Raw genomic sequence first — 72,089 nt, 5'->3', positions numbered from 1 at the left:
TGTAGCTTTTAATTGAGTTGCGCTGTGTATTATCTTCGAAGCTTGCAGCTGTTCTCCAGTACAGCTCTTGGTGTTCCTCGTTTGCGTAGTGGCTCTTTTTTAAGGGGCCACCGGCTATCCATGCCCATTGCCCTGACAATAAGTTCGAGCACCGACCTGCACATGTGGGGCGCCAAATGGTTCAACCATTTGTCATGGGCAATGCCAAGCAAGATCAATGAGATTCTGTCCTCATGCACTGATTCATACGGCGACTTTTGTAGATGGCATTCGTGGAGTAAATGTATTGCACAAGAGTTTCGCTGGGCAGGAGCTTCCGTTGGGCTTGATACTCGATGAAGTCTTGCAAGGTCATCTTCCTCTTGAAGCGTTCGAAGACTGCTTGCTTCCACGTTTCCCAGTCACGGATTGATTTACCATATACTGTCTGCCAGTCCATAGCAGGTCCTCTGAGTCGAGTCAACGCATTCAGTATGGTGAGGGATGACGTTCAATGTGCAAGAGAGGCGACGCGATCGACCTCTTTAAGCCAATGAGAAACGTTAGTCTCTATATCTCCGTTGTAAATGGGTATGGCGGATGACGTGTCAATCGTAGAGTGGACTTCGAGGGTACGTGAGTTTGTCAATCCGCACCCCACGGTCCGTTGTTGAGTCCCTGCGATGATGGCGAGAACCTCGTTGATGGTAGGGATCGCAGGCTCTCGGCTGGTAGCCTCGTGGACCCTCGTGACTGTTGCGTCTGTGACTGTTGCGTCTGTGACTGTTGCATGCTCAAGATGTGGGACTGTGTCCGGTGTTTGCGGCACTGAACCCGTGGTCGGGCGTTGTTCTTGATTTTGGCGTACCTGCTCTTTGATCGTCGTCATATCAGTTTCGAGCTTCTCGTAGGAGATTTGAAGCTGTTCACAGCGCTCCGCGAGATCGTTTGTAGAGTCGGCCATGTCTTGCGTCAATTTGGCCGGCGTTCAATAAAATGCATGCTTGGGTCGTGTGCCTCAGCTAGCACGTACCTGTGATTCTTGTCGGTGTCGACTGCGCCATGTTAGGATTATAAAAGAAACTGATTTAATCAGAAAGCGTTACGAATCATTCGGTATTGTCCGTGCTCGTGCATCCGAATCCCGCTCGTCCCTTTTCTTTTTTTTTTATTACTCGCACTGCTAATAGTCAATGTTTCAACATCCTAATTAATACGCACCAGCTCGCCTGCAGATATACATTTTTTTAAGCTTTCCACTGCCTAGACATCTAGCCACAAATTACGTGTATTCGCAAAAAGGGTTTCTACACATAAAGCAGCAGACGTTATCGCGTTTCAGCGTCACGTGTGCCATGTCGCGTATACTTGATAATCTCTAAGCCACCCCGCCGAAAGCTGGGAATTCTCCTACCGTTCCGTCAAGAAAATACTATTGCGTCAAACGACAAGTTCGATCTTGTGTCTTGAAAGCATGGTAGAAGTTTGAAGGTGTCACCTTCTCTCACCAACAACGCCAAGGTTGACAGTCTGATATTGGAGAATAATTTTGTTTCTACGAAGTGAATAGGAGCAACGCCGGACTGTCAAATTTGACGCTGTTGGTTTTAGGATGCAGCGACTTCAAGCATCCACCATGCTTTTCACGAACATCAAAAAACTAATCAAACTCATCGTTCGACGACATCTCTCTTTCTCGTCGGAGCGATGGGACAGTCCGTAGGAATGGAACACTTTGTCCTTGGCTCCTTGCAGAGTACGGGGAATAGCAAGTGACAGTGACGTGACCCACATAACCTCAAAACACGGTGACATATGCTCCTCTACCTGGAGAAAATCCTTGTCGTGTGAGTCCACCACAAGAGCAATATGGCTCCGTAAACTTTGACGCTTTTGGTGTAAGGACGCGGCGACTTCAAGCTTTCCACAATGCTTTTGCACACGCCAACAAACTTGTCGTTCGACGCTATCTTCCTTTATTGCCGGAACCATGGTGCAATCCTCGCCTCTTGGCGGAGTACCGGGATGAGCAAGCATCCGTGATGTGGCGCATGTGACCTCGAAGCGCAATGACGCTTGCTTCTCTCTGTGGAGGAAATCTCGGTCGAATAAGGACACCATTAGAAGCTTCACAATTAGAGATACACAGTGGCGTGGGAAATTCGGTTCTCGCATGCAGTGCTGCATAAAACGAACTTCCATCTTGCGAAGATTTAGCGTGACATTCCCCCAAACCAACAGTATTTACACGCCGACATTGTTCAGAAACAAGTTGGCTTTCATTCGGGGACGTTAGGTAGATAACTCTACAGGCTGGGTGGTGATCGGGGAGTCAAGACTTCACCACACAATTCGACCGTAGGCCGTGGAATAGCACAAGAAGTGTAAAAATGAACAGCCAGGGAATAGCACAAAAAGTGTAAAAATTAACAGCTTCGTGTCGGCGTTAAATTAAGGAAGCACTGTGCTTCCGAGGGTGTATACAAGTTTTCATTGACACAAACATGAAAAAAAAAGTTAAGTCTTAAAACGAGATATTAGGTTTAGAGAACTTGCAGCAGGGGCAGTTGGAACAGTGCGAAATTCCGAGCTAGACTTCTCTGCGCATTGATGATAACTTGTTTGCCTCAGGTGCCCTAGTATCCCGTGTAAGGCTTTCAAAGTGTAATATTTATACACTGTAAAAAGTTTCCGTAATTTTACAAACACTTTGTCGTAATTCTGACGGACAGTGTGTCCGTTTCTTACTTAGCGGACATAAAACCCGTTTTTTGTTAGGTTGAATAAAATAGTACAGTTGTGTGCCAAAGAGTACCATAGTAGAGGATAAAAGCGTTAGAAGTGCTTTTATTATCTAATCCTGCTAAGAGCAATTCGTTATAGTAAAGAGGCCAAAGACTATACCAAGAAACCCGCAGTACCCTGCAAAAGGAACAAATAAAAGTGGGGGGAAACACAAAATAGAAATCATGTAAAAGTCTGCAATTCACGTTAAAGCACATAGGCACTGCTCTACCTCAGTGGGAGTGAAGGTAGCGAGTTTCCTGTCTACAGAAGTTTTCGAGCTTGTGATGATTGTTAGGGGGGTTCTGCATGAGTGCAAATAAAGGGATTGCCAGAACAGTGAAGACCACACCAAGAAGGAAGGCTGTTGCTCTACAGTACGAAACGGTTGAAAGGCACCAGCCCAATTCTTGCAAACAACTCCCTTCAGTGTTGTCTCATGAACTTGCAGTTCCACAACGCTGTTTAGGAGGCATAATAAGACAACCAACTGGAGGGCCACACTTGAGATCAGCTCTGGTCGTCCATTGAAGGGCCAGAATTCCAGCCAATGTCAAAGCAGTGAGTGATCCTGAGTGAGCTTGGCTGCCGAAGAATAGTGTATAGTTGCCCTTCGATGAACACTTTCAACTGGTCTTACAAGATCAACCTCACAGGAGTCTCATACGGAGCTGCAATACTTTAGGTGTGGCAGGACCATGGCTGTGAAAGGCATGGCCGTACCAACCGGGGGGTCAAGGGGGGCGCTTGTCCCCCAGTTCTTAGAGTGTGGGGGGGGGGGGGGGGGGCAAGTCGTGTTTTGCCCCGCCCCCCCCCCCCCCCCCCTAAAACAGCTACCACTGGGCAGGGCAAACACTGGCTGGCAGCGCCCAAGGGATACCAAGGGCACCGCTCCTCGGTCGCGGGGAGGGAGAAGGGGAGGGGAAGGGGGTTTGGTTTGCCCCCTCCCCCTCAAAATCAAGTTGGTACGCCACTGGTGAAAGGCACCTAAGTCTGTTATGGCCGGGTCTACTGGACACGCTAAGTACAAAACCCAGTGTTCCGCACGTTTTGAACAAAACTGTCGTCAGGCTGTGCGAAGAAGCATAGCTGGCTGTTTATAGTAGACCTTGTCGATGTTTTTCTGCAAACCCTGGTGGTTTCTGGGGCGACCTGATAAGCGGCACCAGTATCAGGTCGTCCGTAAGAGCAGTGGAGTTGATTGCAGGGATCACGATTAATAAACATGTTGACAACAAGTGGACTGAGCACACTGTACCGTCGAACTGTCGAGTATTTGGGGCCACTGGAAATGGTTCCATGGTATACACTGCACTCCGAGCGACTCAAATTGAAGACGTCTAGTATGCACACATTTAATTAAATCGTGTTAATGAGCACCAGTGGCACGCTCGGCAGGTCATGGGACTCAGCTTTCACGGAAGCCAGGTAGCATGCACAGTATAGCAGCTCCTTGCCATGCTTGTGAGAGGTTCCAGCTCCAGGTCGTGGCTTTGCCAAAAGCGTAGTAGAAAAGGTACCACGACCAGCACACCCCTACAGTTCTTAGCACGATCCTTTCTGTAAGCAGTGTGCTCCGCTGTAGCAATTGTCAAGGTGACTGCCATAAACCGAATCCTGCATCCACGCTTTACATGCCGCTAGAACTGTTCAGGGATGCGTCTCATGGAGTGAGTGAAGGTGCAACAGCTTATTCGGGACGAAGTGCCCTGTTTGGGAACCACACTGCGAGTTGAAGCAACGCAAACCAGGGAGTACAGGGATGGGGTTCGTCTGGGCGCGCCAGGGTGGTGAAACACGGGGGGCAGCGTCGCTCGTTGACCGGGCAGGCCAGAGTGCGGTGTCCGTACTCGACACAGCTGTTGCAATGATGGGCTCGAGGTTTGTGGGGACGGCAGCGAAATTCAAGGTGGCGGTAGTACACTGTGTAAGGGACATGGGTTCCGATGAAGGTGATGATGGCTGAACCTGTATACTCGTCTTGCTTGAAGGATGTCACCTTGATAAGACTCCAGATCATTGATGATCTCGTCCGGGGTAGGTAGGAGTGGACGGGAGGGGAAGGGTTTTGTAAGGTGATATTGGTGATGCGAAGTAGCCAGTTGACGATCGCTTCGTGATGGGTGCGGAGGACGGTTATTTTGCCGGAGGTGGAGCGACACGTCGGTACATGTATGAGCAGGGAGCTGTGCGGCTTGCAAGAACGCCGGCAAACTGTCAAGAGGCAGCGCAGCTGCGCCAGCAGGACGGACTGGGAGATGCACTATAACTACGTGAAGTTCGGGGTCAAAGTCGGCTGGAAGACGAGATTTGCGGGGCTTTCCAGGGGTGATCCATTTCCCACCTTGGTCGTCTCGCTCTAGAGAGATTGTCATGTCCTGGCTCAGGATGGACGCAAAGATATTGGTGTGCTGCGAAGCGGCGATGGCGGCTGTAGCCGTATTCGAAGCAGAAACAGGCGTGCCGCTCGCAGAACGAGACTCGAGCGAACCGATCTCTCGGCGGACGTGCTGCGGCGGGCCGACGGAGCGCGGCGATGTTTATACCAGGATCACGTACAGTCGCGTACAGTTCTCTGGGGTTTGCGGAGCCCGGAGAAGACGTCCGCTCTCATCGGAGGTTTGCAGCAGTCTCCGGACACTGAAGGTAAGGGCCTTTTCATCGCAGAGTTCACTATTGAAGGGGGGGGGGGGGGGGGCTACTGAGGTTTTAAGAGATACTGATCGTAGCAATCGCAATCCAAAGACACCGCGTTGTCGTAGATTGTTTTTCACCGCCTACGTCATGTAGGGCTGAGGCCAGGGCTGGGGGATCCATCGCCGGAAACGCGGAGGAACCAAGCAACGGCGTGAGGCTTGCCGAGTCGGTTCGTGGGTGCCGACGACATTCGAGCAACCCTTCCAAGAAGACTGGATATTCTTTCCGGCGAGGACACAATACTTAGACAGCATGCTTGGGGCTGATGAGGATCGCAAGAGGTGGATAACAGGACAACCAATGCACAGCAAATAGGTCGAGCCCGGTACACGGCACAATAGTGGTCGCCGCCATGTCAAATTGAAACGAAGCTGACGAAGCCAAGCTCCAGTTTAGTACACATTGCGCTTCCACATGCTTTATTCAAAATAATTTTATAAATCTTTAAAAAAATTTTATATCTTAAAGTTTTAATTTAAGTCGAATAAAACAAGCAAATTCACGTTGAGTCAAATAAACTTGGTCGGAACTCGGAACCAACGAGCATCGCCGCATCGCCATCGCCATCGTAACACAACGCAAAAACTTTCGAAAACGAAGCGAGTTTCAAAACTTTCGCAACTTTCGGGCGCTTTCAGACTTTAGGAACAAACATCGAAGAACGTTCTTGGAAAAAGGAAGTGTCCTAGGTGCCGGCGTGCCCATGAAACCAGCTGTGGATAAGGGCCTAATTGGTGAGTGCTCGCTCACTCGTTTTACTTTTTGAGTCCTGTCGTGATTGAGGGTTCCGGCGAAGGCTCCCAGCCCGGCGACACTACCTTGTGCCGGGTAGGAGACAGGATCGAGGAGCCGGGAGGCGACGAGCTCAGCAAAACAGAACACACTATAGTTACATTAATTACAACATCCTTTCAGTGTTCGTACCACAACAACTTCACGGGTGTCCTTTCTTTATATATCCGCCTCCCATCTCGCCGTCCACTGGCTTGTCCAATCGCAGGGGCCTACGTGGTCCTCGGCAGCCAATGTGGAAGAAGTTCGTGTGCCAGCGGCCAGCCAATGCGGAAGAAGTTCGTGTGCCAACGGCCAGCCAATGCCGAAGAAGTTCGTGGCGGGTCTGTCGGCGTGGTGGCTCGCTCGCTGAAGAGTCATCCACACGCACACACAGACACGGACACCCAGCTCGTACAAAGGTTGCCTCGAGAGCCGAGCCCTCCAAAGCTCCCGCACGAGCCGCCAGTCGGTGCGAGAGCGTGCCTTGGTCCACGTGAGCCAGGGGCACGCGCCGCTCTCGCAAACGTGGTGCGGGTGTGTCGTAGCCTTTCACAATAGTCCTTTCTGTTCGGAGCGTTTATAACGTGATCCTTTTGTGTGCAGTCGGCGTGAAAGCGAACGTGTGCGGTTCCTTGTCGCACAGGTGCTTTCCGCATTGGATGACCCTCGAGCTTTTGCCGAGGAAGCCACGGAACCGACCTGTCACTTCACGGGCACTCAGATTGCGGGAACGCAACCAAAGGCAAAGGTCCCACCGGAGGCAAGGGGGGCCAAGCGAGACACTTGGTGAGTGTATCAGGGAGCTTGATTTCTGCAAATCGGGTGGCGGCTTGGTACCAGACAGCTAGGCGGTGTGTTTTGCGGAACCCATGACTGCTAAAGGTACCCGTTAGTGTGATGGCGCTTGTATTCGCTTCCACTGTGCGACTTTAGATTCAAGTTCAATTTTCGTCCTCGGAAACTTCTCGAAACATTGCGTGACGTGCGCCTTTAGAAGTAAGGTCTGTATTGATGATGTTGCTTGCGAAAGTATAAACGAGTTCTCTCTCGACTGGGGCACTGACTTCTTATAAAAAAAATTCTGTATATGGTGCACTTATTTACTAACCCTCGGGCAGTACTTCACTGTAAAGTTTAGGAGAAAAAAAAAACGCGCATTGACTAGTGTCAAAAGAAACAGAAAAAAAAAGTGTTTTAAACTACTTCCTCCTCTGCTCATAAGCAAAGGGAGAAATCACGTGGTCATATTTCACTGGAACCCAAAGTTATCCCAGCAACCTGAGAGTCAGCAAGGGCAAAGCCCTGAATAAAATGCATGCTTCACATTTTGGCAAGTGCCAACAACTATAAAGTATAAAACGCATGTAAGCAATTTAGCGAGCAACAAAAAAGTGTTGGCGACCCTTTTTGCTGTCGCTCGATCAGCTGCACGACGAGGCAAGCCACATGAAAGCGACGGTAGCAAGCGACCGAGGCGATGAGCAAAGCTTTCTAGAAATCCCAAAACCGAGCAATGAGAGCTCTCCGTCGCTCATTGCCGTCGCTCGCTAAATCGCGTACATACGGTTCAGCCTGAATTGTATGAACGCGAGAGACACATGCAACTCACTTCCAAATGCCTTTCATTTCAGGGCTACACTGTCATTTGCGTCCAAGTGCTGCACGGGCCTCGTGCACTCGCACTTTGACACCACTTAAGAAACTAACACAAACATATCCAGGGGTTTTAGGTTGGTTTAGCCATCCTACAGAAAGGTGCTGCTCAGTTAATAGACGATTCGCTATTTTCCCGAGCGCCCCGGCCCGCCCGCGAGGAATTGTGGGAGAGATTGTCCTCGCCTGGCCGCTCTGCCTTGAGATCGCATTGCCATGTCGCTTGCCTTCTCTTAATCCTGTTTTTCGATTCCATTACATATTTTTATCTATTCCAGTGCATTTTTTATCGCTTCTAGGGGTTTCTATTCTCTTCTGTGCACAATATTTCTTGTATATATATAGTATTTGTGTCTTTATTTTGCCTTTTTCGATAGGAGTGCCGACGGACATCACGCCGCTTGGCGCGTCGTTTCCCGGTATGAGTACTACCATTGCTACAGATTCCTATCGCGCTGTTAGCTGTTTGTTTTGGTTCAATTAGACCCGCGTACAGTCGAGAGGAGCCGTTTATGAACACCCGCGCACATGTCATAAGGATAGGCACAGCTCTGAATCAACTATCGTTATGCGAGAGCCGAGCGCGCTGTGATTTGGTCACCCACGCTCGCTCCATTTACTCGCACTATAGCGTATGCCTTGGACTGCCGCTTACTTAAATAAGATACAGCACACCGCTGTATCTTAGGGGGGCAGGGCAGGGCCCGAGGATGGGGCCCTGCCCTGCCTCCCTCTCCCCCCGCGGATCTCACCAGGGGGGGCACGAGCCTCGATGCCCCCCGAAGTCTATGCCTATGCTTAGAAGCAATAAAATATACATCGGAATAGATAAGGACAGGTAATGGAATCGAAAAACAGAGGATTAAGAGGAGGCAAGCGACAAGGCAAGGCAGCGCGGGTAGGCAAGGGACAGTCTCTCGCACAAATCTTCGTGCTTGGGGGATTTTGCAAAAGGGCTATTTATATCAAGTTCAAAATGAACAGCACTCTTCATTGATGGCTGATTCACACGACGAACTGATCCACAGACGGATTGATCATGTCTGCGGTTCGTCCGTCTCCCAAGCGCATCCACACGAGGGAGCAGACACGCAAATGAGAGCCAGGACGAGCCGAACGTGTTTGCGACCACACTGTGTCACTGTTGTCCAAGATCGAAATCGACATTTGCTGCTTTGAACAAGAACTGTGCGCCACTGTTACGTGCGGAGTGAGACATAACACCATGATGGGCTTAGTGCGAAGTGCCACTAACCTTACTAAACCAAACCATGGCAGAGACACAAGCATGGTCCTGCTCGAGGAGACTTTGGCGTGGAGGAGGTGAAGTCCTGGGCCCGCTAAGTGGCATTTGGAGATGCCTCCACTCACTCTGCACTTGCGCCTTCAGTACACCACAGCCACAAGAAAGGTCTTGCTGGGTGAAAGATTGATTGTAGATTCAAAGTGATTGCGGCGTGGTAGACGCGTCTTCACAGAAGCTTTTCGGCGCAGATGAGTACCAGATTCTGCGTCGTGTCAGTTGGGCAAAGTTCCTCATGCCAACCTTTTTGGTATGAGAAATGAAATGAAAGAATATTTTGTTGCAATAGTTTGGGTCATTTTTCTTTAAAAGTCTTACTTGCAACTTTCAGGAAAGCACAAGCATTACAGACCAGCTGCCCTCACAATCATGACCCCCCCCCCCCCTTTCTCTTCCTGGTAGTTGCTGTCGGTGAGTAACCTCATAGCCTTGGACGTTTCCGCTTTTCTAATAGAAATTAGCGGTTCTTGTACATGTGCAAAAGTGAAAAGTATGCTACTGCCATGTTTGTCAGTTTTGTAACTCTTTATTCCCTCAGACCGCAAATTTGCTTTCAGCTTGGTTCACAGGCACAGCACATTCATGGCATCTTGTATCCAAAAATATCTATTGTGGGTTCGATGTGTGTTTTGGGGGGGGGGGGGGGGGGGGGGCATTACTTTGCTGGTTGAGTTGAAGGCAGGAGATTGCAAAAAACAAAAGGGTGGATAAAATACAACCGTCACTTTTACAATGAAAACCTTTTAATACAGGACTGGCGAAAAAATGAGAACATGAAAAGGTATGACGTCCCGTCCTCTTACTCTTTACTTTCTGTAACCTAGTCTGGTAATTTAGGATCATATACTACTACATGAGATTCAACGACATGAAAGGTGTTGGTGCACCTTAACCCATTTTCGACAAGCCTCGCTCGCCCACATAGGGTTGTTCCTAAACCGTTTAGAATGGGTGTAACTCATCCGCGCACTCTACCTCGCCCCTTGGCTCTTTTTGGACATCCCAGGCTTGTTCCGAGCGTAGTTTGCGGTGCTGCTCAGAGATGGCAGCATGTATTCTTTTTATTGTACACATTTTTTAGGATGGCGACTGATTGTGGAAACATGGGCGCTTGGGCTGTACGTGCAATAAATATAGAAAAAACAACTTAGGATAAAAAACTGAAGAAAAAAGAAACGGTTAAGGTAAACAGTGTGCGACATTATTATGCAGTTTCCTCATTCCTTCGACAATGTCTAGTTGGATACGAGACACACTTTTATGACGTGCAGGCAACGTCAACAAAAATGTTTGGCGTGAAATGACATGCCAAAAATACAATTGTATGTTCCTGTAACCCTGCTAGATTTGAGAATGGCGCGATAGTTTCGTGGATAAATCCACTTAAATGTGAATCCCTCGGAGGGGCGGATCCAAGCAGAACTGGAGGCTGGCTTTGTAGCCAGCCTCCAGCGCGATGTCTCCTTGCACGCACTGACAGATTTGGCTATTTTGGCGTCTCGAGTTTCAGTTTTCTCGTTTACCTTCCACGTTTCGAGCATGCGGTTTGTGATGATTACGTCTACGACATCGCTCGCCTTGTCAGAGTGTTCGACATTGATTGCAGCAGCGATGAGTATGATTGCTATCAAGAGATGTTGAAAGCTGTTCATTTTGACTGCGACCCACTGGCGACAAACTCCAGTGACGGCGAGTTACGGACGAACTCGTTGTGGTCACTGTCGCCCGGGAATATCTCGCAGGCGCATGCAGGGTGGAAGGTCAACGGGCCGGCGGCGAGAGCGAGAAAAGCATTTGGGTTACCGAGTTGCGCGAGCGGTTTTGATCGTACCGCGGCGAGGAGAGCTTGGGCGATCATGGGGGCCCCTAGAATGAGAGAGCGTTCATGGTCACATGCTTTATGGACTCCATGATGTGACTAACTTGGGCAGTGTTGCCTGGTCGCCAGATGAAAATGATACAAATTCGTAAATTGAATAGTGCAATTACCAGAGCTCTAAAATTGCGTAACTTGGTGTATATACTAAGTAGTCTATGAGCAATCCATTTCAAGAATAATAGATCTGTTTAATTTTCGTGTTATAACCCCTTTAAGTCACCGCAGACTCCGCTGTCCACTTATTGCCGATTCACATGAACTTATCCGCAGATAAATTGATCAAGTGACAAGACTCCCACGGAGCATCAGTCCTCCAAGCACATCCATACGGAGGAGACGAGCAGATGACAGCGAGGACAAACTGAACCTATTCCCGGCCCTGCATTTCCGCAAAATGCCAACATCGCACTGTGGCACAGTTTTCCAAGGTCAGAAGTGATGTTTGCGACTACGATCACTGTGCTATTATGAAAAAGTATCGTGTGCTGCTGTTACATACCGAACAAGACAAAGCATCATGACAGGCTTAGCGTGAAGCGCTACTAGTTTTACTAACCATATGACACAAGTATCGTCCTGCTCCAGGAGGCTTCAGCGTCTAAGTGATGAAGTCCTGGTGTTGCGGAGGGGCATTTGGAAATGCCTTCACGCACTGCTTGCTTATGCACCACTCTTCAGCACACTACAGCCGTAAGAAAGGTTTTGGCTGGGCTGAAAACTGGGTGGACATGCAGGGAAGCTTGCAGCTTGCTAGGCAAGTTTTCACTGAAGCTTCTTGACACCAAGCCGGAGGAGTACCAGAACCTGCGGCTTTTCGGCTGGGTAAAGTTCTTGCAGCTTCTTTCACGAGTGGAAAATAGGAATGGTTCGACAAAATGAAACAGCGAATGGACAAAGTACAGTGCACTATCTTTGTTTGGCTCATTCGAAAACCAAAAATATTGCCTTGCTGTTGGTGCTCTACCGTAAACGCTTTTACTGTTAAGGCCCGTTCACACTCTCGCGACTGACTTCGACGAGAGAGACCAGACCGGTTTTTAAGCCTTTAGCGACTTCTTAGGATCGGATGCGATGCAGCGGAGTTGGTCCTAAGAAGTCGCAAGAGGCTTAAAAACCGGTCTGGTCTCTCTCGGTCTAACTCGGTCGCAAGAGTGTGAACGGGCCTTTACTCACCCGCTAAAAATCTGGGCATGGAAAGGTACTTTGTCCTTAAGTCTGGGCGTCTGCGGATGAGGTGCAAATCGGAGGAATAGCCGACATGATGGTAACGTGACAAACGGTCCACGGATGAAAATTCCCATTCAATCCATCGCGTGAATCTGCCATTATTTGACAATTGTCCTAATATGATTAATTGATCCCTATTAAAAAAGAACAATTGTTCTCTGAAACAATGTAATGAAGCGAAGTTTTATAAACAATGCCTGCTTCTTTGACAACGGAATAGTACGAGCCCTGGTATAACAGGAACTTTCCTTAGATCAGACATACATTTATTCCATGCTCAAAGTAAAGACATGAGTTTGTTTTGGCAATGCCAACCTCCTGTGGATGATCTGTAAAAAGTCCTTAATGACCGTGGTCAAGGGAGAGGATTTTCTGCTTTCAAGAACAGGATGGGGTGAAAGAAAAAGTGTCTCGATGAACAATGAACGCTCCAGCTTATCCACTCAGCCAAGTTTCTGCAACATGAACTAGGCTCTAAGAGAAAGACGTAGGATAAGCACTTCGAAATCTTTAGGATTTGCCAAGGGATGAAATTAATTAGATGCACAAAAAAGTAGACTGAAGAGGATGGCAAGAAAATTTTGGGGCTTGTGTTCTTACACTTGAATTGTTTGTGCAGGAATCATTACTGAAGCAGCACTTCATTCCTGAGGCAACAATTTATTGCTAGTCAAAGCCTGTTTCCAGAAATGCACATCAGGTGAGCGGCTTTTTTTTTTCTCTTCAAGATGAGGTGCTTTTTAACATTGCCCTCCAATCCCAAACCACGGCTAGGAGATTCTTTTCGGCTTCTGGTTGGCCAAGAGATCTTGTCAAGCCCTCTATTTGCGTCTCGGTGTTAGGCATCGGCATTGCCCTAACTTTGTTTGCGCTTTCTTCTTTAATCTAAACTCCCAAACTTAATTCAAGCAACGGGCATCGATGGCGACAGTCCCTCGGTCATCGGGACACCATTGCTCGGCTTTAGAGTACACGAATAACGACAGAAAGCGTTGAATACTGTCTGAGGACCTATGTATCTTGCACGGAATCCAGCAAGGTGAGTGCGGCTGTTTCTACATGACCCCAATCTCCGGTGACAGTGGTTTGCTTCTGTAAACTGAAAAGACTTTTCTCCAAAGCTATCCTCTCGACCGTGCTCGTAACATTTTGTGAATGGAGCGCATACCGAACTTAACGCTGTACCGTCGATGAACATGGGGTACGCTCGCAAGGTGCGTGCAAGTTTTCTGGAGATAATTGCTGTTTCAGGTTGTAACATTTGCTAACTGAATTTATCTTAATATTGATATTTCAAAGGGTTGACAATGACTCAATTTTATCAACAACGCTGAGTTGAAGGCTCATTTCTGCCGCCGGGTGTGGCTGAAAATTGTCGAAAAGCTTGTTCTATTGGTCTTTCTGAATCACGATCACCTGAGCAATACCAGAGAGCCATGAACCTATGTTGACCGTCACAATTCAACTAGATACTCATTTTAAAAATGAGTGCATAATGTAGCCGGGAAGAAGCCTTCAATTTCTGTTGCTGAAAGTTGAAATATGCTCATGCATCAACTTCAAATCGTTGAATCATTGACCGACTCGCTCCGGCAAAAGGCCCATCTCGACTTTGCTGTTTTCAGTTCTCGACAAAAGACACACTCGTTGGCACGGGATCCTCAAATAAAACGTTTATAAACACCGATGCATGAGCATGTTTCTATGTTTATAAACGGTGATGCATGAGCATGTTTCAACGTTAAGCAACAGAAATTGAAGGTTTCTTTCCAGCTACATTATGTACTAATTTTGAAAATAAGAAGAATCTAGTCGCATTGTGACGGTGAGCATGGGCTCATGGCTCTCCGGTATTGCGCAGGAGATTGGGATTCAGGCATAGCAATAGAACTAACTTTTTGACAATCGCCAGCCACACCTGGCGACGAAAATCAGCCTTCAACTAAGTGCTGTAGATAATAAAATTGAGTCAATGTCACCACTTCGAAATATCTATATTAAAATAAATTCAGTTCCAAAACGTTACAAGGTGAAAGCAAATATCAAGAGAAAACTTGCACACATCTTGCGAGCGCACCCCGTGTTCATCGGCGGTACAGCGTTAAATGTGATGCCCACTCCATTCACAAAATGTTCCGAGCACAGTCGAGAGGATGGCGTTGGGGAAAAGTCTTTTTGATTTAGGGACGCAAGCCACTACTGCCGGAAATTGGGGTCATGTGGAAAGCGATGGAGCTTAAAGACACTGCAGTCGCACTCGCCTTGCCGGATTTCGTGCAAGCTACACAGGCTATCGGACAGTATTCGACGCTTTCTGTCGTTATTCGTGCACCGTAGAACTGAGCAATGGTGTCTTGATGACCGGGGGCTGTTGCCATCCAAGCCCGTGGCTCTAATTAAGTTTGGGAGTTTAAAGCAGAGAACAAAACACGAACGAATTTCGGGCAATGCTTACACCGAACACTGGCAAAGCCTCTCATCCGGGGCTTTCACTGTCTTTAACGCTCCAGCAAGGGGGAAAGCGCCGGTAGCCCTTTCCCCTTTTATCCCTCGCACTCTTTTAGTAAAACAGTTTATACACAGTTCTGCTCTGCTTTAACCCCGTTAAACAAACTTCTTACGAAGCACCGCACCGGTCCACTGCGGAAAAGCAACACCAGCGGAAGCAAGCTCCACGGGTGTTGCTCCTCCGCAGTGCACCGGTGCTCCGAAAGAAGTGCGCTCAATGGTGCTGCGAGAACAAAAAGTATGAATAACAGGAAAACATCGTTCGAGTTAAGCGGCTTATGAATACATTGAAAACGTAGCGGGTCAACCAAAGTTTTGAAATTTGTTTGACTTAACCAGAAGTACTAACTATCCGAGTTTGAATTATCGCGAGCCTACTGTATATACTAAGGGAGATCTGGCTCAATCCAATGTGCTTAATATCACTGAATAGTTGTGCAATTTCAATTGGATAGTTTTATTTCTCAAGCACTTGATATGTTCGGTATTCAAATCAATGCAAATTTTTACTTTGGTGCAATTTATGTGGGGTTTATTTTATATGTCATGTTTAGTAGGAGCTAAGCTAGTTGGTAAGCACGTTGCTCACTTACTTTAACCATGCATGTCATATACAATTTGTTGCAATTGTGTTTGAATGCAAATCCTCTTCTGCTCTTTATTTCAAGCTGCCTTTACATGCACCATGAATATACCGAGGAGGTCTTCAATTGAATGACAGCTTCAAGCACAAGCATGGAGGGGCATCTAAATGGCCAGCACAAGGACAACTATAATGTCAATTTTCTCCAAAGTTAAAGCAAGGCATGCCTTCTTCCAATAAAGGTATTGTGGCGAAACTTCTTAATTGGTTCGTTTGTTGAGCTGTCATCTATAGGAACAGCTGAGCTCACACAAACAAAATCCTGGCATTGAGAAGTACAGGTTGTGTGCTCTTTCTCTTTGGCAAAACGTAGACTTTATGGCTGAGGATGAAAGACTATGCAAAACGTAGACTTTTTGGCTGAGGACAGAGCTATGAACTCTCCATATCAATCTACCCCAAAAGCTTCATGTGACTTAAGCTTGCTTGAATATGGAAGCTTTTTGCACTAAATAATGAAACACTTGACCTTTACGTCTTTTTGAACTGGACTCTCCGTAAAAACAAGGCATATAATTTTGTAGAATGGCGAAATGTCTGTAGCCCACATTATGGACAGCTATCCGTAGGAAATGTGAAAGCTGTCCGCACTAAATAACGAAGGAGTATACCTTTCCGAATTATATAAGGCCAAAGCTACGAGTCATCCGCACCAGTCCTGCACCTCTGATACGTCAGGTGACACCCCTGGCAGATCTAGAGCTCTGCCAGGTGAGTCGCCTGTTGTATCGCAGCTGCAGGTGGTACGGATGCCTCGAGGCTTAGGCCTTATATGGCGGAAAGGTATAGTCCTTCGGTATTTAGTGCGGACAGCTTTCAGATTTCCCACGGATAGCTGTTTGTAATGTGGGCTACAGACGTTCCGTCGTTCTACGAAATTATATGCCTTGTTTTCACGGACGGTCCAGTTTCTAGATTACGGCAAACCCTACCCGCAATATTGAACCTGCAACTTTTACCCGTAAAATGGAAAACGGATAACTGTCTGTAAAGTGAACTACGGACGTTTCGTCATTTTACGGAATTATATGCCTTGGTTTTACAGACAGTCCCGTTTCTAGATTACGGCAAACCATACCGGCAATATTGAACCGGCAACTTTTGCCCGTAAAATGGGGTGAAAAGTTTTTACAGTGTAGTCTTATTGTCATAAGACAATTTTAGTAGAATTTTTTTTTTATCTCAATGCAGGCAGAAAATTAAGGTAAAAATTTTAATTTATACAAAAAAATTAAAGGCGTTTACAATTCTCTCTAATGCCGAATTACAGCGCAGATCTTGAGGAGGGGGATAAGAGGGTACGGAGGGTAGGGCATACCCCTCCACCCCCTCCGTACCCTTCCTCCCATTTAGCGTGAAATTTTAGATAAATTTCCCGATAAATTTAGCGAAAATTTCCCTGCTAGATTTAGCGAGGAAACTGAATTGAAGTTGAGGTCACATGACGTCAATTTTCCCGCTAAATTTTGCGAAAAACGTTTTCCGTTAAATTTCACGTGACATCATATTCATTTACTTGACGTCACATGTGGCGTCATTTGTGACGTCACGAGTGTAATATTTTACCGCTAAATTTGGCAGGAAACCTTACGGCTTAATTTAGCGGAAACATTTTTCCGGGTTCAGGCATCACGTGTGACGTCACGTCACAATGCTAAAATTTTTCCGGTAAATTTGGTGGAAAAGTTTTTCGCCAAATGTAACGGAAAACTTTTCTGATGAATTCAGCGGAAAAAATTCTGTGTTAAATTTAGCGGGAAAATTTCCGCGTTAGGTTTAGCAGAAAAATCTTCCGGTGAAATTTAGCTAAAAAACTTCACCCTCGTGACGTCACACGTGACGTCATTATAGGGAACGTCCCATAATACAAAGCGTGGTTACGCCGACGTTGACGGCGATTGCGACGCAGCTCAACCCGGAAACAAACGGCCAAAAACTGCGCCGCAAAAAAAAAAAAAAAAGACATTTTTGAGAGCAATTTTAGCAACGAAAGACTGCGCATACAGGAAGCTTGGAGAATTCGTTTTGCTTTAAAGTTATTGTTTATTGCAGCTGCCAAGGCGGAAACTGACATTTTTTCTACCTGTCGGAGATCGCATGTTTACCGCTCGCTGTGCATTCTCTTCTCCCACTGCTGCACGAGAATTCTTCTGTGACGCTTGAAAAATAGATTTTATGACGCTTAATAATAATAGTAATACTATTAATAATAATAATAATAATAATAATAATAATATAACCTAACCTATTCACAAATGCATCGATCTCGAAGATGATCATCGAGTCAGTTCAAAGTCGGCAGGGGCTTGTGAGACGTGTCTCAGCAAATTAAAAAAATTTAAAAAGCTAGTATTTTAGAATCATTTTTAAAGTCGAACTTTCTCAATTTTATAAATTTTGGTAAAGTTTTATAAGTTCTTACATGTGGACCCACATAAGTGGGTCACACAGTTCGAGTATTCTTGGTTCCCACCAGTGCCAGCCAGCTTGTGTAAAGTAAGAAATATTCCTACCCAATGTCGTTGCACAGCCCCTTTCATCAAAATAATTTTTTTAGAACTTAAATTTTGGAATTTACCGTGTACCCCGGAATCACCTACTGTCGTTATACTGGCCACAACGAGGGGGGCACTCATGACGTCTCATTTTCTATCCAAGAGCAGATGACGCTTCCTACTCCACGGCATCGCGCGTTGTGGTAAGTGCCTGTGGTTTTGCGAATTCGTATAGTTTAAGCTGTGTGCAATACCAGAAAACACACAAAAAATCAGCAGAGTGACATCTTATTTGCTTTCGAAAAAAACTGTCTCGCACCCACAAAAAATAAGCCAAAATAAGAACAAACGAAAGTTTCGAGGAGCCCAATCTAAGTCTCTGCATCTCAATAGATCCAGCCGCAGCTTGCTTCCTTGTTAGATGGAGTACCTGCGCTCGCTTGAGCACGCGTGCACCTATTTTCACACATGGACTTTCTGAAGCGGCAATTTTCGAAAGGTGTCTATTCCGGTAAACCATTCCGTTTACAAGCTTCACTCAAAGAATGAAAAATGTATTTGAGATAATGAGCACATGATGGTCAAAATTGTAATTAAGAAAAAGTAGTAAATACTTTTAAGCATATTTGCAAGATACCGAATTCCTAACAAAATTAATTGAAATACAGTGTCTTGAGTAGAGTATTAGAGATAGGCAGAAGTCTAAGCGAAACCTTCGCAATTTCGACGCTTAGAGCTCCGAAATATTCTATCTCCTGTAGAAAATTAGCTACGACGTTCGCATATGGCTGAATGCTCCTATGGCTGAAACATATATTTTTTACATAAATATAAAGACTGTGACCCGGACCATCATTGCACGTTCTGGCGTGGAAACACCCTCTAGCCGACGTAGTCCTTGAATGCTGTTTTGACCTTCCCTGCCGGCAACTTTAATGCCGCTCCTAAAGTAAACGAATATGCGGTTAATTCCAGTTTAAAGTTTTTCGCTGTTTTTCGGCGACAACAATCGCACTTCATAAATCAAAACAAGAAGAAATTCCCGGAAGGCGTTCCGCGGAAACCGCTTTTGTACTTCCGCGCCTCCCAGGGGCTGGTCACGTGACATATATATGCCTCGTTAACCGCGGCGCTAACATGTGGCTTTTTTTGCTACGTCATGGTACATACCAGTGCTCATGCCTTGCCGCAGGAAGTACGTGCGCAACAAGGAAAGGCCACAGCAACTCCCGCTCATGTGTCGTCAGTTCAAGCCATGTTTATTATCCACCGCGATAAGCAAACCGCTGGTGTATTTTTTTACACGTTTCAATAGGCCCTTTTCAAAAGGTAGTCTCCCCACCATGTGACGAGCTAAACTCGACCATCTAATGGCGGCAATACGCAGCTTCTCGTCACTAGAAAAAGCGAACGTCTTCGAAGGAATACCCTAGGAAAGGAAGGAATCGTTGCAAACAGTGTGGTCCCTCTAAGTCGCCTTTGAGGCACCAAGTCGGGGTTGGTTCAAGTTAGACGACCTTGTTCTCCTATCACCGTCATTTAGCGAAGAAATCGCAGCTATTCGCACTGCTACTAGATGTCTCTCACGTGTCAAAGGTGCCACCTGCGACAGGAATGCCATTTCCCAAGTACGCCACTATTTTTCTTCGTTTTTATATTCTAAATGTTGTATATTGTGGTTGTAAAGGGCGCTGATGCTTTTTCTTTTTGAAACGGTTTCTGACAGACATTCTTTGAGTTTCTTCTCTCCATTTCTCAGCTGTATGTGTGTTGTTACTCGGTAAAATGTATTCGGCTGCACTGATTATTTTTAGCCTTGCTACAGCTCTTGCCGGCAATGTATGATCATATTTATCTAGAAGCATCTGTATGCCTTCACAAAGTTACGTGAAATCGAACTTTTGAATTTTGTAGGAGAATTCTCCAAGGTTCTGGACAAGGTCAACGGCTATCATGCAGTTACCGTGCGTGATATTGCGGGCGAAAAGAATTTCAATTACGCCTTGCAACACAGCCTAAGAAGACGTAGGGTTTAAATGGGGTTGAGCAATTTTACTGCAGTGATTTTATTCAGAGGTGCTTTCACAATCGCTGAGCAATAAGAAGCGCAGGGTGTGGCTTCATATTATAACTTTGATTTTTGATTTCTAATTGGTTGTTTAGCGCTCTCATTGGTAAATCTCGCAATCTTATTAGTTGAAAAGCGATAACGAGGTGCTCTTGAGTCACCACGCCCTTAATTTCTTAAGTTGTAAGTGATTGAAGGAGCGGCCTCATAGAATTATATGGTGCAATATCCTCTTTACGAAAACATGCTCCTTCGGTCCGCTTATTATGCTTGTAGTGCGCTATACTGCAAAATATTTCTTTAGAGACAAAGCAAAATAAAATTGCTGCTACGCTAACACAAGCCTAGTGTCAATTTGTTTATATTTGTGACATCAAGGTTGCGACGGAAGTTTCGGTATAGTTGTGTAGATGTGCTAATTTTAACCTTCTCGAGATTCGTTAGTCACTTAAATTGAAGATCGCCGATCAGGTCACGATTTCCAATTTTCCTCAGCTTCCTCCTCTCCTCCTTTCTATCCTGTCCATCGTTGCCCGTTTCCTCCTTCCCCAGGGAGAGGAGAATGTTCTGCCCAGCAGAATATCGTGTCTGGTTGTTGGCCTTTAATCAGCAACCACATGCTTAGTGCGGACTCCAAACTATGGTGCCGTGAACGCATCTCCGTCTGGTGCCGCGATCGCGTCCTAAAATGTAATTCCTCGATTTGCGTCTGATGACAACGTAGAATTGTCATGCTGTCGCCAGCCGGGGCCCTTGCGATGTCACACCAGTGTTGTACGAGCAAAAGTACGAGCGTTCGCTTGTGCGTTTTGCTGGCACTTCTACCGGCTACCACCAGGATCACATCAGACAGCATGACACTTCAGCTTCTGTGACGTGATTTGTGGCCAATTTTGGACCACTTTTGATCTATACTCTAAACTTGTATCAGCCAAGGGGCCTCAAAAACAAATAGAAAGCAAAACCAAGCTCAGCAGAACGGAAACAGATGTTTTCTTACTCGACAGCTGGTGTACGTCGGCTCTACGTAAAGGTCATGCGCATTGTTCCTCCCGCTACACGAAGGAATTAACAGAGGGAGAAAATATAGCATACTGATGCAGAACGCAAGTTGCATTGTGCGCGCACGAAATGCGCACTTATGTAATGATTGTGTTTCGCCGAGTTACAAACTGCCAGCATTCCGTTATGGGTGTTGGACAATGCAGGAAATTCCTTTTTGCGTTGTTTCTAGCCTCTCGTTTGTTCCGTTCAGAAGGTATTCAATCTACGTTACTACATGTGGGTGACCGCCTCAAAACGTTGTGTCATCCATCATGGTAAAGTCAAATTACATGACCGAAAAGCGAGAAAAAGTTACGAGTATTTAGAAGATTTTTATATGAACAGGTGCGAAAAACGTTAAGATAATAATGATTATTTATATAAGGGCTGGTAACAAGATTGCCTAGATACTTTAGTTTTTCCGAGTTTATTGTGTGCTATGGGGGCACCCTAAGAACAAATTGAAGTCAAGCAAACTAGCTTCTTTCTTTCATGATGCGCGAATTGAGTATGCATTCATACGCTTGGCGCACATGAAAGTATGAATAGCTTAAAGAAAACCCGATAAGAATTTCTGGAAAATCCCAGGACACATCGCGGAGGGGGCATTGTATGCCTGTTCAGGTGTGCGTCCGTGTCTACTTGAACGCTTTATATATCTTCTAAGTGTCACTATTAATTTTTTCTTATTATTACGAACAAAAAAGGAGGTGATCACGTACCCTGTCTTGCTTTCCTTCGACTTCTCTGGGTTTTGATATCACAAAATATTGAACCGACGTCAATTTTGTCTTCGATTCCTAGATAATTTCACGTGCCGGACATCGGAAAGTCAGAATGCGTCCACCAGACGGGTGGGGATGCCACAGTTTTCCGGAAGGGTCTATTGGAAGATTTGGGGGGGGGGGGGGACACATGAATCATGGGTTTATTGGCTATGGTCTGCTTTTACTATTTTACATCACCTAAGGATTGACATTGTACGGGGGTTATTTTATTCTAAATTTGTAGGCTGTGTTAACTGATTTTTGCTTGTGAATTGAAACTTTACATGAGGGTCTAGGCGCGATTTATTTTCTAAGAATAACGCCATGACATGTGACCACAGATTTTTTTTTTTCATTTTCTTTTTGTCAGCAAGGCTATGTTTGTTGCGGGTACGGCACGGTCAGATGGCACTAGCGGTTACGTTCTAGGTGTCGTGTATCCTGCTCTGATCGAAATTAAAAGCGGAAATCTGAGAGGCGCTGTTCAATTGGCTGAATACTATGTCATAGAATTGAAGGAATCCAGTGTTTTAGGGGAGTCTCATTTTTACCGAGGCTGGGAATGAACGGGTGAATCACGAATTGGTGAGGAATGTTTATCTTTCTTAGAAAGGTATGAATTTTCCTCAGGTTTTCACACTAAGCTATATATTAGAAAATAAATATATGCCGCCTGTTCAGCTTGGTAGCATTAAAAAACTAAAGCCAAGAAATTAGGACACTCGAAGCTGGGGTGGTTAAATGATGTGGATGTCGGTCAAAAGTTATTTTATACGTCTGCTAGTACATTTAGAGGTTCTTGCATAATTTAACCCGCCATTCAAGCTGAATTGTTGCTGTAATTAATGACAAAATGTTACAAAACCTGTGACCGTAAAATAAGTGTATATAGGCTGTCCAATGAGATCTGCGGTTCGCACGATATAGACGCTGTTGATAAAAGGGTTAAAAGGCGCGAACAAACAGGACGAAAAAAGACGCACGCACGCCACGTACGACGTCATTTTTAGTCTTTTTTCGTCCTGTTTTTTCGCGCCTTTTAACCTTTTAATCGATATGAACCAACTGGCCCCAACCAAAGTTTTATTAGATACTATTTCCTTTGTACTGGTGTAAGTGGCCGGTACCGCGGAACAACGGCCTCTCAGTACGGTTATTATCTATTCGGACGAAGACGTGCTGCGTAGCTTGGTTGTAGCGTGTTTGTAGCTCGGGTGTCGTGAACGCCGAGTGCATGAGTGCCTCTCTTGGGTAATTTCTACTGTTGGCAGCGTGTTTTTATTTTTCAAATCACACCTCGCGAATGGGACTGGATATGTGGCCGTTTCTGTTTTACGGGAGATCGTTGTAAGTTTTCGAGTGTTTTTCGTTTTTCGAGAGTGGGTTAGAGATTAATATTGTTGTCAGAAGTGTGCTGTTCTAAAGCTCTGGTAGATTGTTTTCTGTTTTAAATGAGCAAACGTTGTATAGTCGGCGTATGTACGATTTCGGTATTCAGTGAGTGGTCATAATTCTTAGTTAAGGAATAGTTTTCCTCTTACCTACCACTGGGACGTGTAGCATGACAGTCTTCATGATTTGTTTTTATTTCGTAGCATGTCCAACAATCGAAGGACTTTGGTTTCGTTCCGCTGTCTGATATAGCGTGCCGGTATTCGTTTTCGCGCGATTCGCTGTCTGGATTATTAGGGTCGGAAGCGAACTTTCAGAGCCGGCGTGTGCCTGAGTGCCCGTCCGTGTTGCGAGCTGCGGTGCACCCGACCAGTTCGTAAACCGTGCTTCGCCGGTCGCGAGCTTCCCAGTGAATCAACGTTCACCGCTGACCTACCTGGGTTGGTGCCGCCACATTATCATCGAGGGTGCTCTTCATCATGGGCAACACTCAGCTGAACGAGTTCACTGCTGGAGGAGCCTCTCCCGGGAGACCATTCGCCCCCCGCCAGCTCAAGCCCCCCGGAGTCCGAGCCTTGAGGGAGGGGAGGTGTGGAGACCCTCTTCCGGGCCCCCCGTTCCTCCGTGACCTTCCCGTTTCCCACCGCCGTCCTATCGCGGAATGTCCAATCCCTCCGGAAGGGACGGGGCAAGCGCTCCCTCATTCAGCGCTGACGTCGAAGGGTCGGCTCGCGGCAAGGTCTCCGATTGGACGGTTGGAGGGACAAGGCCAGGAAAGTCTTAAAAGGGGAAGCGAGACAAAGGGTGGCCCTCTGTTGCTGCCGACCTGGGGGTAAACGAGTGACGGAGTGGAGGTTGGACGGCGGGGGACGCTGGCGCGGGGAGTGCGGGCACTACGCCGAGAACGAACTCGACCAACGGACCGGACAGGGACCCTGGACGAGGACACCCCCATGACGCGGTGTGGATGGCTACCGCTGGGACTAGGAGCAGCTGCCATGGCGACGGACCTCCCCAAGGCCTGGCTGTTGACCATTCCGCGACCCCGAAACACCCCAGGCAATAAATGAGTGAATAAACACTTTCGCCGAGAGCGAAGTATTGCTGTGTCATGTTCATCCGGAAAGAGTGTCTTTGGGAATCGAAGTTAGATGCCCGCAACACATATCCCAAAGCGTCAGTGCCCGCAATATTGCACGGCTCAAGGGTGCGTCCTCAGTCGATGTGAACGTGGCCGGCTACTCTGCTGATCCGATACCCAGGGAGGAGGCCAGACGTGGCCTCTCTGTGCCGACACAGACTTCGTACGCCTGCAACTCGTCTCGAGCGTGCTGTTTCTCAGACAGATACCACCTGTGCCGGCAATCTCAGGTCGCAATCCACAAAGGTCTCTGTTGGAATGCGGCTAGGCAAAACTCGACGACTGCCATCCATGCGTCATAGCGTTGGCGGGTCTTCACGAAGGACCGTCCTAACAACGATGCCACCCAATCGTTTTTTCCAACCGTAACAGAAGACATGTGTTCCAGGACGATTCAGGTGGTCCACTGCTCTCGAAAATTCCAAAGGCCTGCACGATTTTCAACGAAGTCACGTTCAAGGCCACACCTACAGATACACGAACACCAGATCATTCCACCGTGGCGTGATGTGATCACTGTTGACAGGGGCGCCCTTATTGAAGAGGAGCATGATGACGTTTTTATGGGATTTAGGGTGACGTGAAATTTATTCGAGGTCGAAGTCTTTTCGCATCGGTCATGAGACACACAGAATTCCAGGGAAGGGACCTCGGTCAATCCTTCACTGAATGTTTTTGAGCCCATTGAAGACTCCTTGCCGCTTGGAACCGTGCTGCGAGGCGACGTCGCTTGGCACTTTAAGGTGAAGTGCCAAGCCTGCGAGAAAGTAATTTCCCCAGGCAGCACACAATATTTGAGCGATATTCGCCTCGGATAGGGAAAGTCGTGCGAGTATTGCCGATCTTTCCGTTGTATCGGGAAAATTGTGCCGGTACCATTTTGATTCTGCCGTTGTCGACAGAATATCTGTTATATTGCGGCGACGCAACCATGGTATGTATGGTACACGAACTGTGTTTTTCCCTGAATACCGTTTTTGAATCGGCAATAACTGCGCAGTATTAGGCATTTTTGGCCGATTCGAAAATGATATTGAAAGAAAGCCGGTACCATTTTGACACGGCCGATGTCCACAGAATATCTGTTATATTGCTCCGACGCAAACCCGGTAACGACGATTGCACGAATATTGTTTGTTTGTTCTTTCCCTTCCAAAAGATAACAGAAGGGGAGAGACGGGACGACACGAGTGAGAGAGGAGACATAATAAGAGGGAGAGTGATCCCAATCTTTTTAGGGCAACCTCACGTGACCAGACTCGCTGGCGCCTTGGAACGCAAGCTTGAAAAGGGAGAGGGAGATAGACAGTTGTGACGTACCTGTCGTTGGTTAATCCTTCGAAACAAGGCCCTTAGGCCCAACGCAAGATCCGGTTAGGTGCGCACGCGCAGGTGTATGGGTGTGTGTGCGTGTTTCAAGAAGCCAGAGGCAACGGGCGGTGACTCATGGCAATCGCGACATGCTTCGGAGAAGGCCCCCCCTCCCCCCCCTTTCCCCAGCCCCCCCCCCCCCCCCCCCCCCCGCCATTTCGGACGTGACAATCTGCTGGCCTTCTCACCCTCACCACGAGCAAGAAAAGCACCACGTTGCCGAAGCAAACGGAAACAAACAGGCGAGGGACATTCTATCAGAGCCTCGGACTGGAGAGATCTCAAGTTCTCCCCACCTTTTCTGCGGCGGAAATGTACGACCCCGGATGGGAACAAAAAGGAAGGAAGAGCGGGGCCAGGGGCTGGGCGTACGGGACGGTGCGGAGACCAGGAGGCAGATTTTTCCTCGGACGGGACGGCCTGGAGGCAGCGAGACATCGACGGACAGAAGGGATATTGAGGAAAAGATGATTTCCAACGCCATGGGAACTCGACGCGGCTTCTCCGAGACGCCCAGATCTGCAAGTGCTTGCCGGGTAGTTTTTTTTTTGGTTCGCTTGATACTACGACATTCACGTGGATTCGCGGAACAAGTCCTGCTACGGTTTGAGTGACATGTGTGGCAACTAGTCAACGATGACGCTGGTCATTATCGATAGACCCCTCTCTCGACAAAGCGACTTCTTGGAGTTTGTGTTTCAAATGTTTCCGTGGCGGATAGAGCGGGACGTATGGATACGATAGAGAGGTGAGAAACAACTTATTTACGGGTTTTTATGGTCATGCAGGACGTAAGCGAAGTGCTGCAGTCGATCTTTTTCATTTAAATCTTTTGATGGAATGGAATTTTGTTATCCGCGTGCTGTAGCGTGGGCATTTGTAAATACGCGTGGTAATATTCTAGCTTTCATTGGAGGGTGAATAACAAGTTTGTGATTATTGAAAGTGCGTTGTTAGTGCTTATGTGTATATTTATACTAATGTTACTTTATTGCATTTACCGCGTTTATACTAGAATCTTAACTGTATTCAGGTAACAGTATTACTGTATACAAAATAAGTTATATTTTGTTCTAAGACAATTCAAGCTCATAGGGGAAGTAAATTAGTTGACTAAATAGTAAGTTTAGTACCCCTGCCACACGGAAAAGTTAATATATTTTCATTAAATCATATGAAATTTAATCAGTTCCCGGTCTTTAGTGATTATACGAGCGTCGCCAGCTGATTTGTCGACCCCATAATGTAACTCGATCTAAAATATATTAATTTGCCGTGTGGCTTTGGTATAATGCAAGAATTCAGTGACTGCACGCGATAACATCGCTTACATAGTCGTAATTGACACTTGTCTAGCCGTGCCCGCGTTGACTACGTCTACCTGATTTTTAACAGTGATCTGTTTTGCTGTGTCCAATCACTGCCTGTCTCGCCATTTTGCCGAAGTATTTATGTATAAAACATGCATTCCTACAGAAATAATTGCGACTCAATGTTTTCGACTTAAAACAATCACATTTTTCTATTGACGTCTTATACGCATACCTCGTGCCATTTCGTACCGATTATTTAGCGGTGTAATGTTTTTCCCGTGTAATGAAATGTTTTCTAGACCAGTTGCTATGTGAAGAACTCATTTGAGCTAATAAGACACACGTTACGACGGTCGATCCACGCGCGTCGCCTTCGCTTCGTCGCGCGCCCCCGGTGGCCTTCCGTTGCGGCTTCACGAGAAGAGCGTTACGGTCTTATTTCTAGGAGCTGGTGGCTAGTGTGCTGTTGGGCGAATGTTTGTATGTGCCGTGTATGTGTATGAGCTCAATGTGTATGTTCAGTATGGTTGTGGTATGCGTAATGCATCTACGCGTGTATAATAAAGATGCCAAAAAAGCCCGAAGCTTAATGGTGGCGTGAGCAAATAAAAATATTTTTCTAGCACATAAATGGGCGATATCTGTAGTCCGTTGCAACTCGAGAAGGTAGGGCGAGAGTAAGACGGGCCGTGGAGAAGGAAGCAGACGGAACGCTAAAGAGGGAAGGAGGTTTCCCCCTCTCTTCACTGTAGCGTTCCGTATGCTTCCTCCCTTCCTGCCCTCGCCCTACCATCCATGTACTCTGGAGATATAAGTTGGATATCTGGCGGGTGCTCGGACGACACTGCCAGTACAAAATTGAAATTCTCGACCCCCGGCGGATACCCAGCTCTAAGTACTTCATAGATATACTTGATTTACATACGCGATGCCCGGTGGGTACTCAGCCGACGCTTCAAGTACTCTATGGATATACGGGCGATATCCGGCGGGTACTCCGACAACTCGATTGACCTAGGACCTTGATTCCTACTTTAGTTTTGCTAATGACAATAGGTATAGCATTATTGCGGGGGGTGATTTTAATATTAACATGCTCGCGGATACCCCAACCAGCAGACAAATGAACTTGGTAATTAGCAGCAATGGTTGCACAAATCTCATCACGTCACCGACGAGAATAACATCAGAATCATCAACTTTGCTTGATTTACTTATAACAAACTATGACTCGGCACGTACAAAATCAGGAGTGATATGTACTGATATTAGTGACCATCTGGGTGTGTTCATCTGCGTGACAAAAGTAATCAAGAATAAGAAAATTCAAGAAAGTGTTTCTTTTCAGAATATTACCACAAGCAGCCTTTCCGAGTTTAGACACAAACTTGCAGCCTTTGACTGGAGTGAAGTCACTCAAAAAGAGGATGTAGATGGCGCTTATAATTTGTTTTTAGAACATTTTCAGCAGTTGTATAAACTCTGTTTACCTTATAATTCTGTTCGATTCTCTAAGAAAAATCGTAAGCCTTGGGTCACTTCAGAACTTATAAACAAGATTAATAAAAAAAATTACTTGTTCAAAAAATTTGTAAAAACAAAAGATTCAGAAAGCCTTAGAGCGTTCAAATCCTTTCGCAACAGGCTTACAAAGGAACTCAGAAATGCTAGATCAAGATACTTTCAAAATTTCTTTTTATCAACATCACACCGAGCAGATATCACTTGGAAAAAACTGAATAACGTTCTAAACTTGTCACCTGAATCAAAACCAATTGAAAGAATCTGCTTACGTAACGTAGAACTAACAAAAAGACGGCTGGCAGATGCTTTTAACGATTTTTTTGTGAGCTTGGCACGAGATAATCCCGACGAAAATGCTTGTGTGTATGTTGACCACGATAACAGTAGCTCTCTTTTTCTTCACCCTGTCGTAGATACGGAGGTGACGCAGACCTTTTTGTCGCTAAAAAATAGTAGCAGCTGTGATGCCGACGATTTTCAAATAAGTCCGATTAAATATGTAGTTGATATAATCTCTCCTTGTTTGACGCACATTTTCAATTTATGTTTTCTGTGTGGTAAGTTTCCTAAAAAAATGCAGATCGCAAAGGTCACTGTTCTTTATAAAAAAAGGTGACAGGAATGACTTGGGAAATTATAGGCCCATTTCAATTTTATCTGTATTTTCAAAGGGTTTCGAAAAACTTTTGCTAAATCGAATGGTGCATTTTTCTGATAAATATAGTTTGATCACACCATCGCAGTTTGGATTCCGTAAACAGCTGTCTACAGAGCTCGCTTTGCTAGAACAAAAAGATTACATTTTTCAAACATTTGAGGATAAAAAAATTGCTCTTGGTGTTTTTGTGGACTTTACAAAAGCTTTTGATCATTTAAATCATGATTTGTTAATAAAAAAACTAATGAAATACGGATTCTGCGGAAAAGTCGCAGCGCTCATTGAGTCTTATCATGCGCATCGTCAACAATACGTATATATTAACGGGTACTCCTCTGACATTAAACCAATCGCATCTGGCGTTCCACAGGGCAGCATTCTAGGTCCCTTTCTGTTCAACTTGTACGTCAATGATATTGTTAACATAGATAAAAACATTAAATATGTCATTTACGCTGATGATACCAGCCTTTTTTTTACAGGATATTGCTTTCACGACCTTGTAATCAGTGCTAATAAAACTTTAAAAGATCTAGTCAGCTGGAGCCAAGATAATGCTCTAAAAATTAATGTTAGCAAAACCAAGGCCATTCTATTTCACTCCAGAAATAAGAGCATTAATATTACATGTGATATTATTTTAAATTCAACTAAGGTCGATATTTTAAGTAGCTTTAAAACACTGGGTGTTATCTTCTCAGAAAGTATGTCATGGGATGAACATGTTCATTACATTTTATCAAAACTGGCACGGGTTGTTGGCTTACTCTACCGTCATCGCTCTATTTTTCCGGCGAACGTTAAATTAATGCTTTACCATTCGTTATTTCTTGCTCACATAAATTACTGTCACTTAGTACGGGGAAATACTACGCAAACAAACATACACAAAATTTTTATGCTCCAGAAAAAAATTATTCGAAACATCTGTAACGTTCCATATGATCACCCTAGCAAACCTCTTTTTGAAAATTTGAATCTGATGCAAGTAAGTAGTTTTTATAAGTACCGTCTATGTAGAACTTATAAGTCTCTTGAGCAGACAAATGTTGCAAATCTTATTCAATTAGCTTCTCTAACACCTAAAGTGACGACGTACCTAACTCGCAGCGTAGAAAATTGGAGAGTTCCAACTTATAGGACAACGTATGGCCAACAAATGATATCTTATACCCTACCTAGCCTACTTAACTATCTTTCCGTAGCAAATGTGCAGCTATCGACGACTTCAAATAAAGGTCTTCGATTGTTTTTTTCGAATTCCGATGTGTAAATTATAAAGATTTGTAATTAATTGTTTTGATTATGTTGTGTTGATAGTTAGTTTACAAGTTGTTCCTGTGGATCACGTGAATCTATTTTTGCTTTTCGTAGTCACTTTGAGCACAGTCGTGCCATATGTATTGTTTTTAGATTTTTCAACTATTCAAATGTTACTTTTGTGTGTGTTTATGTGTGTATGTTTTTTGTAACTAATTAATTTACCACATCGCCGCTGTGTGCCAAATTGTGTGGGGGCCGAGGGCTAGTCAAGCTGCTGATGCAGCTTTTTTCCTCGGTCTCCATCCGTCATTGTATGTGATGGAAAATAAACAATTTATTATTATTATTATTATTATTATTAACACGCGGCGTCCGGCGTGCACTCAGCCGACGCTGCTAGTACTCAATAGATATACTCGGCGTCCGGTGGGTACTGAGCCTGACGGTGGCGGTACTCCAGTGATATTGTGCTAGTACTGCCTCGCTTTTCAGACGATATTGTCTAAACATCATGTGGATCGGAAGAGCCATATATTCTGTGTATTTGCCAACAATATTCTGTAAATACTCGCCTAATATTCTTGTGCCGCTTGGGCCGTCATCAAAAACTTTCACTTCAAGCTTAATCTCAGTTGGCGTCTCAAACATATTTTTAAAATATATTGCAGTATCAGTATTTAAATATTTGTATTTCTGCCCCCAGTGAAATGTATGCCTGTATTAGTATTTCCAAAGACTTTATGCATATTTTTAATATGCATCTCCGATACGTATCGCGATAGATTTTTCCAGATACATTGAAGTATCAGTATTTTTGCTCCTTTTTTCATGTCGCCCAGTATTTTTATTCCCAAATACATTTTTGAGTATTTCTGCCCAACCCTGGTATGGACCTTAATTTTTGTCGACATGATTTATTGTCACTCGCGTTGCGAGCGGCTCTATAATGTTACTGAGAAGTATCATAGTTGCGTGTCGCTGTTGCGTATACCATGTGAGATAAAACGCCGTCACAGGCTCAACGGGAACTTCAATCAGCTTTACTAACCCAAGGCATGACGAAAGTATGGTCCTGCTCGAGGAGGCTCGGCGTGAAAGTGTCGGACTCTTGGGCTCCCGCAGGGACATGTACCGATCTTTCAGTACACTACAGGCGCAAAAAGGTCTGTTTGGATGAAAAGCTGGATGGATGTGCCGGAAAGATGGCGGCGTCCTAAACGAGGAATGACAGAAGCTTTTTAAAATGGACCCTGACGAGTATTGGAAACTGCAGTGCGTCAGCCGGGAACGGTTTCTGCGGCTCCATTCGCGTATGGAACTAAGAGCCGCGCCACAAACTGAACAAAACACAATTACTCGCCAATTTCGTTTTCCTAAAAAAAAAGAAAAAAACAATTTTTTTTAGGTGTATTTCAATAAATGCTTTTCAAGTTAGAGGGAGACTGAAGTGGTTTTATATTTAAGGGGACACAGCCCCTAGGGGCAACTTTTGAACCCTTGGCGTAAAATTAATGAAATTTACAGGGCAGGCTGATAGTCATACTAGAGGATGCATAACGAAATTTCAGGTCTGTCGGTTAAATGGGAAAGAAATTAGAGCAGCTTTTATCAGTAACACGCCTACGTTGTTTAGTTAATCTATCGTTGGAAAACTATCACGATATTGAAATTTTTTTGCCTGCTAGATATGAGTGGAATGCTTAGGGAGTGCGGCTATGGAAAGTTTTTTGTAAAAAGTAATTTATCTCTTTAAATGTTTTCTTCTGAAAAATTGGTGAACTTTTTGGTCTTCTCTGGCTTTGACAAAATGGTAACATTTGTTTATAAAAGACATCCGTAAAGTGACAACACATTTCCATAGCCGCATTCCGTATTAAATTTGAGTCAGGAAAAGTGAAAAACGAGCCATCCCTTTATCGCCATTATCAAACGATAGATTGACTAAAATAGAATTCCTAGCAAAAAGCGGAACAAAGAAAAGTGTGTTCAAATTGCTGAAATCCCTACCTTTTCTTTAGCTTCACTGGACAGAAAATAATGTATAAAAAGTTAACTATGCCGTGTAAACTAATTAAACTTTCTGCGGTAAACCTCTAGATGTTAGTGGATGCAAATATATAATTTTTCAAAATCAACATTTCTTGCGGAGTTTTTTTTTTTTTTTTTTTTTTTCCGGATAGTGGCTTGGCTTAAGGAAAAACATCAAAATCGTCTTCATTTGGCCTCCAAGATCACGAGTATAGAAAAATATTTTTCAATTTGGCGCACGGGGGCTGCAGAAATTATTTTTTAAAGTTAATATCAAAGTGCATGGGGCGTGGCGCGATACTAGGAGTTTTCGGAATCCCTGCTTAGCGCATCGTCAGCACCTGTCAAAGCTATCCGCGTGTACTCTTGCTGTGTTCGAAAAGGTCAGAGATAGACGTCATGACTGACGTCAGTGTGGAAAAATACACCTTGCAAGCTTCCGATTGCACGCGCTGCCCAAACGAGCAAAACGCGCTTGGCGGAACAAAGATTATAGTAGGACGTTACTACTGGCCGGAGGGTTTTCGGGTTTTCTCATATTTAGTATAAATCATCGTGGAAAATGAACGTGGTATTCAAAGTCACGTGATAAAAATACTCTAGAATTCTCCTCTGACTCGGGTTTATTTTTTTCAAGAATTGTTTCAGCTTCCCTTCAAAGGCTCTCAGCTATTCAGTTTTTTCACTCCGCGCACCCGCGGACAGAAATAATAATTTTTTTTTTTTAAATTCTAGTAATTTGTTCAGGCAGGAACATAAAAGTTTCGCTGTTACTAAATGAGAAAAAATACGAAATCTTTTTTGACGACTTACGATCAAAAACGAGTACACGAGGACTCCGTTCATTTCGACCAATCGCCCGACGTGCCTCAATTGATGTCACGGTTCACGTCATTCATAAGCTGGATTTTTCCGCAGTCTCGGGCGCGACGCCCGAGAAAAAAACCTTTAAGGGACCATGAAGACCACTTTGAAGTTAACTTTAACGATTGATACGAACGCCAAGCGCTTGCGCGTGGCACAAAGAAATAATTGAATAGAACCAGCAACAATCACACCGGGACCGATGAGAGCGACTCTCATCTGCTCCGGTGTGATTCTTCCTGGGTCTATTCAATTAATTTGTGCGACGCACAAGCGCTTGACGTTCATTTCAATCGTTAAAGAGAACTTCAAAGTGGTCTTCATGGTTCTTAAAGTTTTTTTTTTAAGAGATTCGCGTCTGATTAATGACGAATTCCACTCGTCGTTATGGCGCGTTCCGGGATGCACTTTTTTGGAGGGGGCGTTCGCCACTGGTCGTTTGAGATCAACCCGGATGTCTTTCGCACGTCCTTTTGGAGCAGCGGCGACTCTGATTTAGGGTTCGGAACGCCCACATCTTGATCGGCTGATCTTCCCGGAGCCGAGTGGAAGCCGATCTTTGGGAGACTAACTTCCTGCCTCACCGAGCATGACGGAAACGGCGGTCGACCGACTTGTGATGGCGGTTTCCGGAAATGACGATAGCCCAGCGCGATGCGGAGTGCCGGGACGAAAGTTGGTCACTCTCGCAACCCTGTCGTCTTCCGCTGGTGAAGTCGGAGGCGCGGTGGCTCCGCACGAATCGGATGCTCCGTAGTGGATTTAGGCTAGTGATCTAAAACGACCAGGGGAATGGTCGTTTTGACACGCCTGCGACCGCTTAAGAAGAGTGAACACTGTGGCGTCATCTAACGGGCAGCCCTGGATACTTCACGGTCTCCCTACAGTTTTGGGTGTCATCCTTAGGCATTACTGTATAATCTCGGATAAAAAAGTAGGTTGCTTTAAAAACTGAAAATAAATGTACAATAAGGTGTACTCGCACCCCTAACTAAAGCCAAAAGAACAGCGTGCATCCCGTGATGGTGACAAGGTACCAATGTCCCAATGTTGCCGGATTCAGCTTCTTTTGTACATACTCTGTATTCTAGAACATTTTGACCATGAACGAGGGCTATGTTACAAAATGATAACGTTCTAGAAGAGGGGAGGAATATAAAATGAGAAATTTGGCTGGTGGGGCCCTAGCCCCGTGCCTTCCCGTGGGTGACGAGCGCGACGCCAACTCTGTCGTGAATAGGTCAATAGAAATCACTTTGGTAAACGTACCCTCGAGAGGTGTTCTGAACTTTCCTAGCAGCAAGTCAGATGCCACTCAGAAAGTACACGATTCTTAAATCTCAGTTTTACGTTTTATGGCATATTCAGTGCATGGAATCGCACTTTTCTATATCGAAGCGACGAGAGATTTGAGGAAGCCATTTGTCGAAAGCCGCTGGTGTATTCTTCCGCGTCTACGACGGGCTGGTTTCGTGACAATAACATGTCTCGTTAGCCGCGGCGTTTATGTGTGACCGGCATGTGACGTCATATTACATAATTATTTTCATGCATTGAAGCAGAAGCCACGTGCTCAGCAAGCAATGGCCACCAGAATGGCCGCTGCTGTGACGTCAGTGTAAGCCATATTTGGTCTCCACCGCGATAACCAAACCGCTGGTGTCTCCTTTTTGACACGCGTCTATAGACCCTTTTCAATACTTAGTCTACCTACCACCTGCAGAGCCAAACTCGACGCTCTAATTGCGGCGCTACGCAGCTTCCGCACCCTTGGAGAAGCGAACGCCTTTAAAAGCATGCCACAGAGAAGCGGAGAATCCATTCTAACAAGTTGGCCCTTGAAAGTCACCTTTGATTCACAAAATCGAGAGTGTTTCAAGGTAGGCAATCTTGATCTTCTATCACCGTCATTAGTGCGGAGAAATTGGTGCTATTGAGACTGCCACGAGATGGCCCTGACGTTTGAAAAGGGTCCATTGCCGGTGTTAATGCTCGTCTCGTGCAAAAGCTGTTTTAACAACATAATAAATGCAACTTCCTGTGTGCGTCATTTGACGTATTGTTTTCATTATCACGCATTTTGTGTAATGTTTTAAAGGGCACTGAACCTTTTCACCCTTTAAAAAGGTTCCTGACAAAGGCATTCTTTTATTTCCAAGTATAAATTTCTCCCTTACGGACGTCTTTATGACGGAAAATGTATTCGACTACACTCATCATTTGCAGCGTAGCTTTTGCTCACGCCGGTGATGTATTGATTCTATTTATGCAGAAGCTTCCGCATGGCGTTTTTCTTAGTGACGTAAAATCAAATTTTACATTTCTCCTAGGCTTCAACCTCCGAGCTTTTGGGCACGATAAACAGTTATCATGGAAATTCCGCACACAATATTGCAGACGAGAAATAATTTGTATTACGGCATGCACCATGCCCCCGAAAGGCGTAGGGATAAAATAGGCTTGGGTAGACACGCTGCATTGATTCTATTCACGGATTTATTTATAGTCGCTGACAAATAAGACGCGCAGTGTGTGGCTTAATACTATAATCTTGATTCTTGCTTCCTGATTGCTTCTTTCGTGTTCTTATCCTCTAATACCGTTATCCTACTGAATGAGAAGAAATAATGGAATGCTCGTTGGTGAGCACGTCCTTCACTCTGGTTGTCAATGATTGTAGAAGCGGCCTCATATAAATATATGCCGCTACATCTCCCGATAACACAACGGGTTGATTCGGACACTGTAATACGTTGGTATTCTATCGGGTATCTCAAATAGCGGCCAGGCTATTTAAATCTACCGCAAAATTCGGTTTCTTAAGCCATCTTTCTACGATTTTGTGCAGCGTTGCCCACAGGGGGCGGGTATTTTCCTCAAAAATTCGCTACGAGCGAACTTACCTGAGGAAAAAGTAAACAAAGCAATAATCTTAATTCCTGAGGAAACCCAGCGAAGCCACTGGTCTTCAATCAATAGGGCGCCCTATTGTTTGAAAACTGGTGACTTCGCTGCGTTTCCATAGGAGTTAAGCCTTTTTTTTACATTTTTCTCAGGTAAGCTAGCTCTTTGCAAAGTTTATAGAATAAATGCACCACCTGTGTGCGAAGTTGCAGAACATCGTAGCGCAATAGTTTAAAAAACCGAATTTTGCGGTCGATTTAAAGCGCGTGGCCGCTACCTGATACACCCGTTACTACATCCAAATCTCTTTAAAAACACAAGCAAAATAAAATTGCGACTAGCTTAACGCAAACCTAGTGATTATATATTTTTTTTATATCTGTTACATAGAAGTTGCGAACGAAATTCTTGTACTCTCAACCACTCTGACGTCATATAAGTTCCATGCCGTCGGTCAGGATCCTGGGGGTGTCGCAGCGGTTGTGGTACGAGCCAAATGTACGAGCTTTCCATTTTAATTTTGGCCGGGAATTCTGGAACCAAGCGCAAGGGTTGCGACATCCGAGAGCATGACACTTTGGCTCCTGTGAGGTCGTTTCTGGAAAATTCGGGATTACTTTTCAGATATGGATGCGATAGGATCTTTAACGCACCAGTCACAGACGAGCTCTAAAGACGTCGTACTCCACAGTTCAGCCAGCCAAAGGGCGTCATAAATTTGCAGAAAGCGACACCGAGGTCATCATACCGGAAGCAGTTGTTCGCGCATTCAAAATCTGACGTACGTCAGGTCTAAATAAAGACCATGCACTTGGTTCCTGCTCTTACACCTACAAATTAAGAGAGGATGCAAATGTTGCTCTTTAATGCGGAACGCCAATTGCATTGTACGTGCACGGAATGCACAATAACGTAATGTTTTTGTTTTGCCCAGTTCCAAACTGCCAGAAATCCTTTCAAGTTGTTGGGCCTTTGAGAAAATTACTCTTCGCGCTTCTCTTAGCCTCTGTTCGTTCAGACTACGTGCACAATCGGAGTTACCAAATAGATCTGACCGTCCTAAAACGATGTTCCATTCATCATGGTGCCGTACAATTAGAGTGGTGAAGAGCGAAAAGTTTGACAGATTGCCAAAAGGTTTTCGCAAGAATAGGAACGTAGGCGTGGTACAAAAGATTAAGGTTATAACCATCATTAACAAAAACTTGGCAACAAGGTAATCTAGATTCTTAAGTCCCTCTCTTTTATGTGGTATGGCACTCTAATAGCATCTTGAGGTCTAGCGAAGTAGCATATCTTCTCATGAGCTGCGTATTAAGAAATACATATGAAAGAATAGTGTTAACGAAACACGATTGGAAGATGCCCCCCCCCCCCCCCCGTTCCCCCGATTTTCTAAATCTGTTCTGTTCGAACTATTCACATGAGTGTAGGCATGCTTCCCGCGGTGTACTTTTATTGCATTACGTTTCCAACGTCTTGTCATTGCAGAAGGGCTTTTTTATTTTTGTGGAGTTAATTTTCCTCTGTTTGTGAAAGGGAACTTTTCTGGGAGATCTACGTAGGTTTTTTTTTTATCAGAAAAACTCCGTGACTTGTGACCGCCGTTTTGCTTCTTCCTCTTTACTAAGAAGTTTGTTGCGAGTATGGAACAGTCGGATAACAGGAGCGGTTACGTTCCAGGTGTCGTGTATCCGGTTCTGATTGAAAGCAGAAGCGGCAACTCAAGAGGCGCTGTTCAAATTTCTAAAGACTACGTCATAGACTTGGAAGAATCCAGTGTTTTAGGGGACAGTCTGTATTTTTCCGATGCTAAGTATGGAGAGGTGAATCACGAATTGGTAAGGAAAGATTACCTTTCACAAGAAAGCATGCTTCCACCTCATTGTTTGAAATTCAATCAATTTACTTAAAAAATAAACATTCCACCTGTTTTTTCGGGAACGCGACAGAACAGCACACGACAAAACAGCACGCGACAAAACAGCACTTTCAAAACAGCACGCGTCAAAACAGCAGAATGTCAAAACAGCACGGCGACAAAACAGCATGCGTCAAAATAGCACGCGTCAAAACAGCACAGCGTCAAAGCGGCAGAGCCACAGAAGAGCACGTGCCAAAACAGCACAGCGACAAAACAGCACACACGTAGCAACTTATTGCGCACTCTTCACCTCTCTTTACGCGAATAAGTTCGAACCTTCTTGACCCCTTTATTTATTGTCCCTAGGTTATGAAGGAATTTATTCCCTATGTCACTGCTAAGTCACTCCCCTGAGTGCTGATGCTGCGTGATTGCTAAAAACAAATAAAGTTAGCCGTAGTCACTACTACTTAACAACGCTGATCTCTGAAGAGATTAGGTAGTTAGAGGTGATATCTTCGCGTCGATGTTGGCCGCGTTGCCTGGTCTTTTTTGTAGAACCAGCGAAAGAGGAAAAGGTACTGGGAAACAGAAATCGATACGTTCAAGTTATGAACCGTCTGGTTTTCGGCGGTCCGGTGCGGCTCCGTGGTACTCGTCGTTTAGTAATTACCACCTAAACGTGAAACGTCACCCCTCCCCCCTCCCCCCCTGCCACCCACCCAAGAAAAAAGAAAAAGAAGAGCGGGAGATCGCCGATTAAAATGCATTAATAGAACAATTTAGGTAAACGGTCAGCTAGAACGAGAGGGACAAACACAGACAGGGAGAAACGGAGACATACACACCGCTGACTATCAACTAAGACTTTAGATTTCGTCTTCATCACTTCGACCCACAGATTCACACCTAAAGTAAATGAATGATCCTAAATCCTTACAGTACACTACTAAATCAAAATACTGATTAAATAATATGAAATTAAAATTGAAACTAAATAATTACATTAAATTATTAATTATTAATTTTGGTCCAACCCACAGACCACTGCCGAAACATATCCCTCCTAGTCCCTTTCACGGCGCCGTGCCACACTGCAATAACTGCCTTTCTTTCTTGCTGACCGTGATGGAAGGCATGCTCACGCAGTCGTCGCCGGTTTGCTCAATGGCCAGGGCCGCGAGGATCTCGCGCGCAAAATCATTCCTGTGTCTGTTAATAATGGAGACGCTACTAAACCGTGGCCTGCACCCGTACGTGCGGCAATGGGCAGCAAGGTGCCCAGCTCCCGTGCTTTGCACCGACGTCGCATGCTCCCTGACTCTGTCTTTAACGCAGCGTCCCGTCTGCCCAATGTAGCAGCTCCCACATGACATAGGAATCTTGTATACCACACCGGTCTGGCACATGGTGAACTTATTCCTGTGTGCAGTATTGCAGGTTGGCTGGCAGTTCGTGGCCCGATTTACTTGGCGGCACATAGAGTTCCCTCTGTTCGGTGCCGAGCATACCACCCTGACGTTTTGTCGTGCAGCGATCTTTTTGAGCTGGTGGGTGACACCTTGAATGTAGGGGACTACTGCGAAGTTTGCTCGTGAAGTCTGTCTGTCTCGCTCGGTACTGGGTGATCCTCTAGAAAATTTCCTGGAAATTGCCTCACATACGGCTCCAAGGAGGACACCTGGGTACCCGGAGTCACGAAGCCGGGCCATCTGCTTCCGAAAGCTGGCGTCAGCTTGATGGTTGCATGACTTGCGCAGCGCTGACACGAGTGCCGTGTTGGCAACACTCCGTTTTACGGTTTTCGAATGGCAGGATGCAAACGGAAGAAAACGTTTACTGGAGCGAGGTTCGTACCTCGAGCATACATGTCCATTCTTAAACTCAAGTTCGAGGTCCAGGAACTTAATAGACTTGCCCACGCGTAGTTCATGAGTGAAGAGCAGGTCGGGGCAACATTCGTGGTATGTTTTTATGATCGTGCTCCTGCATCCGTTTTCTTCACTTTCGATGTCTGTGCTGCACAGGATGAAGAAGTCGTTCACGTACCTGAAGATGGCTTTTACTCTAGCATCGTTCAGTGTGGATTGGATGTGCCTACCACACGCCGCCAAGAACAGATCGCATAGATGTGGCGCCACTCTAGACCCAATGCACATCCCACTCCTTTGGACGTAGTCTAGACCTTCATACGAGATCTCGGTCGCCGTTAAATACACCCCGAGCAGTTCCAAGAAGGCGTCTATGCTAATCCCTGCTGCGGTTTGAAAAGGCGTTACGCCGTGTTCCTCGATGGTCTCTCGTTGAATTGGCATGAGTCTAGTGTGAGGAATAGAATAGTACATATCCTGGATGTCGATGGATAATCCAGATACTACCTGGGATCCATGTACTTGAAGAAAGGCGATGAGCTCTTCTGAGTTGGAAATTCTCTATGGGTCATCGCAATCCACCTGGGAGAGGTGCTTTGCAAGATACGTTGACACATGGGCTTGCCAGGTTTTCCTCTCGGAGACAATGGCACGAAACGGTACCCCCACCATATGTTTTGGCCGAAAAGAAAACGTCAAGGTGACCGCCCTTCGTAGCCTTCACTTTGGTGCCCAGGCTGGGTAGATTGTGATCTTCAAGCAGCCGCTTAACGGCAAGCTTCGCTTTTTGGCTTCATTTTCCATCAACCTGGATGAAGTTCTTTGCTACCGCAGCATTGGGCTTCTCTCCGTAGTTCCCAGCATCAAGGACTACGAAACCTCCTTCCTTATCTGAGACACAAAGCCGAAGATCTTTGCTTCGTAGTTCTTGTACCGCGCTGCCAAAGCCCAAACCTGGACGTGCCGAGCACCTTTGGCTTGCGAAGCACTCAATGCCTTCCGTGATGATTTGTGATTTCTGCTCTTCGTGAGCTCGGGACGCAATGGTGCGAACAAGGGCAACCTTGTCTACCGCCTCTAGCTGCGGTGGTGCAGCATACTTCGTTCCTTGTTCGAGAATGGATGTTGTCGCTTCTGAGAGATGGACGTGACCAAAGGTCTGGAGTGGCCATCTTTTGGCGTTTTTCTTTCCTCAGTGCGAGATGTTGCTTCAGGGCAGGAAGAAACCATGATTTCCACAGGCTCTCTGTAGAATACCGTGCCATCGCCAGTTGGTTTCTGAAGACTTGGTGAGTAGGGCACTTAGCACGCAGGAAGTCAGTGAGAAGGCGTTGTTGGCGCCACGTTTCTGACCGGAGTATCTTTGTTACCCGCATGGCGTGTCCTTGCGACGGTGCAACAGCCCCGAAAAACTGCCGAACATCGTCGAAAATTATCTTCTTCGCGACGCTGCGTGAAAGCATCCTCGCCCGGCAGGTTGTGGTGGCGATCAAACGGCCCAGAGTCCGTGGGTCAAGTGAATCAAAACATACAAAACGGGAGCTCAAATAACTAGAAAGGAACTGAATAACTGGCTGAAGTTGAGCTAGTTGGTACATAATTTAGGTAAACGGTCAGCTAGAACGAGAGGGACAAACAAAGACAGGGAGAAACCGAGACATACACACGGCTGACTATCAACTAAGACTTTAGATTTCTTCTTCATCACTTCGACCCACAGATTCACACCTAAAGTAAATGAATGATCCTAAATCCTTACAATACACTACTAAATGAAAATACTGATTAAATAATATGTAATTAAAATTGAAACTGAATAATTACATTAAATTATTAATTATTAATTTTGGTGCAACCCACAGACCACTGCCGAAACATATCCCTCCTAGTCCCTTTCACGGCGCCGTGCCACACTGCAAAAACAGCCTTTCTTTCTTGCTGACCGTGATGGAGGGCATGCTCACGCAGTCGTCGCCGGTTTGCTCAATGGCCAGGGCCTCGAGGATCTCGCGCGCAAAAGCATTCCTGTGTCTGTTATCGGGCCACGAACTGCCAGCCAACCTGCAATACTGCACACAGGAATAAGTTCACCATGTGCCAGACCGGTGTGGTATACAAGATTCCTATGTCATGTGGGAGCTGCTACATTGGGCAGACGGGACGCTGCGTTAACGACAGAGTCAGGCGTCGGTGCAAGGCACGGGAGCTGGGCACCTTGCTGCCGATTGCCGCACGTGCGGGTGCAGGCCACGGTTTAGTCGCGTCTCCATTATTAACAGACACAGGAATGCTTCTGCGCGCGAGATCCTCTAGGCCCTGGCCATTGAGCAAACCGGCGACGACTGCGTGAGCATGCCCTCCATCACGGTCAGCAAGAAAGAAAGGTAGTTTTTGCAGTGTGGCACGGCGCCGTGAAAGGGACTAGGAGGGATATGTTTCGGCAGTGGTCTGTCGGTTGGACCAAAATTAATAATTAATAATTTAATGTAATTATTTAGTTTCAATTTTAATTTCATATTATTTAATCAGTATTTTGATTTAGTAGTGTACTGTAAGGATTTAGGATCATTCATTTACTTTAGGTGCGAATCTGTGGGTCGAAGTGATGAAGAAGAAATCTGAAGTCTTAGTTGATAATCAGCGGTGTGTATGTCTCTGTTTCTCCTTGTCTGTGTTTGTCCCTCTCGTTCTAGCTGACCGTTTACCTAAATTATGTACCAACTAGCTCAACTTCAGCCAGTTAATAGAACCACTAAGATAAGTTGACTTTAATATCCAGCTAATTTAAGGTGTAGCATTCTGTGGTGTTAATTCGCCGTGAATAAGATGTCCCGGAAACACGTGGCTGCAGCTTGCAGGCGAGAAGTTGTTTTGAGTTAAATTCCCAAATTAATTCCGACGAAGGTTTCGATCGAGTGGAAACCGGTGAAGCAGAAACATGCCACAGCCTCAATGCTGTTGCTCTACAGGGCTGAGCACACGGTAGCCGCACATGTTTTTTTTGTTGTTTTTTTTTTTCTTTAAAAGCTAACGGAAACACATTGTCATGCGATTGATACATTTATTGTAGACGACATAACCAGCAAACTTGATCGTTAATAATAGCAGAACTGCTCGAGAAATAGCCAGAATACGCATCAGCGGGGGTTTCGGTTCTGCCCAGGCAGCCTTCATGTGCGCATCGAGTACACACCCCACTCCGAACTTGCTCCCAATAGAATAGATTCGACAAATTGGCCTAGACCCTCCATTTGAGACGTGTACTTTTTAAAAAGGAAGCTACGGAGGTTCTTACACAAAATTAGTTAGAAGTGAATGCTAGTGTATTGTTACCCCGTGAACCCGAATACCCAAACCATTTCCTGCGCAAGTATTGTTGAACGCGAGAAAACGCGAAAAAAGTCGCTGTACGTGACCACATCGACGGATCTTTTCCTTGCCCAAGGCTAGGGAGGCGGAGCTTCAGCCCTATTTTGAAATTGCTCTTATGGCTCTTCCGCGCGTCGCACTGAAACAAAATTCTGATATTTGTTATTCTAAAGGCCAAATGAACGCAATACAAGTGTTTTTTCTCAAATGCAGAACTGCCAACTCCATACTCTATATTTAGGTCGTCTTCGGCCTAAACCGAATTAAACCGGTAAAAGTACGCCGAATTCCTTTTTCCAAATCCGTTGGAGGGGTAGGGGGAGGGGGGAGGGGGTGACTCATTACTGACCGTATGACCACTTCCTTTCGCAGTTTTCAGCTTGTCTCCGAGATCGGTTCAACTTTCAACAGGAGCTCCGAGGCCGCAGGGGTCTTCACGAAGAAATCTGGGTTTTTCACCTTATGGGGACTTGTGTGCCAAATTCTTTCTTCAAATATGAGATTTTAATCGTGAACTAAACAATGAAAATCAAGGGCGTCGGAAACGCGGCACATTTTTTAACACCCCTACCTTTCGTCTACTAGAGGAGGGCATAAATATACGATTGTTTTATTGTCGTTTCTGTGGTCAACGCGAGTTTACTACATATCGCAGTCGTGAAAATGGGGGAAAAACGCACTGAGTACAATACTTGCAAATTTCTGGATTTTGATATTTGCCTTTCCGACCGAAGTGTTAGTGAAGCTCATGTTCGCCCTGTGTACAAATACGAGGACACGACAATAATGTCAGATCACGATAGGGCCCTAGTGCTTCTCGCAGAACAGGTCGCGTCGGGTGTCACCGACGACGACAAATAAGAAAACCAGTACCTGGTTTACTCACTATACATTTTAAACAAACGCTTTTAAATATTGCATTTTGGCCAGTATACTGGTTTTCGTCAATAAACCGAAAAGGACCGAGAAATTTCTGAGTCTACAAATATCCAGCGCAATAAACCGAAAACTTATGTTCAGAAAAAAAAGAAAAATACGCCGAATTTAAATATAATAAAGACCGAAAACGCCGACCCCTATACTTCGTTTCAGCCTCGGTCCAGACGCAGCCAAAGCTACAAGCGCGGGCTCCGGGCTTTCAGCATCCTAGCCAAGCACGCGCGCTCGTGCAGTGCAAGCACTGTTCTGGGCCACGTGCTCGCGCTCTCAGCATCGGCTGCGTCTGGACCGAAGCTGAAACGAAGTATAGCTATATTGTCAATTACCTATTTTGACGCTGTGCTGTTTTGGCGCTGTGCTCTTTTGACGCCGTGCTGTTTTGGCACGTGCTCTTCTGTCGCTGTGCCGTTTTGACGCTGTGCTGTTTTGTCGCGTGCTATCTTGACGCGTGCCGTTTCGTCGCGGTGCTGTTTTGACGCGGTGCTGTTTTGACGCGTGCTGTTTTGACCGTGCTGTTTTGTCGCGTGCTCTTTTGTCGTGTGCTGCTCTGTCATGGTGCCGTTTTTTCGCTCAGAAGTTTTTTGATGTTCCCGCTAGTGTCTTTGGAGGTTTTCGTACATTTCAAAAAGCCGTTCAAGCAGAGTTGTCTCCGCTTATATTAACTTAAATAACGCTCATTTGTTTAAATGACGTGCCGACTCCCACGATTTCTTTTTTGCTTTCTTTGAGAAAGTTTTACTTCCTCGATAATTTATGCAACCATTCACCCTAATTTCGTTCTGCGTCTTGTTGAAACTCATTGAATGTAATCATTTACTGAGTTTTTATAACATGGCATAGCTTGCAAAAAAAAAGCATGAGCAATTCCACTCTGAGAAGGTGCATGACCAGCGAAGCTGTTCAGCACACGGCACAGATGTGTCAAAGAACTTTGAACAAAGGTACGACCAGATTTATTGTCTTGATTGGTGGTCATCGTGACGAGCCGGAGGAAAAAAGACACCCTCAATGCGACGGCCACCTGGCGGAATGTAGACGCGCGCGAAGGGACCGCCAATTCGGGAGGGCGGAAGGAACGGAAACTAGGCTCGCAAGCGCTCTGGGCGACTACAAGGAGAGGGCGGTGCGAAAGTAGACATAGCTGACGCGGGTCGCACAACGCCAAATCTTCGAGAAACCTTTGTTATCTACTTGATTGTCTGCTGATTTTGAAGATGGAGCCTATTTTTAACTAATCTACTGAAAATGCATATCCAAGTGATGAGACATAAGCTTTTGCATAAAATGAAGCGATTTTCCACCAAATTCGGGAACTGAGTTTTGTTGAAGTACACAAAAAATCCACGAAAGCCTAGCCATAAATTGCTTGGCTATAAATATAACCGTTTAGCATTTCAGCTGCTACTAATATGAATATTACTTCGCAGTTATTTAACTGAAATTATGCTCTTTTAAGATGGATACTACAGACATACGTAACAGTGTTTATGAAAATTCGGAACACAAGGCGTCCTTTACAATTACTGAAACAGACATGGGAGTTGAAATAGTATGTACACATTTTTTTAAGTATATATTATTATAGGAACAACAAATACGATTATACAAATGTACAGGAGGTTATGCAGTCGTTATTTATAAATCTTGTATTTGTTAACTACATAGATTTTCGCGAACGTTTTGCTTTTTTAAGTTTCATAAAAATGAAGGTGTATTAACCACATTGAAAGTTCACATCGCCACATCGTCTGAAGAACATTATTTATGAGAACTTTAAATTATATATTTAGTATACTTAGTCCATAAATTGCTTCCTAACCAATTCAACTTTTAATAACGATGAAATGTTTGGTTAGCGATTCACAAACGGTCTGCAACGGGCAATGCTTGCAATATTCAGAAATCTTTCACTTTTTTGACAGGAAGGATACCTAAACTTTACACATGGAATTGAGCCTTTGCGAAAACATGACAAATCCGGCCGTGTCCCTCACAGAATATTTCCGCTACCGACGCCTGAGGAGGCGATCCACTTCGAAAGTAAGTGACAGAATCAAACACTATACACTAGATATTTGTTGAAAATTCGATCTTTAAAGGCTAGACTTCCTGAAGCAAAAATGATTAGAAATTTTGAACGTACGACCGAATTCCTTCCTTCAGCGTTCGCTTCACGTGCAGTGTCAATTCTTGTATGCTCTCAGTTATTTGCCATTTATTCTCTCGATGAATTAATTCACCTCCCGTTTTTTTCTCTCTCAACACATTCTGTTTAAAGCGTGTCGAAATGACCGCATTAATTGATTATCATTGAAAAATGAAAAGGAGAAGTGCTTGCAAAGGCGACGGCCCCTCAGTATTTCGTTATCTTTTTACTTGCATCATTTCAACGGCTCCTGTATTAGTGATCTGAGTATGTAATCCGATGTTCAAAGTATTCAGAGTACCAGAGCATGTATCATCTCAAATCGTACCAATAATTAGCACTTTCTGAGTTAACGGAAGAGGTCAGTGGTTTGGCAATCGGAAAAAGTTCTTATATCCTTATACTCAAGACAAAATTCGTTAAGTGCGTTCAAAGTTTCCGTTCTATTTATCCTAAATATTTTAATAGGTAGCACTTGAGAGTTCCAAGAAAACATGTTTCTACAAACGATATTTTTGACGCGGAATGTACTGACAATTATCAGGTCCCTTATATTTTTACTTAATTATGCTTGCGCCTTAGGTAACACATGCAAAAATATCACTTCGTCGTCTTTTCTTTCAAACAAAAAGAATTATCTACTTTATTTCGGCATAGTTCAGTTTTGAGGTGACGCCATTTGAATAAACACATATGCGCTGACATCGGATATTATAACAATTTGAGAAAATTATCTTGAAGTATCTTAGCGACTAAAAACCGCAAAAACGGGCAAAAAAAAAAGCGAATTAGCAGCAAAACAGGAAATGATCCTGTATAGTTTTGCTGAAGAAGCAAGCCTTTGAAAAGTTATAACCTTTGACTTCGATTACTTTTTACATTCAGTATCACTATGATGTTTACAGTTCCCGTTGAAGGACGCTCCGATGAAACTCTACCGCCAAAAAGTAAGCTTATTTTGTTTGTAAAACATTTAACATATCTCAGCAAACCTCTCAACCAATTCTAGAAACGCCAAGGAGCAGGCTGCAATTCCAGTTACATGCGCGGCATACATACTGGTCATTTTATAACCTTGATGCGATTTTCTGTACACAGTATAAACCCTAATTTTTCTTCCTTAGGTTTTTGCTTTGAAATATTTCGGTAGACGTCAGCACGTGCTGCGCGAGTAACTACAATGCGAGACCGCACTTTGATGATATAATGAATTGGAAAACTTTCAATTGGAAAGACATTTTCACTATTTTGCACAGAAAGCAAGCTAAAATTTTACTCGCATCGTGCATATTGAAAAAAAAATTATTACACATTTAATTATAAACTTGCGAAGCACTGAGGACATGTCACGATTTGAAACCTTCTAGGTGACACTGCAAAGCCACCCACCATGTGGCGACCTGAAATGTACGTCATGTTTGACAGTGTAATACACAAGTCCCTCAATCAAAGCAAGTATCTACAGGCTCGATACATCATTAGGCTAATGAACATCGTGCGTATGGTTTACATTGGTTCTTGTTCAGAACTAGTATAGTAATTCTAGTTTTCATTGACCAAAAAAAGCGCTCATTGAGGCTTTTACTCTCCGATTTCTGACATCCGTTCGATTCCCTTATTTGTTCCACGAAGGTGAATGCAATCTTCAAGACGGTTCGCAAGCCGCGAATAAACCTCCAGCTTGTTGGAATATACCGGTTTCAGGTGCGTATTCATTGTCCAACCCCCACACATTGGTATCTTTAAATTTGAGTCTTGTTATTGTCGCCAAGAGTGCAACACAAATGTAAACTGAAATTTTTTAGAAGAAAACAAAATTTTTGTCATACCAATTCGACTTTTTTATTCGAAACCTTTTGGATCAGATTGCGCTTCGCCAAGGGGAATCGAGTGAGGGGAAAACAATAACTATTTGTTTCACTATAAATTATTGGATGCCTATGATTTAAATAAGATTCATTTGCCATATACCAGATGAATTTATTTTACATTAGTATAACTATAAAATAATGTATTTGATGACTAGATGTATTTTTGAACATGACAGATTGACTAATAAATCCGTCAAACCACTAAAAATAATGCCGAAGAATTAATTACAGTAAATTTAAAGTAGGCTTTAAGTGACTTTTTTCTTTATTGCCTGGTTGCGATTTCCTCAGACGACTGCTTTATGCTTGATTTCAGTGCGTTATGAGATTTTTTGTTTTGATTAGCGATTCCTTGATTTAAAAAGCAAACAATGCATGTACAATGCATCGCATGATAGAAAAAGGGTAAATTATAAAACTATTTTGGGATTATTTTTGTGGAAATGTTTTTATTCAAAATATTGTAGTGAAACAAGTATGATTTAAAGCACTTTTGAAACCATAAGAAAAATCACGATTTAAATCGTCCAGACTTTTATTCTCCATCATGCTGTTAACTCTTATGTTTTCTGGGTTGGAAGCATTTTGTTTCGGTGAGCTTGATGCCATGTTGTGTTTTTGATATGATACTGCTGCAGGGCAGGTTTACACAATTGTACCGGATGCAAAAATATGTTCAATATAGTGATTTATATAATATGTAAATATTGAAAATAATATTAGTTACTATAGAAACTTCCACACGTTTAGCAATTTGTATAAAATGGCAAAGGACATTGCAGTAAAATAGACAAATTCTCCGGAAGTGATTTACCCTTCCCACTTAGACAACTTTTTTCCGGAATTCGTGTGTTGGTCACGTGTCACAAAGTCAAGGGAAGTCATTTCTTCTGCTAAATTTAGCGGAGAAACTGAATTGGTGTTGAGGTCACGTGACGTCGATTTTCCCGCTAAATCTAGCCGGAAAATTTAAATTTCGTTTAGGTCACGTGACCAAGTCACATGACATCATATTTTCCGGTATATTTAGTGGAGAAACAATATTTTTCTATAGAAAGTCATGTGATGTAATTTCCCCGCTAAATTCACCGGGGTAATAAGAGAGGTGGAGCAAAAGCCAGGACTCGGAATTCACTTCTTCTATTTTCTCAGATGCATCGTGCGCGCCGCAGCAGTATTGTAGGCGTTACCGAAAAAAAGTAACGAAATACGTTACTCCTCAGAGCAGGTGATATCAAGGCCACTCTAAACATAGCTCTCGCCCATCTTTTGTGTTCTCCTTCGCAGCATATATGTAACATTGCATTAGCAACTAATACTTTTCCCCATGGCATGAAAATTCCAAGAGTTGCTGTTTTGCACAAAGCCCAGGTTTTTTGAGGAAATTAATAACTATAGGCTAATATCCGTACTTCCATTGTTTTAAAAGTATTTGAACATCTGATAAACAAAACGCTTATGCAAATGTTTGGATGATAAACATGTCTGTAATGCAACAATACGGTTTTCAAGACAAAAGGTCAACACAAATGGCGCTACTTATTATCAAAGAAAAATTAATCAACATTTTGAAAAAAAACTATTTACCACTGGAATATTTTTAGACTATAGATAAGCGTTTAATTTCATTCAACATGCTATATTGTTTGATAAAATACCGTTTTAAAAATTCGATTAGTTGCTTTAGATTTAATACCCAGTTACTTATCTTGTCGGTCATAATATACGTGTTTTAAGGGATACCGATCCAAGCCAGAACAAATTTCGCATGGGGTTCCACATGGGTTTATATTAGGTCCTCTGTTTTTTTATTATTTTTATTAATCATATAGTACCTATTCTAAACACTCCTGAAAAAGTTTTGTGTGCCGACGGTACAAGCTTATTATTTTCCGGTCCATTTTTACGTCATCTAGAAGTTACTGATAACACAGTTAAATGTTACAAAAATAAAATTTGTAATTTTTAGGCCTCGAGGTACACCTGACGATTGTGAATTTTTTTAAAATTCCAAGACTTCGTGATCGAGCGTGTAAACGTTTAAAAAATGCTAGGAGAAATTTAAGCTGGACACCTCACACAAATAAAAAGCATGCAAGAATCTTGAGATCTATGGGTATTTTTTACAGAGGTAGATTGCTGGTTCCATGCTGGTTACAACGTTTGATGTACTATACTTTAGTTATATTTTCATCTCCATTACTGTTTATTAGTTTGGGGTTCAACAACAAAAAACTATTAATAGGATGTTTTTTTGCAAAAACAAAAGCAATAGGTTGTACAGAAAACCTTCAGCAAACTGACCACACAGCACCGTTCTTTTGGAGCGAAGATCTTAGGCGCCCGTTTCTGGCTTGAGCGGCGTCGGCGTCGCCGTCGCCGTCGGCGTAATCATGAGGTCACGTGACTCCGGTGACATCACGTGACTTCACGAAGGTAACGTGCCCCCCGTGAGGTCAGGTGTCCCCGTGAAGTCACGTGATCCCCGTGAGGTCACGTGACTCCAGTGAAGTCACGTGGCCCCGGCGACCTCACGTCACCCTTGTGAGGTAACACGACCCCGTGAGGCCACGAGGGTCACGTGACTTCAAGGTTATGCCGATGGCGTCGGCGTCGCCGTCTCCATCGGCGTAACGGTGAGGAGTAGCAGGCAGGATGAGGAGGTGAGGAGGAGGGAGGGGTATACGCTCCCCTCAGTACCCTTCCCCCTCCTCCTCAAGAGCTGCGCTCTAATTCTGCTTTACAGGGTGTTGCCCACTCTAACGAAAATTCTTGTGTCTACTTTCCCGCACTACACTCGGAGATCCAATCAGCGCAACTTACGGAGGCAGCTCAGCGAATGATGATACCGAAATATATGTTTAGACTAAAAAACGCAGTCTCAGTTGTGACATTAAGCAATGCAAGCCTGACGTTTTGCATTGATTAATTTCACAATTCAGACTGCGTTATTTGGTCTAAAATTATGTTTTGGCATCGTCATTGGCTGTGCTGCCTGCGCAAGTTGCGGTGATTGGCTCTCCGAGTGTTGTGCGGAAAGTAGACGTACAGGCTTTTCCTATTCTGTAGGGGGCTTTAATATTTTAATCACAGTTTTCTAATTACTCAAAATAATTAGTGACCCCACCCGTTTTTTTGTGACGCACTTCTCAGGAAAAGTTGCAGTCGATTCGTTGTACCAGTGTGTGAGGTGTGCGAAATAAAACCAAGAAACGTTTGTCGCAAAGAGGTGGTATCCCTCTAATCGAATGCAAAAAAAAATGGTTTCGAACAAGCCTGAAATCAGGGAGGGGAGGGGGGGGATGCTCGTGTGGGCTTGTACACATATCTTATATCTGATGGTATGTGGTGGCCCCGAACAAGGTAAGAAAAAAGCGTCGGCCTGTGTTGCGAAGAAGGGTTCCGATGGTTTGGTGATGGTAACAAAGAAACCACTAATTTCTGCCATGACCTTGCACTATTTTTTAATGTCGCGATCGCATAACACCGTGTAAAGGAATAAGAAAACGAAGACATATGTCTCAAAGTGATAGTGCCAATCAAGAGCAATTGGGGATTTATCTGTCTAAATCAAAGTTACGAAATCGCTTCTTTTCGCGCCGTCAAAGCCGTCGGTTTTATTTCAAAGTAACCATTCGTTTTCCATTTCAATTTTGTACAATATTTATTTGTGTCATGACAGATGATGCTGTCAAAACAAAACTTGCTCCTTTCTAATTCGTTTTCGTGAAGGTCCGCATGTTTCATCTATCAAGAAACACTATTGCCTCCAGAAAGTACTACTTTTCGATGATAACCAAGCACCCTTTTCAACGGCGGTCTAATTTGTGATTGAAAAACAAAAAAAAATATAAATATCTTTGTTTATTTCTTTATGTTTACAGACGAAAGAAGATGAGTATTTTGTTGTGGAGGAAGACAATATAGTCTCAGCGGGTGAGTCAATAAACGGCTTTGGACAATTCACCAAAAACACCACGTTCCCAAGGCCTGCCGATTTCTACCTGATGCTCTTTGGGTAAGCAAGATCACGTAATTCAGCCTGAGGTCCAGTTGTGCCGCGAGGCAGAGATAACATATCCTAGTTCCTTATGCCGATTCCATGCTCCGGAAGGATGTGTGATAGATTAAGGCTGTTGCGCGACAATTTTCGGGCTTACAATAAATGACGCACTGCTTAGATCAAATCATTGATTTCCATAGCTTCCAAAACACGGATTAGCTTTCAGTTCCATTCAAAAGCAATCGTAGAGTTTTTTTGTTTTTTTTTTTACAGAAACGAGCTTAGTTAGCTTCTTCAACTCTATGCCGGAACAAGTGGCCACATGATCTTCCATTACGGAATCAAGGCAGGAAAGTGGCAAAACCTTGGTGGAGGCCGGAGAGAATTACAACAGGGTGTTTCAAGGAGAGGCCATGCTCTTTAAATCAACCGCGAAATTCGGTTTCTTAACCTATCGCGCTACGATTTTGTGCGGCGTTGCCAGCAGATGTTTTTTTTTTTTTTTCTCTTTTTTGTAAAATTCGCAAAGAGCTAACTTACCTGAGGAAAGAGTAAAGAAAGAAGAAGGCTTAGATTATATGAAAACGCAGCGAAGCCACCGGTCTTCAAACAACACGGCGCCGTTTCGCACGGGAGACGAGAGGTGGCGCAAGCTGTCGCAACGCCAAATGCCGCCAACGGACGAGCATACGACGTCTTTAGGAGACAAGGAATTGCAGTTTCTTGTTGTTACCGCGCCTATTTTTGTTCCTACGACTGTCGCGGCCTGCAGAACGCGCGCCGCTTTTGAATCGAAGAAATCGTCTGCTAAAAAAGACGCCCGCTCTCGGCGCCATATGCTCGTTCGTTTTCGGCGTTCGTTGCGCCATCTCTTGTCTCCCGTGCGAAACGGCGCCATGTTGTTTGAAGACCGCCGGCGTCGCTGCGTTTTCATAGGAGCTAAGTCTTTTCTTCCCTCACTTTTCCTCAGGTAAATTCGCTTTTTGCAAATTTTACAAAAAAAAAAGACACACAATTTGCGGGAACGTTGCACAAAGTCGCAGCGCGATAGGCTAAGAAACCGAATTTTAAGGTCGATTTATAGAGCCTGGCCTCTCGTCGAATCACCCTGTACAGTTGGGCTATTCACTTCACCCCAGTGATTAGACGTAAACTACTACTCAAATGTTCCTCCAGCTGTTTATTCTCACGAGCCTAACTCGAGTGATTACGCAGTGCTCGTGTCGAATACTGGAGCCCCCTTCGACACTTTACCTCATATGATGTGATCCCCGTAACTACGTCACTAATTCTTACGAAGCAGAATAACATTTTACCATGACGGGGAAGCTCCTGTGCTAGTAGTGTTTCCTGGGACTACAATAGGGTATATCGGAACGTTTTCGGAATGAATATGAAATGAAAACAAAACCATTTCAGTTTGTGGTATTTGAAAACAGAACCCCCTCGAGGATGAACGCACTTGATGCAAGATCTTTCCAGCTTTTCTATTCACTCTTGGAACGGAATTTCTTCGAGGCCCTCAAATACGCAACTTAATTCCTCTGTTACCTTTTCAATCAACCGAAATCTCTTTCTAGCCAAGACATGTTGAGTCTCGGGAAAAATACAAAGTGTGAGGAAACTCAAACTTCCATTCTGTTTTTTTTTCCTAATCGGAGCAAATACCGAATGCAGATCGTTTGCTATGCATTAAGAAAATGTGACACCCATTTTGCGAAAAGCTTTCTGTTTTGGATTCAATTCATTACGTAAAATATTATATGCTGGGTGACTAGAGATGCCGACGGCTTCCTCTATTTTACGCACTTTCATTCGACGACGTGCTAAACGTTTCATCTACAGTGTATGATGTGCTGACCGTTTCACTGCGTAGCGAACCTGATTCTTCGCTTAATGTGCGCCATAATGCTGGAGCTTGGAAACCCCCAAAACTCACTGTTGGAAACAAAGGCGATAAATCTCAAGGGCATCAAAGCTGAATTTATTTTCGTGTTTGTCTTGCACACACACACACACACACATATATATATATATATATATATATATATATATATATATATATATATATATATATATATATATATATTATGACCACCGGGCCTTTGATTTTATTTTTTATTAAAAATGCACAAGGTTGTTTCACTTGAACGCTCCTCAATACTAGACTATTGGATAAATCGATTTGATATTTAAATTCAATTCATTTGAAATAGTTCGATTCCGAAAAGTTTTCACTCTATTCTTGTACAAGAGAAGGTAACGACGGCGCACAGACGAATGGCATAAAGAACCCAGGACGAGCGCTAGAACAACGAACCTTAACAAAAAACCGATAAAAAAGTCGACTCGTTTATAAACAATATACCCATATTCTAAAATTGGGCGTAGTAAAGTTTTGTAAGCGGGAAGTTTTTCACTAGGTGAAAAATGCCCGAGAGGGAGTTGTTTTAGCCTTCAAACCGTGACCTGCAAAGCTTTGATATGTTTTTCTTATGTCATCCGTATCATTCGTACTCCTGGCAGATAAGTGTTCCATTCACATTATGCAAACACCATCTAGATTACTGGTTCAAAGCAATATTACATTTTTATGTATTCTTTAAAAAAGACATGTTTATTTTTATTTTGGCATAATTCAGTTATTAGGCGGCGGTATGTAGTTTTACACATATGTGTTTATATGTGTCTAACCAATACGTGTTCAAGAAAGGACACATATGCGCTGATATCCCTTTCCTCTCTGTCTTCGTCTTTCTGTGCGCTGTATTTACCTTATCTAGTGATAAACAAACTCGCCTGCATCGCCACTTTTGCTACCCTCGTGCTTCGGTCCCACTCGTGCCAGCAAGCTTTTGTAAAGAGCATTTCAATCCAAAATTGTAACATTCCCTTTTTTTTTATGCGTCGGTTAAATTGACTGTACGGCAAGGCGACAAGAGAGGTGTAAAGAAGTTCTGCTGCCCCTCAAAACGAGGGGTAGAGGTGCATAATTTTGGCTAATATGCGCTGCATGCTACAAGTTATTCATGTATTATTTCTGAGGATACCAAAGCCCTTTATTTATGCGAATCCTACTGATCTCAAATTGTCAGTATTATGCTGTCATGACAGCTCCTCTGCTACGTCCCCATTGCCGTGTAACTCACCTGCCGAGACTGCATAAGTGTAGCTTTCACAGCTTTTCTAAAAAAAGGAGCTGTAAAGCCTAAAAAGCACAAACTATATGCACATACGCCGTTTCCCGTGATTAATGTTCATAGCAGCAGGGATCCGCATAATTAGTATTTTCATATTTGCATTTCAGGCGCCGCTTAGGGACACGTAACAAGGAGACTAAGAAATTATCTCATAATCTTTACGGTAAGAGAGCGGGGTCAGAAGGTGCTCCAGACCACACATTTATGCTGAATCTTGAGAGAATCGGAGTTTCACCTGTTATTTCCGAGAGATGTCCAACGAATAACAAATGATATTCGCCGTTTCTGCCAATCGGTAACACGAATTTACTGAGTGGGATTTCTACGTTGGTAACCGTCTTCAGAGAAGATGGCCTTTACTGAATAAAACAAACATTGTTTGCTTTGAAGCAGTTGGAGAAAATCAAATTCAAATTGTTTTTAAAGCACGTTTTTGCCACTTAATTCACAAATGAAATTTGACGAGAAGGGTTGTCGTCAGATGATGATCATAAATATCACATTCAACGAATATCTCTTGAAAATTTCACTTATATTCGTGATGAGATTTCTACAACACCAAACGCGAACACCAACAAATTGTGACCTCCAAACGAAGCTCTAACCGTGCAACCTGATGCCAAAGTTTTAAAACTCACTGTTTGCAGACTCAAAAGTTAGAAACAATTTTTTTAAAAATTTTACACTGGCAAAATGAGTCCCGTTTTCGGTATCCGACTTCACTCATTTTCAAGCGTTGCTGGACTTCGTCGACTGCTCTCGTCTTGTTTTGAATTTCCTAAAACTGTTCATAACCTATGAGTCAGCAAGTTCTGAATCTTTGGCATCAGGTTCGAGCACCGAGCGCGACATTTGGTCAAAAACTGAGCGTTTAGTTATTCGTAATTTAGCTTTGCGCTGAAAAAAGCAACTGGAGATGTTTCATTGCGTGTTTTTTTTTTTGCTTGTATCTTTTTGAAAACAAATTTTCATTGTAAGCACACCGCCCAACTTCTAGATACGGACTGTTTCCTTGGCATTCGAGACTTTTGCACAAGCGGTCACGCCTCGGCTAATTTTTAATTTTAAGTGGCTGAACGTCTCATAATTCTAAATACTTGCTTTTCCAAAGAGGGGGGTTTTCACATCGCAGAGTAGTCTTACAGCTTCAAAGAAACATTATTGAATATATTTGGAGTGCAACAAATGGATTATTATTTCTAGGTCGCGCCTATTCCGGAGCGGTCTGCGTGAAAGGCTGGAACGTGGGAATTTCCCAGGAAGTACCTCCTCTGTACTATAGTTTTGCTATAATAGCCCACGAAATTGGGCATTTGTAAGTATCTTGTCGCTTCCTTTATAAACACACGTGCTCAGCGTATCACCCGAGAAAAGCTTTTTTAGTTACCGTTAGTGAATCCCATGCCTTTTATCATCGCTACGGACAATGCGATATGAGCCGAGAAGAAGCGTGACAATAATGAGCCTTGCTTTGCGTTTCTTAATCTGTCCCTGATTATAGTGTTAACCATTAGATGGTTTTCTTAGCATGAACATTATCTTCGCAGACTCGGGAGCACGCACGATGGAAGTGGTCCCTTGACAAATGTCCGAAATCATCCTGGTGCTCTTGACTGCAAGTACCCAGAGAAATACATTATGAAACCTGTAGAGCCTTATGGACCACCTTTTGCGTTCTCGAACTGTAGTGAGAAGGGTATGCAATTTGTTTTGAAGTACGTATTTGTTTGACCTTTCTTAGGCGCTTGCATCATCGAACCTTTATTCTTCTTTTGACCCGTGACATTTCCTATGCTATTATTTCACCCTAATTTTGAATGTATCGTTTCCCAGTTGACGTGGATGTTACTTCCAATTATAGTTACTTGAATCGTAGTTTACTTAAAAGGTTCCTGAATCCACCAAACGAATAACGACGCTAGAATGTTACCATAATACTGGCACCATGTTTCTTAAGCTGCCAGCGATAGTTGAAAGAAACTCGCAGCTCACCTGTCATTGGAGAGGCGACGAGGCCGCAAGTTCACAACGAAAATACATAGTATTGTGGCTCTGCTGTTATTTTCGATATAAACTAATTATGGTCATTATATCCACTTTAAGAAACATCAAAGCGTTTAAAAACGTAGCTGAATTCATTAAACGGGACAAATAATTTTTCTTTTTAGAGCGCTAGTACGTCCGTCGGTTGTTTTGTGTAAAAGAACTGAACCGAAAGAAACATTACAAGGTTGATTGATTTGACGCCCTTAAGGCCCGGTCACACTGAGGCAACAGTGGGACAACTCCATTCGGCAACACGAGAAAGACGCGTTTCCGGTGATCCTCTCATATCGGGGCGACAAGAACAGCAGGGCAACATGTTGCTGTCAGCCGGAATTCGTTTTGGCCGATTTGTTGTCCGACCACCTTATCACACCGCGCTGACGGCGGGCCCAACGCTTGGAACACTCCGCCATCTTGATTGTTTACCTTCGGTCGTGTGTGGCGAGGCGCCGCTGGAAATGCGACTCTTCAATGTGCTAGAGCATTCGAAGGGCTGGAAATTGCCACGGGACGACATCAACTAGTGACTGTGGTTAGATAACTTGAGACAGGGAGTATTTTCCACCCTTTATTTTATGAAGATGATCTTCATTCGCTTTCAACGATATATACCTATAGGAGGAAAGTGATATTGCCGATATGTGTTAGGAATTTACGACACCGTATAAGGTATTTCTGTTCAGTTTTTTTTCTCACGCAATTCCTATTTCAACTGTAAAATTGAGTTAGCACCTGCAGTTCACTAAGGCGTCTTTTGTAGCCTGGTGTTGAGCTGAACTGACAGTGCTTAAGAACTGGAACGCCGACATGATCGGCCTTCATAACAATAGGTAAAATGAATACGTTTCCACGCTGTGTTATGTACTGTCTGACAGACTGGCGCTTATCAGCTCGTGGCCACCCGAGGAGCGTGAGCAGTGAGCGCTCGAGGCTCGGAGTGCGTGGGCAGACGAACGCCGGGCTCCGAATTGGTTAAACCGATTTGACCAGCGGTTTTTTGGGAACCGACTCAATGTAGGATTGGCGACGAGGCGGACGACAACTTCAACCGGCAACGTTCTCAGTTGTTAAAGAATGACAACGACACAGGGTAAGCTCGAGGAGTTTCAAAGAACGGGATGGACAGCCTGGTCGGAGCGCTTGGACTTCTTCTTCCAAGCAAACAAGATCACGGACCCCGAGAAAAAGAGAGCTCTGCTGCTGACCCTGTGCGACGCGGAACCCTACGAGACCGTACAAGTCCTAACGGCCCCGAATAAGCCAGGAAAGGTGAGTTTTGAAAACATCATGTCCTTGCTCCAGCAGCATTAAGACCCACGGCCTTCGGAGCTGTTCAGCCAAAGCAAATTCCAACACCGCGATCAACAGCCCGGCGAGTCAATCGATACCTTTTTGGCTGTTTTGAAGAAATTAGCTACCAACTGCAATTTGGGCGTTTTGACAAGGCCAGCGGTGGCGACAACAAGCGCTGGAGCATCAGCAGCCGTCGACCCGTTGGTATCGAACCCAACCATGTTACCAGTTGACGTGATGCTCAGAGACCGTTTAGTCTGTGGCGTCCAAGATGAGCGTCTACAGCAAAGGCTTTTCGCAGAAAAAACGCTGACGTTCAAGCAAGCTTACGACATGGCAACACGACTTCAAAGCGCCGTTCAACAGCAGCAGGAGCTTAAAGCCTCCACGGCCGACCAACATAAGTTTACATCAGCGCAAACTGCAAAACGCACCTTGGAGGCGGAAAAAGTGCAAGCCGAGCAGCAATGCTACTGTTGCCATGGAAAGCACAGGCAAGGCGCTTGCCCATTTAGTAAGGTGTCCTGCCGGTTCTGCAGGAAGATAGGACATATTGAGAATGCATGTCGGAACAAAGCGAGGGCGGGCGCACGACGCTCAACCCATCACATGAGCTACGATGAAGATGACTATGTCGACGATGCACAGGTCAGTGGTTGTGATTAAAACCACCGGTTCGACTTACAGGAATTGAATGTGCAACACGCATAAGGAATCGTACCTAAGTAACTCGTAACGCTCAAGGTCCAGTGAAGACCATTGGAGTTCGAGGTCGACTCAGGAGCAGCATTCACAGTTATTAGTGAAGAGACATACCGCAAGACCTGCCCATCTAAGCCTCCTCGCTTGCAGAAAGAGGATATCACACTTCGAACGTTGACGGGCGAAGGATTGTGTGTTCTCGGGTCTGCGGAAGTGGAAGTTAGACATAAGTCCAAAGAATACCTTCTTCGGTTGATGGTGAAAATTGGAACTGGGTGCAACTTGATGGGTAGAAATTGGTTCCCAGCGCTGAAGATACAAGTCAGCGTGTTGCACCATCTTTCGCTAAGGCAACAGGTGCGGAAGGTGCTTCGAGCACACGAGACAGTATTCAAGTCCGACATCACGGGGTACACTGGTCTACCAGTCCAGCTGGAGCTCATAGAACCAACTACTTCTAGATTCCTCAAGGCACGCACCATACCTTTTGCTTTGCGCCCTGTTGTAGAGTGTGAGCTAATGGCTCTGTAGAAGCAAGGAATTCTTGAACCGGTCCAACATTCAACATGGGCGACACCAGTGGTTGTGGTCAGAAAGGCTGATGGCTCGGTGAGACTCTGCGGAAACTATCGGAGTACGGTGAACATCCCAGCTAAACCGGCCGCTTACCCCCTGCCCACCCCCACGGAAGTGCTGTCAAACCTCCGGGGTGGCACAGTGTTTTAACGTTGGACCTCGCTCAGGCGTACCAACAGCTGCGAGTGACAGACACCGTGGTCGAAATGCTGACAATCAACACATCAAGGGCTTGTTGCGAGTAAAAAGACTACCCTTTGGAGTGGCGGCCAAGCCGGCAATCTTTCTAAACGTCATGGACATGGCATTATCAGGCATCCCTGGAGTCGCTGCATACCTCGACGACGTTATCATCAGTGGGGCAAACGCCAAAGAGCATGCCTATCGACCAGACCAGGTGCTGACAAGACTAGGGAAAGAAGGACTAAGATTAAAAGAAACCAAATGTCACTTCGGGGTTAGAGAAGTCAAATTTCTGGGTCACCTGATGAATCCGGAGGGAATTCATCCCACACAAGACAAGATTCGCGCGGTGGTGGACGCTCCAGAGCCGACAAACAAGGCAGAGTTGCACTCTTTCTTGGGACTCTTAGCGTTCTATGACCGATTTCGGCAAGACACAGTGACGATAGCGAAGGAGCTTTATAGCCTACTGGAGCGGAAGGCAGAATGGCGATGGGAGGACAGACACCGTAAGGTTTTCAAAAAATTGAAGCAACTAGTAGTGCAGCACACTGTGCTGACACACTATGATGAAAGGAAACCATTACTGTGTTCATGCGATGCTTCACCATATGGTGTGGGTGCCGTGCTGGCACAGTGGGACTCAGACGGCCGAGAGGCTCCGATTGCGTTCGCGTCCACGACGCTAGGAACCTCCGAGCGAAACTATTCTCAGCTTGACCGAGAAGGCCTGGCCATTGTGTTTGGGGTCAACCATTTGCTTCAGTACGTCGCAGGACGGAGTGTGATCATCTACACAGACCACCAGCCTCTGCTAGGCCTCCTCGGAGCTGAGAAGCCTATTTCACAAGTCCTGTCACCGAGGATGACCCGGTGGTGAGTCAGACTGGCAGCTTATTACTACGAGCTAAGATACCGACCAGGAAAACGCCATCAGAATGCGGACGCCCTTAGACGACTTTCACTGTCAACCACTGAAAATGAGCCGGAGGTTCCAGGAGATATCCTGATGTTTGAAGCTTTGTCCCGTCCACCACTGTCCGCCAAACAACTGGCGAGAGAGACCGAAGCTGACAGCGTCCTTGCGAATGTATACCGAGCCATCCCATGGGGTACACTTGACCGGTTACAAACACCGGAGTACTCGTCGTAAAGAACCAAAAAGGGCAGAGCTGCCGAACAACAGGGGATGTGTAAGTTGAAGAGCACGAATCGTGATTCCTACACAGCTAAGGAAAGAAACGATGGCCCCGATGCACTCTGGACATCGCGGGATTGTGGCAACGAAAGCATGCGCTCGGAGCTATGCTTGGAGGCCCGGAATAAACACCGATATTCAGACAGCAGTTGCATAATGCAGCATCTGTCAGATGCACCGAAAATATTCACCCAAAGGGCCTATCCCTGCCTGGACTAGGCCATCAGAGCCATGGGACACCCTTCACGTGGACTTTGCAGGTCCGGTCAATAGTCAGGTCCTGCTGCTCGTAGTGAACCCGTTCACCAAATGGCTCGAAGTGAGGGTAGTCCGCAATATGACCTCGACCGAAGTCATTAGGAAACTACTGGCCATGTTGGCAACATTCGGCCTGCCGAGGAAGGTTGTGTCTGACACTGGCGCAGCGCTGGTGTCGGAGAAAATTAGAAGGTTTTACCGGAACAACGGCATCATGGCGGTTACAAGTGCACCGTACCATCCTGCCACTAATGGACAGGCGGATCGCAAGGTACAGGAGCTAAAAATCGCTCTCGCCAAGAGAGGGAAGGAAGAAGTAAGGTGTGCGCTAGCAAGGTTTTTGTTTAAACAACAAAGCACCATCACATCGCTACGGGCAAAACGCCAGCTTGGCTGATGTATGGAAGGGACCTTCCATCAGCTTTGGAACGACTAAAGTGTGTTGCGTTTGAAAAACCGGTGAGGGCGGCCGATTCCTCTACCTTTTCTGGAGTACCTGAAATAACGACCGGTTCCTCGGACCCACATGAGCTTAGCGTGGGGCAGGCAGTTTGGACGAAGAAGTTTCCAAGTATTCAAGGTTGGATTACTGGGGTTGTCGAACGTCGAATGGGCCTACGCTCATGGATTGATCAAGGATTGGTGCGCCGTCATCGCAACCATACACGAAAGCGATGGACAAACACCGAGGTGCGAGAAAAAGCGGACACTTGGCCTCCGGTCTGGAATATCGAGGTTGACAGCTCGGCTGCAACGGAGCCACTAACGCAGAGCTCTGACAGTCAGGCCCAACCAACAAGATCACATCCGGGAGCTGGCGACAAGCCAACGACTTCTCCTCAGGAACCAGTGTAAGCGTCTTCGACGGCCGGCACTAATCCCTCTTCGGGTACTCCCCCGGCCACCAGAACCCGACGACCTCCGCAACGCTACGGGTACCATAACTAGTTGGAGGAGGTGTTATGTACGGTCTGACAGACTGGCGCTTATCAGCTCGTGGCCACTCGAGGAGCGTGGGCACTGAGCGCTCGAGGATCGGGGTGCGCGGGCAGACGAACGCGGGCTCCGAATTTATTAAACCGATTTACCAGAGGTCTCCTGGGAACCGACTCAATGTAGCACGCTGCATACTTGCTTCCGCCTGCTACGTGATCGCTTAATTCCCCAAAACGTCCTGGGTATTTCAGAATCAATTCGGGTGTCTGGTAGCTCCTGTTTTCTAGTGCCAAGCAAGCAGGCTATAAAATTGTGTTCTTCGACTGCATTTGTAAAGTACGACGGAATCAACCAAATGTGTGTAAATGAACAAAATGAAGCGAAAAAGTGGATCTTTTTTGAAGACCTAGGCGGCCTTATAAAAACTTACTCGAAATGATTTGGAATGCAGTTAACCCGAAGCACCACTTCGAATCCCTTTCACTTTACTGATTCCTCGGGAAACAACCTGGATGCTAATGACGTCTGCGAACGATTTGGCAATTTATTTAGAGAAATGTTTTCTGATTAGTAGAATGTTTTCTGACGAGACCTTTCCCTTGTTAGGTATTTCACCTGAAGATAGTATACTAACACACATGGCTTTAATTACTATGCGTGCTACTGGTATTCAGAAACTAATAGAAATTTTTCGACCAAGTTCAGCTCCAGTACATTATATTATTTGAACGAAAGTGTTTAGGCTCTGCAAATAAGAAGCTTCCTCCCTTTCTGTGTTTACTTTTCCAACAATCCTTACGTATTGGTAAAATTCCTGAAAATTGGAAAGAAGCAAAAGACACCCTTTTTTTAAGACCTATCAAACAAATGAGTTGACGAATTATAGACCAATCTCTCTGACAAGTGTACCTAGTAAGCTGATGGAGCATGTGATTTTCTGGAATATTATGGATCATTTGTCGGACAACAACTTGCTCTTTGTAAACCAGCACAGTTTCCGGCAGTATCATTCTTGCGAAACCCAGCTCTTTGAATTTGTCCCAGACCTTCATCAGAACCTTCACTCTAAAATTCACTCATGCAATTTCATGGACTTTAAAAAAGCATTTGACCAGGTAGCACATCAACGACTTCTTTTAAAATTACGCGCTTTGCAAATAGAGCCATCTGCCATACAGTGTAATTGAACTTCCTCGTCGACCGCTCGAAAGTGTCTGCTATGAACTCGAATCCTTATGTCATCTGAAAGTAAAATCAGCAGTACCACAGGGAACCGTGCTGGGCCCACTACTCTCCTTTTCTACGTAAACGACTTGTCCTCTACTATCCAGTCCACCATCCGGCTTTGTGCCGATGATTGAGTGATTTATTGAAAACCATCTAGCATTCATAATTATAATGAACTTCAAAACTACTTAAGTACAATTAAAACATGGTCTCTAATGTGGCAAATGAAGGTAAATATTTCCAAAAACAAAATGTCAAAATTTTAGTACTACGCGAAGTCCAGCAGAGTTTAACACACACTCTCTTCGATGGGGTTCTTGAAAATGTGCATACATACATATATCTTCAGGATCATTTCACATCAAACTTGTCTTGAGAAGCCCAGATAAATCACATAAGTGTAAAAGCGAATCAAAGCCTCGGTTTTTTAAGTCGAAATTTTCATATAGCCAACTGGGAAAAAAAGCTTGTAGCATATACCGCCCTCATTCAATCTCAACTTGATTGCGCTTCTTTAATATAAAAACACCACATCAGTTTTATTTGACACAAAAAATAGAACCATTGCAAAATAGAGCCACAGGCTTCATTCTTAAGAACTACACTCGCACATGCGTCACCTCACTAAAGGGAAATCCCGGAGTACCAACTCTTGCACAAAGAAGGTAAATCTAAGGACTTGCATCATTGCATACTTTGCACTACCACTGCCCATCGAAGAGAGAACTGTATTGCCGGGCTACACCACATATTTCAACGCGTACTGACCATTCGCAAAAACTTCATTTGGTCACTTTACGAACAAGCCTTTTTAAATTATCCCCTTTACAGTTTGCTACATACGAATGCAAATCGCCCATTGATAATATTGTAATCATCAAAGAATCCTCTGGTTGCAGAGCTTCTCTTACCAATTACTTAAACGCATAGCAACCGTAACACCTGCTTCATTGTTTTATTTCTTTTCTGTTTGTGTTTTGGATAATGTTGTACTTGCCCCCTTTATGTAAAACCCAATGGGCGCCTCAAGGGTATAATAACTGAAATGAAATGAAATCAAATCAAAAACCATTATCATAGCGGTCCTTTGAATGCTTTTATTTGTTAACCTTTGCTTTCTTGCGTTATTCTAATAATACTTTATCAGCAGTTGAGTATAGACATGCCATTCTATTTCACTAGCAGTAATGTGAATTGGTTCTCTCGGTAGTTCCGATTTCAACACCAGTCTGAACGTTGACAACCACAGCTGTGACTATTTCGACAAGCACTTGCCATAATTATGCAGTAAAAACATTAATAAAATTATTTTAGATGCACGACAGCCTTAATTATTGTTGGGCAACGTTTTTCAAGCCTTTATTTCAGTAAGCTCATAAGAAAACGACGTTGATAGGAAACTAGCTCTCCCCTTAAAGCTATGTTTATTGTCTTGTTGTCGGCCCAAAATTCGCCCAGCCAGTAATCAGAGCAGCATAGGTTGTCCAGGACAAGTTGCTTCTGTTTTTGTTGCCCAAAAGCTCTCATACCAACGTAACTTTTTTGTTGTCATCCATGCTGTGCTACTGTTGCCGCGATGTGACAGGGTTGTCGAACAACATGGGGAGGAAGCAACAAGTCGCACGGTTTTTGGACAACATGTTGTGTTGCTGTTGCCGTCGTGTTGCCTCAGCGTGAAAGAGCCCTTAGAATTTTCGTAGGCACGCATTTTGGATAATCACTCCAATTAAAGAAGCACTAGTATATCGGCTGCCTTATGCTAGTGGAAGGATACTTTTCTCTCTTTCTTCGTGTGTGTTCATTAAAAATTTAAATGTTGTATCATTAATTTAATTTCATAAATCAGGAAAACATTCGTTATGAAAATATTAACTGGAGAAGAACAAGGGTGACAAAGGACAAACACGCATCTCCAAACACAGTTAATTTCTCCCAGCTGTGTTGAGATTTGTGTTTGTCCTTTGTCCCCTTGTTCTTTTTCTACAACGATATTTTTAATCATGCTTTTTTAGCTCGCTTGCACATTTGCATTATTTTCATTATCATAATAAGCCTAATATGCAGGCCATTTACTCTTCCTTTATAAAGTCTCATTTGTATGAGAAATTTCTCCCTTCAAAAACCAGATATATAAGACATATAAGAATATATCAGAACTATATAAGAAATATTAAAAAAAACTCGTGAAAAGTTTCTTCTATGCTCTTATATGTCTTATATAGCTCTTTTTACGGTTTTTATATGGGTCGTATATGTTCTCATATATCTTGCATGATTCATATGTATTTATTGGATCCAAAAAATTTCTCCTAGAAATGGCTTTTTCACTAGGGTTGTTGGTGTTCGACCGGCGGCAGCTGATAAAACCCATTTGCTCTACTGACACCTAACTCCTGATTAGTTCAGTTGGTAGAGAGCTCCAATGGAAATAAAGATGTCCCTGATTCGACACGTGGACCAGGCGGATGTTTTCGGTCGCGCACCAGTCACCTAGCTGTGTTTGGAGATTGGTGTTTGTCCATTGTCCCCGTTGTTCCTCTTCTCCAGGGAATATTTTCATTATTCTAGTTCAGCTCGCTGGCACCCTTGGATTAATTGCGTTATCATAAAAACATCCATATTTCTCCCATTACACAAACCCAGATTCCGATATATTGTTGTTTTCAGACATATAATGATCGATTCTTGTTTATTTGCAGGCTACGTGGAGAGCAATGCTGGAAAACACAATCCGACTATGACTTTTTAAACGTCACAAAGGAGGTTGCGGACCGTTTCCTCACACCGGAGAGGATTTGTCAAAGCATTTACCCTGAGCAATACTCTTCGGCCGTGAGCATCACTCCCATTCCCCTCTGTATACCTTTCCTCTCTTTGAAATCCGCTCCCCTACCTCCCTCTCGAATATGCGCGCATCGTGCTGAGGGTCTGTCCAAACAGGACACGTTTTGTGCAGGAATAGCATTTGCTGTCGCTGCAAATGAATGGTTTCCTTCCGTTACGATCTGCTTGCAAACGCTGTTTTTTTTTTTTTTTTTTTTGGGGGGGGGGGGAATGCAGTTGACAACTTGGGTTCTTGAAGAGAGGTTTTAAGTGTGCCCATAACGCGGATCCGGAGTCACACGTTCTGCTGGCTGTCGTCAAGACCCCACTGTTGTTGGAAATCGCGTCTTCCGAACGATAGTGGACGATAGTGGGGAGCCGATGAGGAAAGACGTGCTGTTTGTCTGTTTGTATGGCAACCCTTGAGTCGTGCGCTACTCAACACGTTTACAATCAGAAAAGCTACCTTTCATGTAACACCGATTATGTCTGCGCTGTGTCATGAACCTACGTCACACCTCAGGCTCCCATAGAGCTACGCTCTTTATGGTTAGAAAAGTACCATCTCGATTTTTTGTCTTTGTAAGAGAGAACAATGACTTGTTTTAAAATTGTTGATTCACATTACCTCACACGCCTCTTAGGTATTACACATATGAGGTCTAGACCGTTGGATATGAAACCTAGACATAAACGAACGTGAAATCGCTGAATATGTACCGGAAATAAAACCTACTGCACAAAACATTATCTTTCATAAAAAATAATACAAGTACGACTAAAGTTTAATGTTTTCACCAAGTTAGGGATCATACAGGCCCATAGGCATAAGACATGTAAACACCTCCTTATTGCTGAGCGTCAATCTCAATTGAAAAAGCCATCACTTGCGAAGACCATTAGGCCTTTGCTGTAGTGTCTGTGGTTATGTACACGCAGGTTTTACACAGATTGATTTCTAAATAATATTGAAAACTTAATCAAACATTTGTCCCACAGCAAATATTTGCAGTTAACTACTTTTCTTGCTACAATTATTTTCAGAGTATGAAGAACTGCGTCATAACGTGCCGTAATAAGGTGGTGATCGGCAGAAACTACCAAATAAAGGAAGAAATCCACTTCGCTCCATTTGGCTACCCATGCGGGGATAATGGCGAGGTAGGATATCCCAAAATATTTTTTTTTTAGTTTTCAAGCTGCTTGGGGGGCATGGGTGTTACTGATGAGTGCAAAGAAGGGAACATGTCAGTTAGGGGAGCTAGAATACCAACAATGTAAGAAACGCATTACGTGCCGGGTACTGAACATCTTACCATTGCTCGGTAGCCAATGAGATCTCGGCATCAGTGGTTAATTAAGAACGTCGAAGAGCCGATCACGCTCTCAGAATCAAAACCATAATGGTCCACACCCGGCGGTCTTTCAACTGACAGCGACTTTATGTGTGCTTCAAGAACGGCTTACCAGTATATACTCTGCTAGGGAACACTAGGTAGACAGTAATGATAGATATATTTTAGTTAGGTCGACTCTTTAGAGTTGCAAGTAGTATCCGGCTCCAATCAATCTTCAGTAATACAAGCCTGTTCTTTTCATTTTTCTTGATTTGTTTTAAAAAAAGGCCGTGTTTGCTACAGTAATACAGTCTGCCATTATTAAAAGTGCAAAAATATGATGTCGCCCCAGCGACCTACCAAGTAAACCTGGGTCACCCAGAGTGGATAGATTGTTGGACAAAAAATTTGAACTTCTCTTTGTTGCACCATCAGAGGAAGATAAGCTCCCCCACTCTCCTCTTCTCTGGAGTTCCCTCTGGCATTGTGGAAAGAGTGAAGGAGTTCATGAGAGGAGAATACTGTGCAATTTTTAAAATCTACTTTTTTGCAAACCATTTTTAGATACAATTTGTGCCTTTTTTGTAAAGGGTTATGGGGCCGGTTCACCAAAAAGATGGTTTTTCAATTTATGGTAAAAATCGGACAGTTAAAATTCGGCATCGAATGTAACAAGATAACTAAGCCTCTGACAGCTTTGAAATACAAGCGGTACATCGATATTTTTTTTTAGAACTGAGATACAAATTTATATTTCGCATGTAGCTTGAAAGAAAGATACAGATACTCAAAAGTTACTCTAATATTCTATCGGGATATATGTGTACCGCGACACTGTCCAGTTTTGTCTATCTCCGATTTCACATTGAACAGAGAGGATCGCCAACAAGAGCAGTCTTTCGAACTGCGTACAAGATAAAAAAGACAGCAGATTGACCAAGCGCCGCTCACCATTTCAAGCATTCTTAGTCTGATGTTAATTAACAACCACTCTTTGACTTGAAGCTGAAATGAATTGGAACTGTGCTATCTGATGACTCGTTCAAAGGAACCAAACCCATTCGGCATGCCACATGTTGCTCGCACACATTATAACCGGACGGACAACAAATAAGCAGAGTTCGCCGCAAAATACAAACAGCACAAACCGACATAAACGTGATATTGACGCAGGAGGCGCTTTTTCTATGTCAGTATATAGTTCGTATGCGTGTATGTTTGTTTTCTCTTAAGTTGTTCGCACATGTACAGACAAATGTACTACAACTAAATGTGTTCAGACATATCTTCTTGCTAACCTTGTCAGATATTTGTCGAATGCTTATTTTTAACGTATATTTTGCTCCAAAAACTGAAACCAGACCAGTACGCGTAATTTAGAGATCCTACATTAAAACCTATGCGTGGTGCTTTGAATCGCGTACCAAGCATAAATTGACGGCTGGCTAATATTCCTCGGTGTCTCGCCACGACAAATTTGACAAATCTGAGATGAAAATCGTTCCCTCTTTTTCAGCGGTGCTGGTTCGGAAAATGCACAAATATTGACCGTGAGGTCTCTTAAACTGTTACAAGGTGGAAAATTACGGTCTCAAATATCCATGCCTCTGAAGGAGTATAAATAAAAACGTTTCTTTTTGCCTTTCGCATTCAGTGTTATATGAGAAAAGAGTCACAATAAATATATGCATTCACAATATCTTTTTACAATAAAATGCCTACCCTAGTGAAAAATACACCAGCTCGAGGGCTGGTGTGACTAGATGTTACACCAGACTTTTTCGCAGATGTGATTTGGGACGTTTTCTGGTGTGACACCAGAAACCTGGTGTTCTGTTGTGACACCAGAAATCTGTTGTGTGGGTATGACACCAGAAATCTGGTGTTCTGATGTTACACCAGAAATCTGGTGTTCTGGCGGGACATCAGGTTTTGTTGTAATATGATACCAGACCACCTGCTGACTGGGTGCTGCTTTACTCACAAAAAGCGTACAATGATAAGTTTGACAACAAAGCTGCTGCCATAATTATTTTATTCATAAAAGCAAAAAAAGCGCTACAGTAAAGATTCTGAAGCTTTACTGTTGTAGGGAGTTGGCCGTGATCAACTGGAGTTTGTCCGGAGCCACTGCCGTGCGTCGAAGAACCGGACGCCCTGTCGTTCCGAAATTCTTGGCCTTTCAGCTTGCGGTTGACTCGTGTCTTAGTTACGCTGATCCGTTCCGCATACAACTCCGCACCAGAAATTTCCTCTTCTAAGGCATCATATTCGACAGACAGCTTGATTTCCTTGTCCAGCTCTTTCAGGGAAGCCTCCTTAAGTAGAAGAATATCAAATGTTTCTTCGAGCTCACCGATGTCGGTTGGATCCGTGGCCAGCAGACGCCAGTCTCGTTGATGATCTTTGTTGTGACGGCTCGCAGGGTAATCCTCTTTCGCTTCAGGCGGTCGACACCCTCCTCGCTCGTAGTAGGCATTTCGGCCCCGAAAATCGTAATAATTACGAGCTTCCTTTGTTTCTTTGCTACCAAACCAAGCTCGTCGGAAGTAAGGAAAGCGCACCAACACATCTTTTCGGATTCGACTCACAAAGAAGACTTCTTTACTTTCTCAAACTTAAACAAGAATACCGGCGGAAAGGGAAAGAGAAGCCCTCGAAGAGGCGAGCCGGCGAGCGCCCCAAGCTGCTCAAGGCCGCCCGGGAAAGTGCTCGGGACGAGGGGGACACTTCTTGAGCACAAAGGAGCCCGCTGCGGTGTCTCCGGCGACCACCAAGACGGGAGGAAACAAGGCACCCCGTCGGGGGACGGAGCGGCACACAAACTAATAGAAAACACGCGCGCGGACCGGGGGGAAAAGTCAACAAAAACACAACTCTGGTGTCACATCAAACTGCGTGGTGTGCACACCAGGCTGCCTGGTCGGCGCATGAGTCCTTGTGATGTGACACCAGACTCCCTTGGTGTACCCATCAGGCTGATGTGCGGGTACACCAGCATTTCTGGTGGGCACGCCGGGGTGGTGTGCTCGATACATCAGCATCGCTGGTGGGCACACCAGATATTCTGTTGTCACACCAGGATTCTTTAATGTCACACCAGGATTGCCTGGTGTATTTTTCATTAGGGTATTATAACGTTTTATGAACTTCATTTAACTTTAGCTGCAAAAATAACTCGAAACACAAAATAAAATATACAGGGACTAGACCTTGCGGGTTGTTTTTCTTTAATTTTATTAGAATCTAAGATATTCTTCGCTGGAGTCATTAGTCCAGATCCTGATATCTGCCGCGCTACAAATCAATGAAGAGCGAGAGCACTGTAGCAACTTGTATCAGATCAATCGAGGCAAATCCATTTATTTATCAATTGCCACACAATGCGCTACAGCATGTACAAATAAAGACTTTGTTTGGGTTGCGCAGGATAGCTTTTTGGTTATCGCGTATCTTCTCTCACGTGTCAGAATATTTCGTCGACATTGGAAGCCAACGTCTTCATTACGTGACATAAAAACAAGTGAGCAAGCGGTAAATCAAAGGAAATGCTATCGCATTTGAAGGAGTCATGGTTAAATTTAAAATACAAAGATAGTTCTAGAAAAAAAAACATTTTTACATTTTGCACAAAAAACTACGTATCTCAGAAATTGAAAACTACGTGAATAAAACGAATTCAGACGCATTCAAACGCCGCTGTGTGTAGGAACCTTCTTTTTTGTCGACACCTTTTCTTGCCAATCGCGTTGCGAGCGGCGATATCACAGTACGAAGATCACTAATCATTGCGTGTCACTGTAGTGCACCAAGGGAGACAGAACACTGTGACAGACTGGACGCAGAGTTCAATCAGCTTTGCTAACCCAAGACATGACACAAGTGTGGTCCTGCTCGAGGAGGCTCGCCGTGAAAGCAACGCTATCTTGGACTCGCGCGGGGACGTGTTCCGATGTTTCAGTACACCA

General features: G+C 44.4%; 1 protein-coding gene across 1 annotated transcript; it reads left to right on the top strand.

Annotated features, from left to right (window-relative positions):
* The first annotated feature begins 35,572 nt into the window (after positions 1–35,572).
* On the top strand, positions 35,573–69,685 carry LOC121832972 (venom metalloproteinase antarease-like TtrivMP_A). Its single transcript, XM_042286111.1, has 14 exons — positions 35,573–35,621; positions 37,963–38,120; positions 45,779–45,871; positions 46,245–46,362; positions 47,374–47,415; positions 47,836–47,963; positions 48,101–48,172; positions 52,224–52,357; positions 55,650–55,705; positions 56,746–56,857; positions 57,090–57,257; positions 66,661–66,793; positions 67,829–67,945; positions 69,638–69,685. Exons 1-14 carry the CDS (start codon positions 35,573–35,575, stop codon positions 69,683–69,685), a joined length of 1,428 nt encoding a protein of 475 aa, XP_042142045.1.
* Positions 69,686–72,089: the final 2,404 nt, after the last annotated feature.

This window comes from Ixodes scapularis, unplaced genomic scaffold (genome assembly GCF_016920785.2).
Source record: "Ixodes scapularis isolate PalLabHiFi unplaced genomic scaffold, ASM1692078v2 PGA_scaffold6__148_contigs__length_123643588, whole genome shotgun sequence".
Taxonomy (NCBI): Eukaryota; Metazoa; Arthropoda; class Arachnida; order Ixodida; family Ixodidae; genus Ixodes; species Ixodes scapularis.
Note: the sequence above shows the minus strand (reverse complement) of the source record. Positions and strands in the feature narration are given on the sequence as shown.

What these genes read in the sequence shown, in the direction of transcription:
- LOC121832972 (XM_042286111.1), top strand. Translation starts at nt 35,573, where the DNA reads ATGTATTCGACTACACTCATCATTTGCAGCGTAGCTTTTGCTCACGCC. An exon ending in CAGACATGGGAGTTGAAATA is followed by an intron (nt 45,872 to 46,244) that starts GTATGTACACAT and finishes CTTTTTTGACAG; the next exon opens with GAAGGATACCTAAACTTTAC. An exon ending in GGTATGCAATTTGTTTTGAA is followed by an intron (nt 57,258 to 66,660) that starts GTACGTATTTGT and finishes GTTTATTTGCAG; the next exon opens with GCTACGTGGAGAGCAATGCT.